A 72,089-nucleotide genomic window follows, 5' to 3' on the forward strand; every position below is an offset into this window, starting at 1 on the left:
TTAATGTCTGTTCTTCTTGCAGCTGTTCCTAAGCCACCAAAAAACTTTCGCCAATCCTTCATTCCTAGCAAGGATTTGAAAAAACTCTTGGACTTGCCAGTCCATAAATGGACGGCGCCTCTGCTTCTCAATTTTATTCCAACATACAAGTCAGCTCTGCCCGACGTCCCTAGGAGGAAGAAGAAAAGCCTTTCTCCACCATCTGCCACAACTCCACAAACCGCATTTACATCTCGGACAGACCAAGGGTCAACCTCTGATTCAGCTGAGCAACCATCAACCTCGGCTCCATACTTGATTCCAATATCCCAACGCCACCGTTGACGCCGAACATTTTCTACTGCCGAGATGGGTCGCCCAAAACCAGTTGCCAAAGATCTCCTGGCTAACATTCCGACTGATGTTGACGCCCAGCCAACACAAACCCCGGCCTCCTTCAAAGCCAAAACGAATCAAAAAGGCTCAGCCAAAGGCAAAGGTGCCTCAGATCGATTTTGAGGATACCTTGCCAATTTCAAAACTGGCTCCAAATGAAAAAACTGCCTCTGTCCCTGCGAAGAGGTTCGCTGAAACACTTCCATTCGAATCCACCAAATCCAAAAGGCCAAGGTCATCTTCTGCAACGATCTCGGGGTCTAAGAAGCCCGATGCCCCCTGGACCCCCGAGATTACTCTGGAAGATAAGCCTGTTATGGCTAGTGATAGCGCCGATGATATCAACGTTGGTGTCGCCCTTAGTACTACTCTACTTCTTCCCGGCGATCTCGACCAGAATGCCGAGTTGAGTGAGTACGAAAATTATGCTTTGATGCTCCAGCGATCTGTTCAGGTAAGTATCTTTACTTGGTAATTTTTCCTCTCCTGTACTTTAGAAGATTTTGTAATAACTTTTGTCTTGTATTTTTTTAGGCTATCCAGCATGCTTATTATTTCTCTATTCAATCTTTTGAAAATCGGGAGAAGTTGGCCGAGATGAAGAGGGAGTTCTCTACTCTTCAAAAAGCCAACAAAAGCCTTCAATCGAAAATGAAGAAGTTAGAGGACCAGGCCGAAGCTACCATCAAGGCTCAGACCGATGCCGAAGAGAAATTTGAGTCTGCTGAGGCCATTAGGAAGGTTGCTGAGTCCCCAAAAAGAGAGGCCGAGGAGAAGATGGCCCAGTCCCAAAAAGAGCTGCAGGAGGCCTTGGCTACCAAAGAGGCTGAAATCAAGGATGCCGACAAGAAGGCGTATGCCCAGGGCATGGCAGATGTCACGGAGGTCTACGAAAAGAAAGTGAAGGAGGCATGCAACAAGGGTTTCACCCTTGGTTGGATGTCCCTTCTAAAAAAGCTTAATGTCCCTGAGGACTCGCCTTTGAGAAACGTCGACGCCATTCCTCTTCCATTCCCTCCAACACCAACTCCAGCTCAATCTGGTGACGACGACTCTGAGTCCGAGGAGGAGGAGGTTTTGGTAAGGAAGTCCAAAGATACTGCTGGGGCCAAATCTTCTCCTTAAAATGAGCAAGTCCTGGACTTGACTCAAGATAAGGAGGATGAGGAGGTTCGCAAAGATGCTGCTCCTCCTGAGAAAGCTTTATCCGATGTTCCTCTTGCCAATAAGAGCCTGGATGAAACCCTGCAAGAGATCGATGCTGAACTTGCGGCCAAGAGGGTTGCTGAGATGTCTTCTCAGCAATCCTCCGAGGTCCAAACCTAGCCTGCTGAAGACTCTTAATTTTGATGTTTATTTTCTTCCATCTTTTGTATTTTTTTTTTTTTTTTGGGAACGATTGTAAGCTTTTGGCTGACGTGCCTTTTCTGAATATTAATACAACTTTCTTTCTCTAAGTGCTTGTATCTTTGTCTTCTCTTTACTACTCTTGCATGATTCTATACTTAGAAGTTTTGGCATGTCTTCTATATACACTTCAACCCTTGTGCAACCTCCTCGGGGTGACACACCTCGGTTGTACAAACTGATAATTTATCTCGGCAAGTACCTAACTACCTTTCTCGGCGTAATCTTGGTTTCACCTTGTAAATATAAAATTTCAACAAGTGTTTAACCTTAGTCTTCAATCTTCTAAATTGTCCACAAATTTCAACAAGTGTTTAAAAAATGATCTCGGTTTAACTTCAATTTGTAAATTGTCTACAAATTTCAACAAGTGTTAAACAATGACCTTGGTTTAACTTCAACTTGTAAATTGTCCACAGATTTCAACAAGTGTTAAACAATCATCTCAGTTTAACTTCAACTTGTAAATAGTCCACAAATTTTAACAAGTGTTAAACAATGATTTCGGTTTAACTTCAACTTGTAAATTGTTCACAAATTTCAACAAGTGTTAAACAATGATTTCGGTTTAACTTCAACTTGTAAATTGTCCACAAATTTCAACAAGTGTTAAACAATGATTTTGCCTCTCTCTGCCCCCTTATGTGAACCTAAGTTCTACTTGAGTTCTCATTATACATGTATTCTAGAGACAATGTCAAGTATCTTGAAAAGAAAACCAAGATGAATCTTTATTTATTTACTTCGACAAATGACAAAAGAACAAAGGAATTCTAATGACAGAAAAATTTTAAATTGCAAGTGTTCCAAGGCCTTGGCAACTCTTTGCCCTCATTATCTTCAAGCCGATATGCCCCATTGACTAGCACCGAGATGATTCTGTAGGGTCCTTCCCAATTTGGGCCAAGCTCGCCCTCTCTGGAATCCTTCTTGTTGCCGATGACTTTTCTTAAAACGAGGTCACCAATCTGAAATTCCCTTGGGTTAACCTTCTTGTTATAAGCTTTGGCAAGCTGTTGCTGGTATGCTGCGAGCTGAATTACAGCTTTCTTCCTTCGTTCTTCTAGAAGATCTAGATCTCGGGCTAGGAGTACATCATTAGTCCCATTCTCTACCGCCTGGGTTTTGATCCCAGGGATGTCGACTTCCAGCGGAATGACTGCTTCTGTGCCATAAGCCATGGCAAAGGGGGATTCCCCTGTTGATCTTCTCGGCATAGTCCGATATGCCCAGAGTACATTGGGTAATTCGTCGACCCACTTTCCTTTCGCTGCCTGCAGCATCTTCTTTATCCCATCCAGAATTACTTTGTTGGATCCTTCTGCTTGTCCATTGCTTTGTGGAAAGCTTGGGGTTGAAAAGTAGTTCTTGATCTTGAACTTTGCACAGAAGTTCTCGATTAGCTTATTGTCAAATTAAGTTCCGTTGTCCGCAATAATTGCCCTTGAAATTCCAAACTTGGTGATAATGTTCTTCCAAATGAAGTTCTTCACGTCCACATCTCGGATCTTGGCAAGAGGTTCAGCTTCTATCCATTTAGTGAAGTAATCTGTTGCTACCAGCAAGTACTTCCTTTGTCCAGTTGCTTGGGGCAGTTGCCTGACGAGATCCATGCCCCATTGGGCAAATGGCCAAGGACTGGATACAGGGTTCAGGTCTACTGCTGGCTGGTGTATCAGCGGTGCAAACCTTTGGCATTGTTCACACTTCTTTACATAGGCTTCTGCATCCTTCTGCATGTAAGGCCACCAATACCCCTGGGTAATGGCCCTATGGGCGAGTGATCTGCCCCCAGCGTGGCTTCCACAAATTCCTTCATAAATTTCATATAAAAAATCTTCAACTTGTAAAGGATGTACGCACCTTAAAAGGGGTCCAGTGAAGGACCTTCTGTAGAGATGCCCTTTTGCTGTCAGACTGAATCTTGCCGACTTCAATTTGATCTTGTGTGCCTTTTTGCGATCGTCTGGCAGCTTCCCTTCTTTTAGGAATGTAACAATTGCGTCTATCTAGCTTGGTCCCATGTCCACGCATATTGCTTCAAGCTCTGTGGATAGTGGCTCGACACTCGGGCCCGACAAATAGTCGATCATTATTGTCCTTGCTTTTCTAGGTTGTACTGCACTAGCTAGGTAGGCCAACGCATCGGCGTGGCTGTTATCATCTCGGCTAACCTGAAGTAGTCGGCAGTTCTGAAACAAGGTTGCCAGCCTGATGACCTCTTTTGCGTAAGCCGACATCCATTCATCTCGGGCAGCAAACTCGCCCGTTGTCTGGTTGACAATGAGCTGGGAGTCGCAGAAGACTATTACCTCGTCTGCCTCTGCTGCTACTGCCAGCTTCAGTCCTGCAATCAATGCTTCATATTCTGTTTCGTTGCTTGAGGCTTTGAACCTTAAACGAATGGACTGTTCCACTATCTGTCCATCTGGAGATATCAGCACTACTCCTGCCCTCGCTCCCTGTCGGTTTGAACTCCCATCAATGAACAGTCGAAAGGAGTCGCCGATGTAAATGCTGCAGGGTCTGAGTTTGTTCTCTTTTCTTTGTTCTTTCGCCTTTAGCTGAGCTTCTCCTTGCTTGTTTGGACATCGTTCATCCTGGCTCAATGGAGCCCGATGTTTGATAGATTCTGGCGTGAACTCGGCTACGAAGTCGGCCAGAACCTGGCCTTTGACTGCTGTCCTTGGCTTGTACTCTAGGTCATACTAGCCTAAGGTGACTACCCACCTGGCTGTTCTTCCTGTCAGGTCTCCTTGTTGCAGTAAGGACTTCAAGGGGTGTTCTGTTTGCACCACAGTTTTATGGGCCTGGAAGTAATGATTCAACTTCTTTGAAGCCATTACCAAAGCCAGTGCCAATTTCTTTAAGGGTAGATACCTCGTTTCTGCATCAGTCAGGGTTTTGCTTGCATAATAAACAGCCCTTTGTTCCCCTTTGTCTTCTCGGACTACTACTGCGCTTATCGCATGCTCTGAAACGGCTAAGTACAAAAACAGCTCATTTCCAGGTTCTGGATTTGAAAGGACTGGAGGTGTGGTCAGATACTTCTTTAGGTCGGCCAAGGCGGTCTCGCATTCTTCGGTCCACAGGAAGTCTGTGGCTTTCTTTACCAAGTTGAAGAGAGGTCTGCACTTGTCTGAGCTTCTGCTGATGAATCTGTTCAGGGCTGCGGCCCTTCCAGTTAGCATCTGCACTTGTTTTGCCGACGTCGGGCTCTTCAACTCTAGGATGGCCTTGATCTGATCTGGGCTGGCCTCGATGCCCCTTCTGGTTACCAGGTATCTTAGAAACTTACGAGATCCAACTTCAAATGCACACTTCGATGCATTGAGTCGGAGCCGATATGTTTTAGGGATTTCAAAGACTGTTTTTAGATCGGCGAGATGACCCTCAGGCTCCTTGGTCTTAACGACCATGTCGTCGATGTAGACTTCTACTGTTCGGCCAATCAGGTGTTTGAACATTTTGGTTACCAACCTTTGGTAAGTTGCTCCTGCGTTTTTCAACCCGAAAGGCATTACTCTGTAACAGTACAGGCCTTTTGGGGTGATGAACGCGGTCTTCTCTTCGTCTGGAGGGTACATGGCTATCTGATGGTACCCCCTGTAGGCATCTAGGAAGCTCATTCTTCCATGCCCTGAAGTGGCATCTACTAGCTAGTCAATCTTGGGTAGAGGAAAGCTGTCTTTGGGACAAGCTTTGTTGAGGCTTGTAAAGTCTACGCAGACCCTCCATTTACCGTTCTTCTTTTTACCACCACTGTATTAGATAGCCATGTTAGGTAGTGAACTTCTCTAATGGCCCTGGCCTCTAGAAGTTTGTCTACTTCTTCCTCTACTGCTTCGACGTGCATCAACGTCGGTCTTCTGGCTCGTTGAATTACAGGTTTGGCCGACTTGTCAACATTCAGTTTATGGCAAGTGACCTCGGGGTCAATGCCTGGCATTTTGTAAGGCGTCCATGCGAACACCTCAATATTTGCTCTTAAAAAGCTTCAAACTCTTTTTCTTCTTCTTCGGTTAAGCCCGAGCCGAGAAGAAAGAAGCGTTCTTCATCCCCATCCTGGACGAGGATTTTCTTCAGTGCCTCTTCGCTCTTCTCGGCTGGCTCCTTGCCGACGTCTTCTAGGACTTCCATGTCCTCATCTTCAATTTCTGCCTTTTCTGGCTCTCGTATGCTGCAAGTAGATTTCATTACTGCCATGGAGTAATTCTTCGCCTGTAGCTGATCACCTCTGACTTCCTCTATCCCATGCTCTGTTGGGAATCGTAATAGTTGATGCAATGTTGAGGGAACTGCCCCCATTGCATGCAACCATGGCCTTCCCAAGATGATGTTGTAAGGGGAGGGTGTGTTGATTACGGTGAACTCTGTCGTTACCTTCCTGGTGCCTGCCTGCACCTCCAAGCTGGTTGTTCCCAGTGGCCATGTCGGCGTTCCATTGAACCCGACCATTGGGCTATTAGATTGCTCCATATTGTCTGGGTGAAAGCCGAGCTCCTTGTAACATCGAACGTACATGATGTCGCAACTGCTGCCTTGGTCAATCAGGATGCGTTTTACTTGGCACTCCCCAACCTAGAGGGATACTACCAAGGCGTCATTATGCGGATACTGTACCATCTCAAGGTCAGCTTCTGAAAAGGACACTATTGGTCCTTGGCGCTCCTCTGCCCGATGCCTTTTCTCCCCGACTTGGTAGACATGTTGCAGGTGCTTCACCTTCTGGGTTTCCCCTCTAATTTCGTTCTCGTTGACCTTCGAGTGAATCACACGGACTACCCAAGGTCCTCCTTCCTGGGGTTGTGGTGCTGGGGGAGGCAGAACTGCTGCCGCCTGAGGCAATCTTGCCTGTTCTTCCCTTATCCTGGCCTCATCGATGAGGTCTCTCAGATGGCCTTGCCTCACCAGTTCTTCCAAGTGTGTTTTCAGGGCTCTACAACCCTGAGTCGCGTGCCCATCTTCATTGTGGTAAGCACAATGTTTGCCAACATTCCTTCCCATAAACTCTCCTGGTGCCTTCGCTGGTGTTCTGAAATAGGGTTGGTTCCGAATGCGGTCCAGGACTTTGGGAATCGGGATTCGGAACACAGTTGTTACTGCCTGTGTGGCCCTCAGTTTTGCCTCTTGTTTGCTCGATCCATTGTTACCTCGGCCTCGCTTCGGCGAGCCGTTTCCTTTCTCTTACTTTATCTCCTTAGTCCCCGACGTGTCTTCTTCGGCTCTGGCATACTTCTCAATTCTTGCCATGAGCTCTTCCATACTTTTTGGCAATGTCTTTGCCAAAGATTTTCGTAGTGGACAGTTGTCTTTCAGGCCGTTCTTGAAAGATACGACCGCCACCTCTTGATTGCATTCGGGTATTCGATTGAACACCTCATAGTATCTTTTTGCGTAGGCCCTAAGGCCTTCATCCTTGCTGATCTTCAGGGCCATCAATGCGTCCATCCTTAATGGCTGCAGCTTGTTTGTCACGAACCTGGCCACGAACATCTTGGCCAGGCCTTCCCAAGGCTACACGCTTCCCTTTGGTAATTTGTGGAACCAATCTGATGCAATCTCCCCAAAAGAGGAGGGGAACACTTTGCAGAGCAACGGTTCGTTCCCACTATACAATGCCATTGAGTTCAAATATAATCCAACGTGGAAGTTGGGGTCTGACTTACCATTGTATATTTGAAACCTCAGCATACTGAATCTCTTCGGAGCCTCAAACCTGTCCAATTCTACCGAGAATGATGTCCTCGGTTTATCTGGAGAGGTTACCTCGGCGTCGGCATTCTGTTACTTTCTCTTGAGGTAATCTCTTAAGTCTTCCTTCGTCCGCCCAGGAGCTCGGCTATCTCCTACTTTCAATCTTTTTGGTGCGCTACTTTCAGTTTCGTGGTGAGTCCTTTTTGACCCTTCTCCATGAGTTATGTCGAAACACAGTGCTTGCCCCTGAACATTCCGATGTCCTTTGGGGTCTGCCTCCTTTGTGCGATGCGTCCTCCGTGATTCTTCTCTTCTTGACTCTCTTCGTCCGACTTCCCTAGAAGGTCGGTGAGAGTATCTGTCGCTCCCATTGTGCTGAGGGGCTACGGGGATTGTTTTCTGCCCTCCTTTCTGGGCATTGGTTGCTGGGACTAGAGTGTCCTGCAGCGGGAGCGGTGGCTGCATTACGTTATTTTGCATCATGAAATTGACGACCGACTGTAGGTCTGCCAATTTGTTTGCCATCTCTTTTACCTCTTCGTCCCTCCGTAGGCACCTATCTTTCCAAACCTGGAGGTCGTCCTCGTTGTAGTACCCGCTTCGATCAGGTTTCTTTGGTACGTCGCCAGTCTGGCCGACGTCTTTTATTCTGTGAGCTTGCTCATGAGTTTCTGCGTTGGACTTGTCTTCTTCGATATCAAGGTCAATAGGTCGCCCACTCCCAGCAGGAGTGTCGTCCCAATCTTTTCCTTCTATCCGTTACTGGCCATCTATTCTACTTTCTTTTCCACAGACGGCGCCAAATTGTGTGAGTGATTTTTCGATCACACTGCCCAACTTAGTATTCAGCTGGAGAACACTGGCAGAATAGATGACACCTGGCTAACCTGAAACAGAAAGAGAAGATTCTGGCGGTGGTTCGTCCACCCGGGGGCACTTCGACGATCAAGCCAGTATATCTTTCAAAGATAATCAATAGTGCTTAACGTACTAGATAGAATATAAATTGCGTACCTTAGAACCACGAGGGTGCCTTCCTTTTATAACCAACACAATCCTAGTCCCAATAACTCTAATGGACTTAGGATTACTGCTAATTTTGGACTCCCAGTAGGATTAGGATAAACTCCCTAAGAGTCTTATCCTTTTCTAACTGAAGTCTTCTCTCATTCTAGGACTCTTGTCCCTTATCTGTTTATCTCAGATTCCGATATCTTCGGAGATAACCTCGGCTTAACCGAGATCATCTCGGCGTCATGACCTGGACACGTGGCACCTCGGCTGACATGTCGGCGTCACCTTGCCACATGTTGGCACTCAAAAATATATCCCCACAGGTATAAATAATTTAAATTTAGCTAAATGATTTTGATTATTTAGGAGCAATAAAAAAAATTACTTTTAATTTTTACTTTCTAATTATAAATTTTTAATGAAAAAAAAATTAACTTTTGGTAAGGTGAATTATGACCCCACTATCAAGGATAGGTAAGGGCGGTCGCAATTTTAAAATTTTTAAATTTTTTGTATATTTAGTAATTAGTAAGATAATTTTAAAATGGAGTATTTTTGCATCCCAAAATTTTAGTAGTTTGTACCTTTCAAATTATTTACATTATCAATTTTAAAAATAATTTTTAAATTGAGTTTTATCAAATATTGATCTATTCTATTTATTATCTATATTATTTATTATATTTCTATATTGTTTAAAATTATTTGTATTCTTTTATTTGTTTATATTTTTGTTTTCTGTCCATATGTATGTTTTTTTTTTTTGTTTTTCATTTTTTTAAATCATACTTTAATTTGCTTATGCATCTTATTTTGTATTCATTCTTATTTGTTCATTCTCTAGAAATAGAAATAGAAATAGAAATAGAAATATTGTCTGGGAATAACAATATTATCTATTTAACATGACATTCTTAAAATAAGTTAATAAAATTTAATACCGCTTATTGAAACGGATTATCATTATATTCATATAAAAATATTTTTTTAATTATAATTTTTTTTCAAAATTAAACTATGTAATAAGATGAAAGATAATTTTGTAGCAAGTTACTTGATCATATTTATTAAAAAAAATATTAATTAAGGTTTTAATATCGAGTTTATCATAAATGTTTTATATATATTATAAAAAGTGACGATGACAATATTTTCAAATAGTTAAAAAAATATGTCAAATTATATTTTTATTTTCGATTATGTTGATATAAAATATCCAATTAATAATAATATTATTTATATTTTCACTAATATAAATTAAAATTTTAAATTTTATAATAATTTTTTTTGATAAAACGGTACATGTGTTTTTTGTTTCACCAAAACTTAAACAACAATGATTCATATCACTAAAAAAAAGATCACTAATAAGGGATTTTTTTTTTAAATCCTCTTTCTGAGAGTTTTATTCCATTTAACCCATATTTTTTTTTGACTATTTTATTAGATTCTATTTGAGGTAAGAAGACCAAAATACTCCAAACTCTCTTGCCCTCTATTAATGTTGATATTTAATGTTGATTGTCATTATGTTTTGGTAGTTCTCATGCATCAGGATGTTGACTGCCATTAATGTTGATATTAATTTGAAATGAATTTTTGTCATTGTGTTGTTAATTACATGATGTGAATATTCACATCATGTAATTGAAATAAATATTCATATTAATTTAAAATGAATTTTTGTCATTGTGTTTTCAATTACATGATGTAAATATTCATGTTAAAACATACGAATGTGAATGTTTACATCACTACATTAGATGAGAGAGAATGTTCATATATTGTGAACGTTTGTGAATAAGAATGTGTTGTCAATTAAAAATATTATGAACGTTATTTTTAATGTGTTGTCAATTAAAAATAAGTAAGTTCACATGTTGTGAACGTTCACATTGCTACATTAGATGAGAGAGAATTTTTTAAAAAGGTGTTGTGGACATTCACATCAGATAAGAAGAGAATGTTCATATTATTTTTAATGTGTTGTCAATTAAAAATATATTCCCATTATATAATAATATAAAATAATAATATTAATATTATTTAATTTATGTATGAAATTTCCTATGTCTTAATCCTTTTCCTTCTCTCTCCTCCCCTAACATTAAATATCAATATTAAATATAACGACATAAGAGTCTAAGAAAATAATAATATAAATCAAGAAAAATGACTTTATAGAATAAAAGTTAATACATGTGCATAAGTGGGTTAAAAAATTACTTCATGAACTTTTTATGTTAAAACACTTCTAAATGAGATTTATCAATAAAAATTCCATAACACTAATGAATTGAAAATATTAAAAAAAAAAAAAGAAAAGAAAAAAAAACAAAACCTACAACCACATCATTAATAGTGCTATTTTAACCATTTTTCAAACTTAAATCCTTCATCCGTCCATGCTCCTTTCATGCTGAGGAAACCTTGATCCTGACCCTCAGACACTGAAAGGTGGGGGCTTCTATAAATAAAGTTCTTTACGCAACTTTAGGTCAAGTTTAGCTTGTATATTTTTTATTTTTTTATTACATTATTTCTCTTTTTTTATTTATTTATATTTTTTTATAAAAAAATAAAAAATATATTTATTTAGATAATTCCAAATAATTCCTTATTTTCAAATTTTAAATTTTAATTTTTTTTTTTAATAAAGTGTGCCTGCTTTTGTCTGTAATACATATGTGTCAGCAGAGTACATTCGATAATTTTATTGAAAGCATTGCACTTCACTTTCAATTTATAATTTTTCTTACATAGTGGGCGCTTGGAAGGAAGGTTCATTAAAAGATAAAATTAAAATAATCAAATCAAATCAAAGTAAGTTTGCAGCCTCATAGGATTGATTAAAATATAACAAAATATCACATTTAATTAGAGATAACTATTTTAATCTGATTTGTAGAGTGTTTATACTTGCCTAAATAGGGTGAATTTTATCCGATCCGACACTTATGTGGAGCGAGAGTAAATTACATTTTGATAATCCACAAAGGGAGTGGGGCGGGGTAGGTATCACCTCCCTTGATCTAAACCTGACCCGATATAATTAAAAGTATATAAATAAATAATATATATATAATATAATTAGATATAACAAAGAAATACTAAAAGTTTGTGATTCTGTTTAAATATAATTATAAATAAATAATAAGTAATAATTTTAAAAATCTCACTATTTATATATATAGAAATAAGATAAATTATTTAGTGTGTTAAAGATTTAAATAATTATCAATTTTTTTGACTACTTGAAATGTGGTCAGGTACTTGTGAGTATCGAGTATTCGTGAGGGCAGAGATGTGGTTAAAAAATTTCACCCATAACGGGCCGGGGGTGAGGTGAGGATGACAAATCCGTCCCAAACTCCCCCGTGGCCATTCCTACATTTAATCCATAAGTATTTTTTTTACAACTATCAAATTAATCGTAAAAAAAAACTCAATCAATTTCTCAAACACGACACTTTTAATAAGACTAAAATAACTAAAAAAAAATGAAATAACCAATGAAAATAACCAACTTTCCCATGGCCATAAGCAGCCACTGCAATAGTAAGACAGTCCCACAAGTAATTATAAGTCAAGGTTTTCTTTGCATCAGTATGATTTTGATTCTTAGGTTACATATACATCTCCCCTTATATGAGTGGTAATATTCGATTGAAGATTCCAAATATACCATCTCCCCTTGTATGAGTTATCAAATATCGTTTATATGGATCCCACTTATGATTTCTATGTTGAAAATGCTGGCCTCTTTTGTTTGTACTCCAATTGCCATTTCCTTCAATTTTTGTCCTAGAGACACTGAATCATACAATTATAATCTACTATCAAGCGCCTGTGATGTTTTCCATTTTTTTTTTAAATTTAAATTTTATTTTCTCAAATCTATTATATTTTTTAAAAATCATAAGGAAGTTGAATATTCAAAAATAATATATCTACTTCTAAAAGTCCTATATAAATATAAATAAATCATTTCCCTTTTTATAAATATTAAAAAAAAAAAAAAGTCGTTTTCCTATTTTTTACATTGATGATGATTGAATAATAAAAAAAATTACTCTTTCTTATTTCCTATGCTTGTTTCTATACTGACACTACAAAAAATTAAAGTTTTAGAGATTAAAATTTAGAGACAAAATTATTTTTTAGGGACCAAATAATTTTGTTGCGAAAAGTGTCTTTATTATATTTTAGCAACAAAAATAAGACATTAGTGATAAATTATTATCTTTTTGGGACCAAATTTTTTATCTATAAAAAAAAAAAACATTTTGTAACCAAATTATTGTCCCTCTAACTGTCTTGTTTTTTACTTTTCAGGACGACCTTTTAGGGACTATCTTCATGACGATGAAAATTAGTCCCTAAATGTCTTTCGCAACAAAATTTTCATTTTTAAAGACCAAAATATTTAGTCTCTAAAACTTTTATATGTTGTAGTGTGAAATACATAATATTTACAATTATTCATCATTACTCAAATCAATGTAAATAATTTTGGTTGAATCTTAAAGTTGTATGCATTCGCTTGAATTTAGACAGAAGAAAGCGTATGCGTTTTTAAAACAGAGATTTGTGTTGCATCTAAAAAATTCACAAGTTATTTTCATACACTTTTATTTTTGTTTAATTATATTTTATGAACTATAATATTTTATGTGGTACATTAATAACCAAGGTTTGATATTAAAATTCTAAACAATAACTACTTTCGTTAGTTTTAGTTTTTAAATATGTTTTTCAGTTTTTTATGTTTCATATTTTTTCAGTTTTGGTGATTATAGATACTGAAATTTTTTTATGTTTTATATTTAAATTATACTTTTACATGAAAATCTAATATTTAATAATCTAAATACAATTAAAAAGTAAAATATTGGTATTATTTTTTCACTACGTATTTTTTTTACTAAATTGATAATAAAGATACATTTCTATGTCTGTTGGACTTTTTGTTTATTGTTGGTATTATTGTTATTATTTTTTTGATATATGTAAAATAATAATACAATTATGAGTCTTTCAAAGGATAGGACATCTTACATTGTTTATGTAAATCATAGACATAAAATATGCAGCGGAATAAAATATTTAGATCATACCTGATTCGATCTAAAACCTCATGGATAAATCACGTGCTTCCAGAATCTAATCAATCAATCCACAGTGGGGTGATATTACAATGGTGAATATTACCCACACAAACCACAGTGCAAATGACTTGATCGTTGTTTCTTGGGAGAGAGTAAGTTTATGGGTTGAAACAAAACCTACGTTGTTTCTCTCTTGGTTACCCATAACCATATATCAGATATATATTATATCATTATTATTTATCCATATCAGTTAAAACTGATAATATCTATATCCTGAGTGGTTATCCTAAATAGGTTTGAATTTAATTCAAAACCTATTTGGATAAGATCTAAATTATGTTCAAATGGTCATGCCACATGGGCGCCCATTACTAACAGTTTATTGTGATTTGGCCATTCCAAGGAGATTAATTATAAATATGAAATAAATATATCAAATTAGATAATTATAGTCCAATAACACATATCCGAAAATCTAATAACTACCAAACAAACAAATTCCAACAACTGATACAAGAAATAACTCAAAGTGAAAAGAAATAAACAGTTACTTATAATCTTTATAGTGGAGAAGAAATAATTAATCTTTGTTTTTGAGACAAATTAATCACCTTACACTTCCCAATATGAGTATACAAAAATAATTAATTGAGCTAATATCTTATAAGTTGAAAGCCTTGCATTGTTGAGACACACAAATAAGTTTCACGGTTTTATTACCCACAATAACATGGTAAATTATGTATCAAAAATTTTGATTTGTCAACTGTGTAAGACTAAGTCTTCTTACCATGATATTGTAAATAAATTATGAGACTTAAAATTCTCAATATGTAAGTGTAATTTCTTAATATATAATACGTTTACTACTATTTGATGTTCATTGATATTGTCCATAATCAAAGTTGTGTTTGAATATAAGATTTGTGAAGAAATTTATAAAGTGAGAAAATATGAATGAAGCTCTATTTCCCTTTCTTTATATTTTCCTTGTGTTTTTGTTTTTCTCAACAAGTTCTTATTGAAATCTTAGATTCAAACGCAATCTAAATAAATAATAATTCATATTTTTTTCATGTAATATTGATTTTGGAGGGGGGTACTGACAAAAATCTACAAACATATATAAATTTTCCTGTATATAACACATGTATTATACTAATACATTAAAATTCAGAAGTTTGGAATACATGATACATCTAGGGGGGGCGGTTAGTGACAAAAATCTACAAACATATATAACTTTATCTGCATATAGCACATGTATTATATTAATATATTAAAGTTCAGAAGTTTGGAATACATCTTTCTATAGTATACTATCCCTCTAGCATAATCAGATACTGAATGGAAATACAAAGAGAAAAACAAGGACAACAATGAAATCATTCTGTAAGGGTGCCTCCTTCCATGCATCGGCGTTTTGATAGATATGTTAAATTGTTCTTATTCGCTTCATTAAGTACCTCCAATCAGAAAATAAAGTTATTGAGTACTAGTTGTGTTCATATACTTATTTTGATTGACAAATTAAACTGCACAAAAATGAAAGTTTTATTAGCTTTATTTTTTCTTTTTAAACAATATAGTTTTATTGAGTTTTTTTCTTACCAAATCCTAGATATTACAAAATTTATCTCCCAAATTAAAGTTATTTTGAACTTATTTTTCAAATTCCAATTGTTTTTTCAGGTCAAGTTTTCATATCATAATTTCAAAAAATTTACAATAAATTAACCAAAATCATATTTTTAAAATATAATTTAAACACGATTTCAAAAAAAAAAAAAATCACGTAAATTTGAGAAACATGTCCAAAATTACATAGGTTTTAAATTTTATTTTAAAATGGCATAAGTATGGTAAATAAATAAATAAAATCTAATTTTGTCATGTAGATGATGTTGTCCATGACCAAACCATGATAGTTTACTTGGTAATACTTTAGTCATGCACATAGAAATTATCAACACTGTGGTATAGGACATAAAGGAATATTCTTCAACTTTGGACTAATTTACACATTTTTGGCGGCTCATTTTGACCGTACGCCTTTTTGCTTCTTGTAGATGGATCACGATGAAGCATATATCGCACGTGTAAAATTCATATATATAAATTCTATATATATACTATTACTCAATGAAAATAGTCTTAGAGTTAAATGACGAAATTGTCTTTTTCTATTTTTTTTTAATTTTTTTATTTGGGTTTGGATTTGGCAGATTTTTTTTTTTTTTTTTTTTCAATTTTGGCTTTTTGTTGGGAAAAATTTTTTTTTGTTTTTTTTTTTTTGGTTTTTTTTTTTTTCAATTTTTGATTTTTGTTTAAATTTATTTATTTATTTATTTTTGGATTTGGCATATTTTGGTTTTTTTTTTTTTTAAATTTTTTTATGTTATCTTTCGATTTCGCGTATTTTGCTATTTTTTTTTTTATTTTTGGGGGTTTGGATTTGGCTTTTTTTCTTGTGTTTATTTATTTATTTATTTTTTTATATTGGGTGTCGATCTGCCGACTTTTTAAATATGTCTTTTTTTTTTAATTGGTATACAATAACTTTTTTTTAATATATTTATGTGTTTCATTTATTTGTAATTTACGTCGCACATGACAATTTGTGTATTAGTTTTCTTTTTCATTTGAATTTATTTGTTTCACCTTTTTTTGTTTTTCCGAAAGCAAAATTCGTATGGATTGTTGTTTTTTAAAGTTAGGCACGTCAGCAACTGGAATGGGTTACATTCCCGTGGCAACTCATACATATTATACATGATAATATATTTGAATACAGTCTGTTCCACGTGTGTCATTACGGGACAACCATACGAAAATTATTTCGACTACTATATATTTCCTAACATTCCGTTATTACGCATGTAACATAATTTGTCACGTATGTGAAGGCGGACCAATGCCATATGGGGGTCCTCATCTCCAACCATTAAACCATCCTCGTCATGTTCAACTTCTGGTATGGCAGTTACTATTGTCATAGCCTCTTCCTCGTCACAGATTGGCTGAACAGTTGTTGGGTTACCTGTGTTTCGCTGTATATAATTATGTAATGCCATTGACGCACCTACTAACTGAACTTGCACATTTGCAAAGTCATACCGAGGCATGTCTCGAATAAACCCCCATCGATTTTTCCAGGTACCGAAAGTGCGTTCCACCACACTGCGTAAGGACGAGTGCACTTTGTTAAATAATTCCCTTGGCGTGTTTGCCATCGCGTTCCGTGCAATACGCTGGAATTCTTGTTGGTGGTAACGGTGGCCTTTGAATGGTGCTAGTAACCAATCCGGTTTGCATAGCCAGAATCGACAAGATAATATTTGCCTGCAGATATGACGACAATGTATGCCGCCAAAACGAACATTCTGCGTCATTTTCATATAACGACTTGTCAGGAAAAAAGTATTTGTTAACAAACCTAATAACATGACCATGTGTTACCTTCGTCAGGATGTGGGAAGGGGACATTGTCATTTGTTAGTATCTCGTTGAATATGCGACTATCATGCATACTTCCTTCCCATCCGCAAGAAATGAATATGAAACACATGTCGAAATCGACAGCGGCCATTATATTTTGCGTGTGACAGTATTTCCTACCGAAATATGTTGCCGCATCTGGCCCCGTAACCCATGCACTGACATGTGTTCCGTCTATTGCGCCAATGCAGTCCTGCAAACATGGATAAATTGTTAATAACAAGTGTTTCCTTCTTGCCAAGCGTCAAGTGCAGTTAATAACAAAAACAAAATATATTTTCTTGATTTATATGTCAATCAGGTATTTCCGTCTAGAAGTACCTTGAACGGTAGGTATTTCCGTCTAGACCGCACGTATGGATGTATACGATGCTGACTGTATGTGGGCCGGCAATGAACAACTGTGAACTCTTTCATGGAAGTTAATACGTTATGCACGTGCCTCGACACAGTCTCCCCGGAATGTTGGAACCGTTCTTGGATTTCCCAATTTTGCTTCCCTTTCAACACATGAATAAACATCGCAACGCTTTCTTCAACAACTAAGCCATGTGGACGTTGCGGGACTTGTAACCCAAAATCATTTACTAATGTCTCACACAATGCGGCAAAAACTTCCTTCGGCATGCAAACATTTTCCTCAAATCGACCCATATGCCCCGCATATAGTTCGCATATCCATGCATTCCCGGTTAGTATAGAAGTGCGACACGGCGTTTTATTCATGTGTTTCTCGTACCATTCTGTCGCCCACTGACATGCTTGTACAAATGTGCAATTCTGTTCTTGTTGCACCTGGACCGCCATTTGATTAAGCATTTCCGTTATCTCATCATGGTTGCTTCCATCCCAGGGATTCATCGCGTCTTCGTTCATGCGAAAGCTACAAAAGTGGCAGCCTTTCATTCAGTTGGCACGTGAATCATTGACTTAAATTATTTTCAAGTTTGCAATTAAAAAATTCCGAGAATGTTTTTAATCAAAGCAATGCCGTCACAAATGTCATATGGAACACATGCTCATATGAATTGCACAAAAAATCAAGATGTTCAACTTATGCTTTACAGGGGGGTCATGGTGGTAACAACCACAAAAGTAGCCAGCAAACTACACTAAAGTTTGAACTTCAGACATATAGGCATTCATAAGCGTGCAAGTAAAACATAATTCCCTGTCTCAAACGTAGGCACACAAAATATTAAAACACAAACATCCCATTCATTTCCCAAAAACGAAGCACAACCATGCTTCCGGTCCGTCAACCCATACACTAACCTAAAACCTGTTGCTGCCCGTAGCTAGGAAGAAAAAAACAAAAACGACATAATGAAAACATTCACACAACACCATCCTGTTTTAGTACATTGCCAACAATACCATAAGTCTACATTTTAAAAAGGAAGACAAGGAGATGTTTCTTAAACACTCGTAACACCGCTACATCACATCCGGCGACCCCCAAACAGGTTTGCAAAAGGCGTCGACGCAGTACACTGGAGCTGTTTCTGTGTAAGCCATCCAATGATGTGGTCGTCATCAGGCTGGCACATCATGATCTCCCGGTAATCAGCGTTATCCATAAGTGTGGAGGCGAAGTGGAATAACGGCGTACCAATCATGGATGGAATACTGCTCAGCTTATGCATGCACTCGGAAATAGTGTACAGCGATTCGTTGCCTGTGAGGTGCCTCACCGTGACCTGCTGATTCTTCGAACGAACCACATCTGTCATTCTGTCCATGCTTTCCGCAATAACGGACGCACCACTTGTTGCCTTCTTCGACTTTGAAACACTTGTTGACGGCGTCTTTCTCCTTTTTGGCTTTTCAATCGGAACATGCTCGAGTGAAGAATCGGAATCCACGTCCTGTACTCCTGCGGGTATTGGATCAGCAAATGGCTGCGCTCCCAAACTACGCACTGAATCAGATGAGGCCTCATCAGCTTCAGGGAGGATCTCTCCCGGGGTCCAATGGTGCTTCCCAATAGCTGATGCCCCCATGAAAACCGTCTCCATCAAGTCACGGTGTTCCAAAGTTTTTTTCCTGAACTTCGCACACACCTTGTTGATCTGCAGAAATGTAGATGTACAAAAGAGGCAGACGTTATATTTCATATAAATAAATTGCAGTGCAGTTAAATGAAGAACTAAAAAATGTACTTGTAAATGACAGATATGAAACTTGTTTGTACATGTACTTACTGATTCCATCTTGTCCCACCACTCGTCAGGTGCCTGAAACAAACCGGTGTCATAGTCAAAGCCTATCCCGGACACTCCCTTACTTGAATCCATCAACTTTGTCCACGCCTGCCACTCTTTTTTCAAGCTCATGTACTTATTCTTCAACTGTTTTAGTCCATGTTTTTTTCCAGTTTTTCTCTCAAATTTCCTTGACAACGACTTGTACCCTGCCTGGCTGAGGACTAAGAATGGGCGATTTCCTTTACTAATCTCATTTGCGATCAACTGGAGGAAAACTCGGACTGAGTTACTGTCCCATGAGGCCTTGTGGCTTAATTGATTTTGTGTCTCTTCAAGGCTGCTTGACTTGTCACTGACAATGCCTTTGCTTTTCGAGTGGTTACGCGGCGAAGTACGTGTGGAAGCCATTACTAATGTACGGTTACAAAAGATTACCATCACAAATTTGGTTGTTACATACACACGCATAAGCCAATGACACATTATTAACAACAAACAGACATGAATGATGCTAAAGTTAAATTTGCATATACCCATTGGAAATTAGTAACGAACGTAAACAGGTTCCATGGAAGTTAGTAGTAGCCACAAAAAATATGATAGTTAGTATTACGGCTCCCATATGCGAGAACATACTACCAACATACTACGAACGTACTAACTACATACTAACAACATACTGACAACATACTAACGTCTTCGTACATAGTAACAACATACTGACAACATATTAACGTCTTTGTACATACCCCCAAACATGGTACCGGTGCTTACATACGACACACCAAAATGACAACCACAATGCAGAGCACATACACAATGGTCTTAAGGACACGCAAGGATTGTTGAATGTCTATGACATCAGCCCGCAAGTGCATGGCAATTTCATCTCCGGGAGACGCATAGCCTTGGTTCTCTCGCCTTGGTTCTTCACACCAACCAATCCAACTGACACAGGGCTGATGAGTGGAAATTATGGAACTATTAGTTTCAACGGTTGGTCATGTTCATACAGTTATGATCGGTAAAGATTGGGTCACTCACCACAGGGCGGGGACAGACAAAGTAGGGACGCCCTGGATTTTTGGTGGACCTGGAAATCTTAACAATACAGGGGCCATGTCCACAGGCACACATTCGACGTGGCCATGTACTGGAAGTTGCACTAGAGGTAAATGAAGCCATGCTATGTTTGACAAACATTCGAAAGTAACAATGAATCATAGCAGTAATTAGTTTATGATATCCATATTTCAGGTTAAACATGAACTGAATACGCTGATGCACAAGTTTCATAGGATGGGTTTACAAACTCATTAGTTTATTCATTTTATGTTAAAGAAAAACAGCATACCAGTTATAGTTTCACTGTCAACATGTTTGTAAAATGAAAATTTTAAACTAAAATAATGACAAATCCCCACATGATATAAGCTGGATATTTTACTTCCTCACATTATCACCTTCAATTAAAATTATGCCAAAGGTCAAGCACTGAAATGTTTTTTTTACATTTTTGATAAATATGTCAATGAAAACAAAAATCAATTACTTTCTGCCATATGCAATCGAGTGCTCCAATGGCAAGTTTACATTCATGAATCCACACTATAATAATAGTGTAGTTGAAGTTCCATACATTTTCTAATAACAGTTTGAAATGTCCAGTGTAATGAGAAGTGAAGTTGAATAACCACAAAAAAAAATCTCATATATATGAATGAAGCCACATATGAATACAGATTTTTTGAAGAGACATGGAGACATTCTCAATCAAAGGAAGTGGTGTGGACATCTGGGTTTATGAGAGGTTTGTAGGGCTGGAAAATTGATTCTATACTTACGTATGTGTCCAACAATTTTAGGTCGGTTACATGAAGCTTGTTTTACCATCCTACTCAATCAAAGCCTTGAAAGGCCATAATCTTAGTTAAACCACAAGGTAATATGCCTTTCTTTATTATCTCAAACCAATTTAATTTGTTCTCCCTCATCTCCCAATGTTACCTTAAATGTACATAATGTCACTCTTTCTCATCTCCTAAGCAACATGATTCTTGTGTTATAACAAAGAAATTGATTACATGGCAGCCTATGTTGAAATGCTATATGATTGTTCAGTTCAAAGCAAGATCAGGACATGATGATGTGGAGACATTCTCATATTTATGACGACAAAAGCATAGGGTTTTACTCAGATTTAAGATTATTATGAATACATAAAATTAGATTTTAGATTTCAGCAAAAAAATTGATTACAAATTCGAAATTTCATAAACAAAAATCAGAAAACATCACAAATTCAGAATTCATAATTCAGGAAAATCAGATTGCATTCACCATTCACAAATCAATAAACACTTTGATATGAACTTTTTTGTTTTCTGTAATGAGAATTATAAGAAATCAAATTAAGAATTTACGAACTCAAATTTGTTTGTAAATTCAGATTTTTTTAAGACAGACATTCTGAGATTTATGAAGATAAACATAGAGGGCAAATTCAGATTTCAGATTATTATGAATACATATATTTAGAAATTCCAGCAAAAAAAATGAATGGGACAAAATAAATACATTATCAACACATAGAGTTCAGATTTTTATGAAGACATTATTATCAATAATTCCAGATTTGAGTTCAATACATTATTATCAATACATTTTCTGTTGATAATGTATTATTATTATCAATACATGATCAACACATAGAGTTCAGATTTCAGCAAAAAAAATGCGATTACAAATTCCAGATTTGAGGAAAAAATCAAAACAAATCAGAAATTCAGATTTCAGATTTCATATTTCCGAAAAATCAGATTTCATTTTCAGCATTCAAAAATCAATGAACATTTTGATATGAATTTTGTTCTTTTTTAATGATAATTAAAAGAAATCAAATAAACAACTTATACAAAACTGATATTTGTTATGGAGACACATGGAGACATTTGCAAATTAATGAAGAGAAAAATTCAGAATTTTTGTAAATTCAGAATTGTTGAAGACACATGGACACATTTGCAAATTAATGAAGAGAAAAATTTCGATTTCATATTTCAGCAAAAATCAGAAATTCAGATTTCATATTTCACAAAAATCTGATATCAGCATTCAGATTTCAAATTAGGCAGAACAATCAGATTTATGAAGATAGAAATTTAGATTTCAGATTCTCGAAAAAATCTGATTAGAAAGTCCAGATTTAAGGAAAAATTAGCAGAAACAAAGTAGAAAATCTGATTTCAGAACCGTTCATGTTTCATAAATACAGATGTCATCTGTGAAGAACACCTCAAAAAATTGTCAAAGAAATATGTGTTTTCCACCACAAATCAGCCGTGATGACCAGTTTCCATGACTGAGCGTCCATCGGAGTGAGGTTTTGCAGTGAGTGCGAGAGATATAACACTGGGTTTCCCATTGTGCAAACCGAAATGAACAAAATGTAACCCAAAGAATTAGAGGAAAATTTTGCAGCAGCAACAACAATGTTTCAAAGATAAACCGACCAGATCGGCTTCGAGGATAAGCTATTATGCGAACAAACCCCCAAAAAAACAAAAAAAAAAAGAAGGTAAAACCAACCATTACCTGAAAATCGATCGTGTTTGAGAGACTGAGGATGAGGGTCGCCGCTGATATGAACTCCGGTGGTGTTGGCCTGTCAGAGGTATGGCTATGGTTCTTCCCCGAGCAGCGCTGTTTAGGTCGCCTCCTTCGACGAGCGGCTGTGGATGACCTAACTACTGCGAAGTGTGCGTGGGGGGAGGGGTTACAGGCTGTGCTTTTGTCAACACAGTGCCAAGGGTAGTTTCGTACTTTCAACTCGGCTTGTAGGTAAGTCATGCCCGTGAACTCATTTTGTCGTTTAATGGCTAATTTAGCCTATTTTGGACTGTAGTGGCTATTTTAGCCCAAGTTGAAGTTGCCAAACGGAGGCTTAATCATTGTGTGAGCCTAAACTTAACTTTATTCTCTCAATATCTAAGTTCTCTTATCTAAAATTTAATTTAACCGTTGGAGTATTAATTACAATATTTTTGATTGGAATATTTCTTGTTTCGAGTACTGTAGAGAGGATCAAATAAAGGTCTATTTGGGACGAAAGAATATTATAAAATCACCTTTCACTGTCATCATTGTCAGTCACACCTTGATTTTTTTTACCCAAGTTCATTACCAAATTATTTATAATAATATCATTTAAAATCATTCCATCCATTCAAAAATATGAACAAAAATAAATAATAACATTCGCTCCCGACAATGATGATGATACATGAATAAGACATGATATTATACCCTTGGGCTTACATAACAATAAATAGAAACAAAAGGGATTTACCCTTACACAATATATGACACTCAGCCAATAAGTAAAGGGCCCCGTGGCCAATAAATAAAAGACTTCAAGTCATGAACAATCCTCCAACCTGGTACCTGAAAAGTTTGTCAACATGTGTGATGAGCACTAAGCCCAATAGAGATCTCCAAGATTTTAACCAATCACAACGTCTAGATAAAAATAATCATACATGCACAATGATATTCCATATAGGTAGTACGACGGTTACTTTCCAAGAATATATTTCCATAAATATGTTTTTCTCAAAACAATATCCTCTTGACACAACATAGTATAAAATCAATCATTCTCTTCCAATTTTTTGTTTTACATCCAAAAATATTTTAAAATCCCATTTTGTTGTTTAAATAAACCTTCTGCGTTGACATAAGAGAATCTCAGTTAAACATTCGTATAGAAAATATGACCCCACATGCAAATCATAACCCAACCCTACATCTCAATACGCTGCATGCCCCTACGCATCAATTAGAGGTGTACAAGGGTCGGTTCGGATCAGGTTTACTCTAAGCCCGCCAACCAAACCAAATGTGACAGGTTAGAGAAATTGCCACCCATTGCCGACCGTAAGCATATTCAAAATCGACCATGCCCACCATTCGGATTGGCGGTCGATTCGGTTGGCAAGACACAAAGAGAAATCAATCTACTTCATACTCTTTCTCAGGTTGTAATTCAAACAAAAATCAAATTCAAACATGTATAAATGGAGTCAAACATATTCAAACAAATATATTAAATATGTAAATAAATTTAAGAAAGAATAGAGAGTGGAATAGTAGAGATAGACTCACCATCGCCTAAATTAGAGCAACATTCATCATCATCGGAGTAAATCTGAGCATCATTGCCATCGCCATCTCCTCATAGATCTAAGCATCATTGTTGTCGTTGATTAGCACTATCGCCACTATAGAGGGAGATTAAGAGCAGAAAATGGGTTTCCAGTGAGAGAGATTGTGTCACTGTGAGAGGGAGACAAGGGTGAGATGAGAGTATGAAAGATCACCATTGTCGCCTAGAGAGAAGAAAATAAAGTGGTTTTTACGAAGGAAACAAGAAGGGTGAGAGATAGACTGTAAAAGAGAAACATGGATGAGAGAGGAGACTGAAGAGGCATAAGAGAAAGGAGGGTGAGAGAGAGAAAGAGAGACTGAAGCGGTGGAAGAGAAACAAGGGTGAGAGAGGGAGAGGGAGAAAGGAATTGGAGTAGCATGACTACTCAAAAAAAAAAAAAATTTGGCGTGACAGAGACGTATTGAAGAGGCATGAGAAAAGTCTTTAGTCTTGGAAGTAGAAAAGGCAGACTGTATTAGTATTGGGAGAAGACAAGGGGTCTTGGTAAGATAATTCAAGGAGCCAATAAAAAATCCACACATTTTACAAATATATCGGTCGGTTCGATTTTGGCCAATTATACACTTCTACAATCGGTACTCGACCGAATATAGAACTGGTTTAAAAAATTTAACTCGCTGCTGACCCAATGTAATTCGAAACCATCCGCAACTATATTGGATTGGTCGGATTCGGTCGGTTTTTTCGGATGATTCAGTTATTTGTACACCCCTATCAATACATCTACTATTTTCCCTAACCATAGGCCCAGGGACTAAAAGATAACCACAACATGAAAACCGATAATACATATACATTCAAAAAGAAATAATTGAAGTAATACATACTACCAATTTCATCTCCTCTGGCCTACAACACGAATGATAGATCCTACAACACACATAATCTATAACACTTTACCAGCCTCACCTAGAAGGGGGTGCCCCTCAGGTCACACTTTTCTGGGCACAAACCGGAAAGGAGATGAAACCCTTGTCAATGCGCTATGATTTAGCGACCTCACTCGGAGAGAAACGGACCTCATTTCACACTTCACTGGGCGCAAACTGGTAAGGAGAAGAAACCTCTGTCAATGCGTCATGCTTTATCGGCCTTGCCTAGAGAGAAACGAACCTCCCAAACAACATACAATTAAAAGAATAACATGCTAACTACCAAAATAATACATGGTGTAATACATACACCTAGTCTCATTATCATAATCTCGACTAGTAACAATCAAATACATTAACCCACTTCTTCCAAAACCTACGCCATGCACCATCGTTCAACAACGGATTTTCCTGCATTTTTGAAATCTTCCCAAAACAAAATGTGGATTACCAAACATCAAAACCATAACTATCCAACAACCGTCTCATAACACAAACACATCCACAAGCATTCCAATTCCTTTTCTAACAACATAATATTCTACAACTTAATAGTGGAATTATCTATTCACAATGTCCAATTACAATCAACAATACATCTTTTTACCTTACATAGCGCATCCTACAATAGTACTCACAGCATGTATCTACCAACAATTAATATCCTCATTCACCGATGGCCAAGGACAAAACTCTAGACGCCAACTACGTAATCAAAACAATAAATACACCCGTAGATATTTCCATATTCTCGTACGTTCCAAACTCTCATGTTTTATAAAGGAGGTAATTAATCACACTTTGTTTTAAAAATAAGTCCACATTATTCCAAATCCCAACATACACAACACTTACCAACACCCAATAACATTAATCGAAAACTCCAAAATTTGTAAACAACCACAACATAACCAAATTTCAATTACCTTAAGCTTTTCCTTTAAAATCCCAAAAATTTCGAAGGAGATACCAAACCCTACCAGCCCCATATCCTAAACATGCTTTTACAACCCATAATCAATTATAAACATAACCCACAAACCCACCAATTTAAACTCAAACCAACCCACATGCTTTTTAACAAAATTAACCATAACACTATGTTTTTAAATGTCATAAAAATTATCACAAGTCTATCTATAGCGAGGTATTGAAAAGAAGCTCTAGAATCCCTACCTCTTGAAGCGAGAAGGAGAAAAGCCAAAAATCCATTGGTGACGAAAATACAATCTGCTCAGATTAAAATGACGCTCTCGTCACCCTCTATGTTTTGATCTATAGGACTAGAGGTAGAAAATGGGTGTAACTAGATAAAACCCAAGCTTTTAGGTTGAAGAAACCCAAAAATGACAGAAAATGAGAGAGAGAGATAAAGAGAGAGAGAGAGAGAGAGAGAGAAAAGAGAGAGATTTTTTTAAAAACAAAACTGATCTAAAAAGTGACTTTATGGACTGATATATGCGTAGACCGCTTGAGCGACCAAAACACCGCTTGAGCGACCAGACACAATAAGTGAGACCACTCGAGCAAACAAAGTACCGCTCAAGGGCACAATGACATACTCTCAGAAGTTTTGTAGACAAAGGCTAACCGCTCGAGGGCAAGAGGACCGCTTAAGCGCAAGAAACATTGCTCGAGCGAGAAAAACACCCTCTTAGTACTTTTGCAACCTGCAAAAGTACCGAGAGTTCCTAAAGACCGCTTGAGTGTAAGAAAGTTTGCTGGAGCGAACAAGCAGAATTCTGTGCCATAATGCCTCTGAAAATGAACTCCCAACTTGTTTTAAATACAACCACAATACTCGAACAACCCAATTCAACAAGAAATAAGATGAACAAGGATATAAACAACCAGGTGTAGACACCTCATTTTTGACCGTCTTCAAGACTTGGATGTCATCATTGGTGCACATGATGATTGTGATTATTTGTGCTCATTTTAGTGCCCGAAGCCCTCGGCGGAATGCCCTGTTTTTGAGCCTTTAAACCCCCATCCATTCTGTGCCCTGTTTTGAACCAACATCTTCTAGCTTGCAACCCTTGGTGGCTGCCGGCCACCAATTGAGGTTGTCGGCCATTACTGGTGGACGACCGGCCACATTAGTGGTCTGCCGGCCATTGATGACTTTTTTGTAGATATTTTCTTGATAGCTGTTCCAGTTGTTGGCACAATCAGCTTGATCACCATACACGTGTATGGACTGATATAACTTAACCAAAAGCTTGTTTTTCTATAAATATGGGGCCTTCTTCCCCATTGAAGAGGGTTACAAATTCTGGAACAAAATTCTCTCTCTCTCTTGAACTTTTGTGCATACAAGTGTAGATACACTTCAAGTTTGCCTATCAACCCTTGATCAAACTTGACCACCTTTGAGCTGAGGTCCTTAGAAGCCTTCTTGGAGCTTTAGAAGGTGTTTTTGACTTGACTTTGTGCCTAGAATTGTTGCTTGCTTCAAGAGGTATAGCACTCCTCTTTTACACTTGTTTTTCATGCTTGTTTTTTCATCTTATTCAACTATTTTTGGCTTGATTTTGAACTGTAAAAAACTCTGTTTTTATGGCCTAAAGGTGATGGTTTGAGGCCATTTTCAGTTAGGGAGTGTTCCACCCATCTTGCTTCTTTGCTTGTAAAGTTTTTGTGCCTTTGTTCATCACTTTCAAACCAAATTTTTTGGGCCTTTTAACCACTGAATTTCAGAGATTTTTCAATGGCAAAAACTCATTTTTAAAGTCCAAATTTGGAGGGTTATGCCTCCTCTCCTTGTGTCTTGTTTGCATGCCTAGTTACTTTCACAAGTTAGCATATTTTTCTAGCTTAACTTAGCTCAAGTCTAGTATGTTTTTGCCTCTAAAATAGCCTGCCTTAGATCTGTTTTGGGCTTTTTGGGTCGATTAAGTCTTATTTTGCATGGTTATAGTGTAATAGTCCTCACAAGTTGGTGTTTTAGGGTCTTAGACACCTCTTGTTTGAGTTGATAGCATCTTTTGGTATTGTTTTCCGCTCTATTTCAGCACTATAAACTCTGCAATCTCCCTCTTTGCTTCACTCTTTCATTTTCTTTTGAGCATCGTTTCAAGTTTGGGATCCTTTAAGCTTGAGATTGAGGTCATGCTTAATGGTTTAATCCTCTTTGAGGGTTTATTATCAACGGCATGATCTCTCTCTTGCCTTACATTATCCCTTGGTTGACACTTCTTTCATCTTAGAGGATGCTCACCAAAGGACAAATTGATTAAAGGATGATTAGGTAATTAAAATGTGTAAACAAAATTGGCAAGTAAAAGTGGCAAGATAAGCATTCTTTGTGTTGCATTGTATGTGTTCAAATCGGACGTTAATTTGAACACAAGAAAAATGGGACATTTCATACTCAAAAGTGATGAAATGTGCCACTTTCCTTGGTCTCCATTGCCCTTGATCATGTATGATAGGTGAAAGCACTTGAGTCTTGTTTTGCACTCATTAAACTTGTACAATTTGGTCCCTTAGCCATTATTCATGGAAATTGCTTGATTGATGGTTTAAGGGCCAAATGTATCACTCATTTGAGCTTGTGTTTATGATAAGGGGTGATACATGGTACAAACAACCTGTGAGAATGCCTCTTCTTTGCCCTATTTGCTCTCCATTCACTAGAACAAAAGTAACCTATGGTGACGAAAACTAGTGAAGAAAATAAATTTCGTCACTAAATAAAAATAATTCGTGGGGAATTTATAAATTTGGTCACATATAATAAAAAAATAAAAATGATAGATGACGGAATTTATTTTCGTCAATAAATACTTCATTTTAAGTGAGGAAAAATTAAGTTTCGTCATCAAAAATTTTCCCACTAATTTTTTTAGGTGGCGCCAAAATTTTGGGACTTTTAGTGAGAAAAAAATTTGTCACTAATTATAAAATTATTTGTGAGGAATATATTTTCGTCACCAAAATGTTTTAATATTTTTGATATCTTTTGGTGAGGAAATAATATTGTCACCAATTTTGGTGGGAAGTTTTTGATATATTGAGCGGCAATAAAAAAAGATAGGGTATTAATTTTTTTATCCCTTTTTTGTTTATCATCTCTCTCTCTCTCTCTCTCTCTCTCTCTCACACACACACACACACACACACTCTCAAAATAGGATATTAATTTGTCTTACCTCTTGCTCCTCCACCACGCCGATCGCCATCGTCGTCGCCTCTATTAGCCTTGCCGATCGCCGATTGCCGCTGCCATCAGTAGCCTTGCCGGTAACCGCCACATCTTCTTCGCTCGGTGATTTGGCACGTGATTTCTCTTTGCTCTTTTTCTGGTGTCTCTTTCTCTTATTCTCTGTTTTGATATGATGACAAAAATTAGTGAAGAAAACAAATTTCGTTACTAAATAAGAATAATCCATGAGGAATTATAAATTTTGTCACGTATAATAAAAAAATAAAAATAATAGGTGACGAAATTTATTTCTGTCAATAAACACTTACTTTTAGGTGAGAAAAAAAATTATGTTTCCTCACCTAATTTTTCCCACTAATTTTTTTTGATGGCACCAAAATTTTGAAACTTTTGGTGAGAAATTTGTTTTTTCACTAATTATAAAATTTTTCACTAATTGTAAAATTATTTGTGAGAAATATATTTTCGTCACTAATAATTTTTAATATTTTTGAGATGTTTTGGTGAGAAAATAATGTTGTCACCAATTTTGGTGAGAAAATTTTGATGTATTGAGCGACAATGACCAAAAAAAAGGGTATTAATTTTTTTTACCCCTTTTCTGTTTATCATCTCTCTCTCTCTCTCTATGTGAAAATAGACACTACTAAAAAACAGTTAAAGATCACACTTTGACAAATAAAAATATCTCACTTTTATTAGAAGTGTGATAAAAAAAAATTAGATTGATATTTTAATCACAATTAATTTGATTGAGTGTGATAATATTTATTTTTTATGTCACTTTTGAATTAAGTGTGATTATATATATTTTTTAATCTCACCTTCTAAATGTGATTATATATAATTTTTTAATCATAACTTCTAAATAAGTGTGTTGAATATATATTGCAAAAAATTAAATTCAGAAAATTCAATTAAATTTCTAAAAAAATTAATTTTCTTTTCTTCTTCTCTCTTTTGTGACTCTTGCCCCCCCCCTCTCTCTCTCTCTCTGCGAGAATGATAAACACCTCATGGGAACGACCTTTGCATCTCCTTCTCTTCCCTGAATTCGGATCCTCTTCCCTAATAGAGACCCACCCTCTTCGCCATAGACGGTGCTTTTCATTTCCCTTACAACCCTTCGAAACTCATTGGCTTGGGAAAGACCTGCAATTTTGGTAAGGTTCTAAACCTAGAGTTTGTTTCTTTTTTTTCTTAAACCCTTCTCTTCTTAAATTAGGGCATTTGATTAAACTATTTGGATTTCAATTCAACGATTTCTGGTGGGGGGTTTTGAATTAGGGCATTTGATTCAACAATTTCTGGGTGGGGGGTTTTGATTTTTTTTTTTACATATATAAAATTCTTAGGTAGTGAGCTTTCCCCCCCTGCTTCTCTTTTTTTTGATATTTAAAAAAGAAAAAAAAAAGAAAAATCTAACAGACACCATGCTTAGTGAGCATGTTTGTTTTGAGGGATAAGAGGGTGGGATTGGACTATTAGTCCGGACTAATAGTCCATTGTTTGTTTGAAAAATTTTGCTCCGGACTAATAGTCCCCCCGGACTATTAGTCCCACAAACATGGGACTATCCTATCCCATGGGGGGTGTGGGATAGAAACTTTGGGATTGGTATCCCATGGGATTATTTTGTGAAATGTCTATTTTACCCTCCATGCTATTACTTAGTGAACAATTAGAAAAGAGTAAAATAGTCTTTTGAACATTTATAAATTATTTTTTTAGTGTTGTTAATTTAAAACTATCTATTAAATAAAAAATTTAAATTATAAATTATAAATTAAATTTAATTAAAAATAATAAATTATAAATTATGGCCTTATAAATTAAATTTTTTTAGTGTTGTTAAAAAATTAAATTTACATATTAAATAATTTTTTTTAGTATTGTTAATTTAAAATTATATATTAAATAAAAAATATAAATTATAAATTAAATTTATTTAAAAATAATAAATTATAAATTATAAATTATGGCCTTATAAATTAAATTTTTTTAGTGTTGTTGAAAATTTAATTTATATATCAAATAAAATTATTTTTTTATTGTCGTTATTTAAAATTATATATTAAATAAAAATATAAAATATAAAATATAAATTTAATTTAATTGAAAATAAAAAATTAAAAATTGTGGCCTTATAAATTAAATTTTTTTAGTGTTGTTAAATTATAAATTATAGATTATAAGGGTGAAATAGTCTTTTGAACATTTATCCTTATCCAGTCCGTCTAACCAAACATTGGATTTACTAAAAATAGTCCAATCTAGACATCTAATCCCATGACTAAACAAACATAGGATACAAATCCAATCCAACCAAATAGTCCCGGGACAATGTATCTCGGGACTAACAGTCCGATGGATTACAATCCCCCCTTATCCAGTCCGTCCAAACAAACACACCCTAAGATTTGTCTTTTTTTTTTTATATGAGTTTCAATAGTCTAAATGGGAATCAAGTTTTGAAATGGGTTTGAAATATGCAAGTGTTCTCTAACCTTGTCCAAATCAATTTTATGTTTTTGTTTTTGTTTTTCCAATTTTTTCATTATGTAATGCAATCTATAATATCTATGAAGTTCACGTCTTCTTTTTTGTAGTTTTGCACCTTAAATGTTTATTTATTTACTTCATTGAACTTCAATGTAATGGCTTTCATTTTCCTGCATATTTCCTATAACTACAAAGGATTTTGCACCTTAAATGTTTATTTATTTACTGTGGTATATGATTTGTTTGGTAGTAATTCTCCATATGGTATGTAGATTCAATCATTTCACTTTTTATTTGATTGCAACATTTGTCTAATCTTTTTATTTTGTTAGGATTTCCCCTCTTGTTTGTGACAGGAAACATACAAGAATTCTGCATGTCAAGTGTTTGAAGATATTTCCGAGAGATAACCCATCAACCCAATGTTGTTGAAAAACTTATTGTATATTAACCTCTTATAAAATGACTATTCTGTTTGTAATAGAGCATAAAAGTTTTTAAGAATTCAAATGAGATATTGTAAAGGGAAGGAAGTGTCACTACAAGAAATTAGTCTTTTAGAGACTAATATTTAGAGACTAAGTAAATTTGGTCGCTAAAAATAATCTTTTAAGAACAAATTTAAACATATGATAATTACTTATAAGATTGTAAAAATAACTATTAATATTCTCACTTAATATTTACATAATTTTTTTAGACCAATAAATTTGGTTGCTAATATATTATTATCATCTTTAAGGACCAAATATTTTCGTTATTATCAATTAAAAACGTTTTGAGACCAAATATTTTTATCATTTTAACGATTAAAAAGTCAGGACCTCACTTCAGCCCTAACTTGTTCATTCTCTCTTCAACGGGTTTGCTCAATCTTCAGCCCTAAAGTTGGGAGCTCCAAGGCATATTGGGAGCTCAATCTTCTTCAAATTTTGGTGCCCCTCTTTCTCTCTCCGCAATCGATCCCCGTAATCAACCTGTAAGAGCTCCAATTCGAACTTTCAATTTCTGATCGTAATCGATCTCCGTAATTGACCTGTAATAGCTCCAATTTGAACTTTCAATTTCTTATTATTCCATAGATTGAACTTTTTTTGTGCGTATATATATATATATCTTAATGCGTGTTAGAATTGAAGAATTCTTTACATAGATTGAACTTGTGTGTGTATATCTAATCTAATGCGTGTTAGAGATGAAAAATTGTTTTCTCGCACAGTTTGATCAATATTGTATTTCGTATGCTGTTAATTTGTTGTTTTAGTGAGTTCCAAGGTGTTACACTATCATTTTCTTTTTTTGATTTTCAATTTCTGATTATTACATGGATTGAACTTGTGTGTGTATATATATATGGCCTTCTTCTCTGTTTTCTCTCACTAAGAATAAGAATGATGAATGAATCGTCTCTCACTAGGCCATATGTATGTAGTATTGCTATCAAACTCTTGAGATTTTAATGACAATAAATTGCCTACTACTCAACTAATGACGGTAGCAGTAGGAATGATGATTTTTAAACTTCTAACAATTGATCTTAAACATTAGGAATGAAAATTTTTAAACTTTCCCCTCTTGCGAATCACAAGAGTTAATGTCCATGCTAGTTTCACCTCCATTTTCCAATTTTTGGTTATTCATAAATTTCTCATTTACGTATTCTTGTTTTTTTTTGGGCTGCTTACAGGATAAAGATGTGTCTAGTGATATATAGAACATTAGAATCGTATATGTTTTTGTTGTTATTTTTCAAGCCTCTTAGTATTGCTTTTGAGACATTACAGGTACTTTTATTGGGAAGTCTTTTCATTTTCATAATGGATAGATCTATCTGTAGATCATGTAACATTTTTCCCGTGGAACATATAATAAACACAGGCTGAAGGTTCTTTGGTTTGCAAATTGTTTTTTGTAGGCTATTGTGATTCATGGTTTTCAATTGCTCGATATATGGTTCCATGATTCGGCAGGGAACAACACAAAATGCCAAAGGTCCAAACTCCTTGATATATCAATAGCAGGTAGTTTGCGAACTTTTTTTATGTAGCCATGTTATTTTGCTGTTGTGTTACCAAGTGGTTGGGGGTTCTCATGCTTTCTGGTCCCGTTATTCATTTTCTCCTTATTTTCTTATAGCTTCCATTTTTTTTTGTGATGCATTTATTTTGCTGTTTTCTTTCTTCATTCCTTTAACTCAGTATTCCCTGTTCTTTAAAGAAGATGTGTTTTGTGAAGCATGGCACTGTGTAGTTTTCTTTCTATTCTTTTCCCTTTTCCCCCCTATAAAAATAAAATTATTTGAATAAACAGGTAAAACATGTTAAGCCAACTATGTTACCATTTTTTTCTTGTCAACTTATATCTCATAAAAAAAAAAAAAAAATAGTGCTACATTTATTTTGCTGTTTTCTTTCTTTCTTCCTCTAAGCCAGTATTTTATGATCTTTAAAGAAGATGTGTTTTGTGAAGCATAGCACTGTATAGTTTTCTTAATTTCTTTTCCTTTTTTTTTCTTTTCTTTTCTTTTTTTTTTCCTTCCTATAAACATAAGGGGGTTTGTTGCTTGGTGCAATAGTAAAAGCTCTACAGGACCTTTTTACCTATGCCTAGCCTGCTCAGTTAGTGTCAATGTCAAGAAAATGCACCAATCTCTATCTTTTTTTCTTAAAGGTTTATATGTTTGTGATTATTTTAATTTGACATGTTTTTAGTTGGTGGGTTGTCTTGGCAATGTTTATATGTTTATTAATTCTTTCTAAGACCATGGCTTTCCACGATTCTTGCCAATCATTCGTTTTCTATTGTTATTGTTGATGTTGTTGCTAAAGACCAAAGGTACCTCTGATTGTTGTTGTGGATTGGATTTGTCATTATTGTAACTTAACGAATTTGAGTGCAGGTTCATTTTGTGAATGGAAAGGCATTCTCATACGGACCTTGGGTTTTCTTCTGGACATCATGACGTTATTGATGGCCCTCTGTCATTATGTGCATATCTGGTGGCTTCATGGCATGAAATTTCATCTTGTGGATGTAGTTCTTTTCCTAAATATATGTGTAAAGTTTCTTGCTATTTTTTTGTAGCAATATATTGACATTCATTTGACTTGGACTTTTCAACATTATTATTTCATGTTTATTTTATTTAACACTTCATATTATTGACCAGGCCTTGTTAGGTGCAATTGTAAAACGTATCAAAGGATTTATTAGGTTGAAGATAGCTTTAGGCGCCCTTCATGGAGCACTTCCAGATGCAACACTTGAGGAGATTGAAGCATATGATGATGAATGTGCTATCTGTAGGGTGAGCTTGTTAGCTTAGTTTATTCTCAATTCCCTGTTTGATTTTTTGTTAATCTCCAAGTTGTTTGACGGGTGGGCAAATGACAGGAACCAATGGCAAAGGTGAAGAGACTATCTTGTAAACATCTTTTCCATCTAACCTGTTTGAGATCTTGGTATGATCTATGTTGCTTGTTACGATCTTGGACCCCCCCATCATGAGTAGAGAGGAATTTGAAGCTCGGAAACCTGATCTATGGAGGAAGCATACAACGGAATCTATTGCTGCAAAGGTACTATCAATAAGCATCATTCCTTATTATCTGTTATTATTGCTTGAGTTTTTGTTCCTAGGAAATTTAGCAAGAAATAAAACTTAAAAAGTTTTACTAGCAATAATGCTTCCTCATATTTATATCTATCTGTGGAAGTGGATATCAGATGCTACTCTGTTTTTGCTGCATAGTGTGAGAATGCTGCTTCGAGTTTGTAGAAAGCTACTTTCTGCAAGTGCAAATGTTGCCAAAGGCTTCATAGATTCTAATCATGCCATTAATTTAACTAGGCTCTACAATCCAAAATTGAATCCCAATCAACAAGGGTCCATCTTGGGCCTGTAGGCCTGCAATGAGTTGTTCACATGTGCACAACTACAATGACAGAGATCCTAATCTTCCACTGTGGTGTAGCTTAATTAGATGGTAGTTCATAGATTGAATTCCTTTGTTTTGTCATAAAGGGGTCTATGCCATTGAGTCGTTTACATTTTGTTTTATTGCCAAAAACCTAAGACTAGCTTGACAAGTGACAATAATGTGAAGAGATAGTTATTCGTAATTGCTTTTATGTGTTGCACTTTGTACATGAAGCTGTCCTTTGTTTTGTTACATGTCTTTGGCAATCCTATGTAAAGCACAAATAGAATCATTTAGAAACACAAATATCATTTAGCTATAACAACCACAACTAGCTGAGTCAAATATCATTTAGAAACACAAATATCATTTAGCTATAACAATCATTTAGAAACACAGATATCATTTCGATAAACCTGTTGCATCCACCTCAAAGCTCCTGAAGAAACTTAGGACCTATTTAGGTATATTGAGGCTAATATTTTTCTTTTTCTTTTCGTTATCTTTCTTTCAAAAACTTCTTTTCATATGAAAAAACTAGTCTCACCGATTATGTACCATTTTTACTTTTAGTCACCTATATGAATGAGTATTTAGATGAAGCCTTGAAATCATTGTTGACAGAATAGATGTATGATAATATTAAGATTTTACTAAGCAATTGACAAATCGTGATGAGTATTACGTAGTAGAGCTCTTCATGACTAGGTAACTGTCTAATGTTTGTCACATTTTTCTTCTCTAGTATCAATGAAGATGAAGGAATTCCAGGCAGGAGCAGATCGGGCAGGAAGGGTAAATTCTGGTTTTAAATAATTGTGTTCCTTTCTACCTTAGGGAGCTTTGGTGTTTGTGATGCTGACAACAAGGAGTCCCAAAAACCTACCAATTCAGTGTTAAATTGCCAATAACCATATTTTTTGCTTTCACATTTTGAACACAACGGCATGGCATACATTCAGAGAAATATGTCCTCAAAGATGTATGTATGCCTGCATTTTCTTTCCCTCCCTAATCACACCATTGAACCCACAAACACACCATCTCTAACACCATCTCCCACCAATCCCTTAGGATACATGTTTGGATTTTGATTTGGATTTGGAACTGAGTAGGGCTTTGCAAATCCCCCTCAAATCCATCATCCAAACACAATATTAAAGAAAACCAACAATAGAACAGAGGAAAACTATTCCCATTACACAAACAAACAACAATAAGCCCTACCCATTAGCTATCATTCTCTTCCGGTTATGAAACTCCATAGATGGTGTCGTTGGAAACCTGTCTTCCACTTCATTTATAGAAATATGAATTGTACTCTAAGCTGAAATTATGCAGCATACCTTGTAGTTTTTATTAATCAGTTCTATGACACTGAATTATGGGTGGCATGAGTATCCCTAAAAGTTATCCTAATACCCTATTGTTTTTCTCTGATAAGGAGTTTCTTTTGTTTTTTCTCTTTAAAATAATTTGTGCCAGTCAACTATTCTTTTGATGCCTTTCCAACAAAGTTGTGCATTTCTAAATTGTGATATTTTACTTCAGAATGTGTGAATTTAATCTATTATTTGTTAACTTATCTATATTGTCCTTATCTTATTCCTATAGGTACAGTGTTTCAGTTCTTTGATTTGAGTTAGGAATAGATTCTTAAACAATATGATGTTGGAGATGCATGTGTAACTCTTGAAGATCCTCACACTGAAGACCTCAGCCAAGAAGTTAGAGGCTTCATATTCTCTAGAATTCTGGTTTGTTTTTGAAAGTCATATTTGCCTTAATTGCAATTCCATTTCAAAATACTTTTGGTCACATCCATAGCTGCATTAATTGCTGATCTTTCTCTCTATACATGATCTACATATATTTAGCAGATGTTGTATGTTTACTAGAGACCATTATAATCTTTTATTTTCTGGATGGAGAATCTTTTTTGGCTGAAAACTCAAGTTTGAAAAATGTTTTCAAGCAATCATGAGTGGACTTTTGTTCATTCTGTAACAGCCTATCACATAATAGGAAAATAAAGTTCTGTTTGCTCAGAAACAGATTCTTGATAGCAAAGACGCAGACACTTGGCACGAACATGACACAACATAGATATAAATACTAAAACAAGACATAGACATGGCGACAACATTAGAATAATGAAAATTGCGTATAAACATGGGAATAATTAAAAAATGTCCATTACATACTTGAGTTGTGGCAGCCATGTCTATGATGCCAGTGTCTTGCATTTCTTCCTTTATCTATTTATTTGAATAAATGTTTGGGTGCTTTTGGGTATGTTCATCCTTTTAATAAGGTTGTTCGTATGGCTACAATTGTTGCCTTTGTGTTTGAGTAAGTGTTAGCCGAGGCCCCAAAGTTGCAAAGCATATTTAAATAATGTACACAACCAAGAAGTATCTTAAGTCTCTAGGTGTGTCCAAGTGTAGGTATTGAAGCAGTGTTCTACATGGACACTGCTTATTTGTGTCCGTGCTACTAAGACTATAGTGGGTTGCTAAATGGTATGGAGAGTCTAATTTAACTATAAGTAGTTTGACTATTAACACTTTTTGACAAATACTATATTGACTACTATTATTATTTTTATTGTTATATTTAGTAAGACAAGAAAATTGACTATCACTAATACATAGGATACAGTTACAGCATGGAAATGAACTTTTTTCAAAATAGAGACAAAATTATGTGTTTACTCTCGTGTATTTTTGCTAGGCAGTGTTGGAGTTGCTCTAAGTTAGTGATGTGATTAATAGGAGCTTGCCATGTACAAAGAAACTTCTGGTTGTTAAGTTAGACTCATTGTGTACACAATTTGTATTGACATGGATAGAAAGGTCTATACAATGTAATTGGTAATATGTTAATATTTTTCTTATTTATTTTCTTTGCAGATTGGTTTTTGATGACGTTTGGAAGCATACTTGCAAATCAAGATCAAGTGTTGAATTATTTTTTTTACTGAACTAATACTTAGTTGTACTTGCAAATCAAAATTGAATGTTGATTTTTTTTTTTTTGGACTCCACGTTAGTTCATTTTGGGATTTGCTTTGATGATTTTTTTATTACACTTAATGGATTATTATTAAAGTTGTTTGATGGATATATTTTGATTTATAATACAATTGTTTAGTGAATTTTTTTGTGGAGTGGTGTATAAAAGCTAGTGGATCTCTTAGCACATTTAAAAGGCTATTGGGATATGAGCAGGATATTTATGAAATAATAATTTAAATTGAAATATAAAATATGGAACAAGTTTAGTGATGAATTTGTTTCGTCATTTGTACTTGTTATTATGACAAAGTGATTATTCGTCACTAATAAATATTTTTTGTGACAAAATTTATTGCAAATTATACATGAAAGTTTTCATTGATTTTGTTGTTTGGTGACTAAAAATTTCGTCACGTATATAAATTCTTGTTACGAAATATATTTCGTCACCCATTTGACTTTTGGAGACAAAAAATTTCGTCACCTTTACATCTTCCTGTGACGAAATTATTTCTTCATCAATGATCAACACGTATGACAAATTTATTCGTCAACTAAAATTATAAATATGGTACTGAATAATTATTTGGTGATGAAAATGAGAATTTTTGGCAACAAAATCTTGTTTTATTGGCGACAAAAAATTTCGTCACTGAAGTAATTTCATTGGTGACGAAATTATTTTTCGTCACGGTGGTTTTTAGTGACAAACATTCAATGACGAAACTGGTGACAAAAATATTTTCTCACAAATATCTATAGTGACGAAATTAGCTCTTTGAAGACAAAAAAATTTCGTCATTCAAGACCCAACTTGTTGTAGTGGTTGCAACAAGAAAAGGAGCATCACCAGTGGCCAGTCAGCCATTGCCACTGGCCGGCAGGCCACCACTGTTGGACGACACCTCTTGTTGGTGGCCAGCCGGCTACCAATGAAAATTTGGCAGAAAGCTTGTCAAGTAAAGCAGAGTTGATCTGAAGAAGGAGGACCACTGCATGGAGTGTGTAACCGAGGCAATTGGAAGCAAAACAACTGGCGTTCTTCGGGTGGAAACCGAGCATGCATTGGGCATCCCTCGCCTCTCGAGGCCTTTAGTTAACTTGCTTAGTTAATTTAAGTAGATTAGTTAATTAATTCATGTTGTAATTAATTAGTTTAGTTGCTTTGTAAATAATTAGTTAAGTATTTAGCTAATTAGTTTGCTGTATAATATTTAATTAGTTTAGATAGTTAATTATTTAATTGTTTTAATTAACTAGCCTAGAGTAAGCTTGTTATTCATTCGAAGTGTTGTAATAATTAGCTTAATTAGCTAGCTAGTTAGCTTTATTCATTCGGACCCTTCTTTGCAAGGGGCGTAATGTTGTAATAAGAGTGCGTGCGTGTGTGTATGTTTTTCAACCCCACGTCTTTCTTTCTTTTATTTAATCGCTTTCAATGGTTAGATTAGAAGCATCATATTTCAAATTAGCATGCCTTATACTTGCATCCATTCATTTGTATCGCATGCACCGAGGCTCGACGCATCATTCTAACTGCATTGCCATTTCAATACTTATTTGAATATGTGTTTAACCGCATGTTATCAAATCGATTCATATGTCATATTAGTAGTCGAGCGTATTAATTGTATATTGCATGTGTTGCATTAGACACTTAACATAGTTAGGAATCATGCATATTTCACTAACTCATATTTTGTTAGCTTGGAGTACTAGGCGAGTTTTTATGCTTTAGCATACTGGCATAAGTGTGAATGTTGCCATGTTTAGCATGCTTGTCATGAGGCTACGTGCTTAAATGCTAAATTGCTTGAATGCCTGTGGATGACGGCTTGTTGCTTGAATTGGAATGATTCAACAAATGTGCGTTTTAAGCCCACTTTGTTGAGTGGAAAACCCATTTTAAGCCCACTATGATTAGTGGCAAATCCGAACTATAGGGCTTTCTTTCAAACCTTCCGAAAGGGGGCGCAAAAAAGCTGAGCTACAGTTTCTGGTGACTCTGCTGGGGATTTAGAGAACTTGACTCGAACTCATGATATGTTATTTTATCTACACTTATGTGTTTTTTTGCATTTGCATTTGCATCGGTGCGCCTAAGTCACAGTGTTTGCCATCTGCTATTCCTAAACGATTTGCTGGAGGCTTGCTTGGAAAAGCTTGCCAAAAGGCTAACCGGTTGCGGGCTCTGCCACGATGGGAACGCAACCCTTGAATCTGGACTACCGCTGTACCATTTGATCTACCTGTCACTTCTTGGTGTTAGGTGTGAGAGGTATATTAGGTAGTCTTGCTGAGGTACCCTTTTTGACCTGCATATCGGAAGCCGTAGAGACTGTTCCAAACTAGGACAGGTTGCTCACCCGAATTCAGGATTGTGTGAAACACTTTGCTTGAGTAGTGAACCCTAGTTCCTGACGAAACTACGACAGGGTGACCCTACTCCATCATAGGAGTGTTTTGGCTCTCACTTAATTGTTATGTGCTTTTAGAGTGATACTCTACAGGAATGTATGTATCAGCTGCAAGTTTGGGCATCAGTTTTGGGGTAGAAATCAGTGTTGAGTGCAGTTCTCCAGCTTTTGATTACAACTGTGTGTTGTTAGTATCTGAGTCGATGTGCTGTGCGGTTTTTGATTTCTGCTTTCCTTTGCTTTATTTCTTTTTCTGCAAAAGAGTTTTTCACCATTGCTTCAGATGATTCTGTTACCCCCCAAGTACTTTGGACCTGTGTCAGAAAGATTTGTAGATCCGGGGATCTTGTCAGGGGATAGCCAGTGTTTGTTTCACTCCCACTAGTTACCAGACGGAGGAGGATTAGGCAGAATTCAGTAATCCATCGGTCACCTTTTACTTTGCCTACGCCTAGTCAGGCCCAGTCTTCTACTTCTACTCCAGAAAGAGAGTATTTGCCAATTTGAATAGTTGAACATCCCCTAGTTAGCATGGAAGATATGTTTTGTCAGCTCCAGTAGACCATTGAGACTATGCAGCTAGATGTTGCCCGCCAAACTGAGGTCACAGCCCGCCAAGCTGAGGTCGCAGCCCGCCAAACAGAAGTGATAGATAGGCTTCAGCAACAGCAACCCCAACCGGCAGTAGCCTCTGCATCCCATGCACCCCCAGCAGGTATGCCGGTACCCAGGTTTACAATCAATGTCCAAGAGAATATGGGCATTCTGGCAGATCCGATCCCACCTCAGACTTCCAAAGCACCTGTTTACAAAATGGAGACGCCATTTGAATTCGAGGTTGACCACACTGCATTAAAAGTTAACAAGCTAGAAAAACTCTTCAAGCGGGCGCATGGTGTGAATTCAATCCCTGATATTGAGGATGGATACATAGACGCCGCAATGACTCTGCCGGACAGACTCAAGATGCCGCATATAGACCGATTCTGATTCGACGGCTCCGGGGATCCTATGGTCCATCTACGGTTATTCTCTAATATCCTACGACCAATGGGTCTCACCAGACTTCAGAAGTTATCATTTTTTGGTCGGACCCTATCAGGTATAGCAGCCATCTGGTACGCAAAGTTAGAAGACTCCGTGAAACAAAATTGGGAGGAAATGGCCGAGACCTTCATCGCGCAGTACTCCTACAATACCCAGATCGAGGTCACTACCCGTGATCTTGAAGTGACCCGTCAAGAGCCGAAGGAGGGCTTCTCGGACTTTGTGACTCGGTGGAGGGCTAAGGCCTCTATGATGACTATCAGGCCGTCTGAAAAGGACCAAATCAGAATGGTAGTCCGTAACTTGCAAGGGAGGTTATTATAGAAGATGATAGTCTTGCCTTTGTTTACATTTGCTGAGCTTCATGAAATAGGGGTTCAAATTGAGGATGCGATAAAGCAGGGACTGATCGACAATGAGAAGGAACAGCCCAATAGGCCCTTTACACACAACTCCAATGTAAACACGAGCAGTAGCACTTTTGCATGGCCTTCGGATGTAAACATGGTCAACACTACACCCAAAACTGCTAACCCATTCGCCAACACTTCTAACACAACTCTGCAAACCTCAACCGGCCAGGCCCGATCTCAAAGGGTCTTTACTCTGCTCCACATGCCTTTATCCAAAGCCCTAGGGGTCCTGATAAAAAAAGGGACATCTTAAACCACTAGAGCCCCGCCCTCTACCCAATCTTCTCCCCTCGAGACACAACCCGGCCAAATATAGCATTTTTCACCAACAGCACGGTCATGATACTGATCAATGCTATTGGTTGCGTCATGAGATTCAAGATCTCATTGACAATAAGGTGATAGCACCTCCCGAATAACCCAACGTCACTACAAATCCTCTCCCACAACATAACCAAGTCCCTCCACCCTGGCATATAAACCTCATCCATACGCTGGCTATCCCTTATGACCCCAGTATATACATCACTCCTTTTCACCTATCTAAGTCGGCGTTGTTCATCCATGAGAGCATGGACTTGTGCATGATGAACACGTCTTCACTTCAACGTGAACCAGTGGTGGTGACAGTGGAAGATAAAGGAAGGTCAGCCTTGGTGGAGAATAATAGTCTATTGCCTGAGGGTTCTGAGGACTTATTTGAAGAGGTGTGCAACCCGTGCTGTTATATTGTTCCAGTAAACCAAGTTAAGCTGAAAGTGGTGTTGCCGACTGGGACGGAGGTCAGTGTAGTTCGAGAGGATGGGCCAAATCAGGGATTAGATGATCTAGCCGACCTAGAGGAAGACATAAACAATTTGCAGTTCTTTGATGAGGAAGATCAAGGGGACGTACACATTGATTGGTGCAATCTAAATGGATCGACAGACAATTCTGGGTGGCTAAGTGATGAACCCGATATAGATGAGGGAACTGAATTGAAGCTGAAAAAACAGAAAACGGGAACCACTATAGTGGTCGGAATGGCCAAAGACAAAGGAAAATTGCTAGAGGGCACCGGTGTCAAGAATTTAACTCAAGAATTGGGCGCCGTGAGCATCGCTGATACAGAGCAAGAGGCCTCGTTGAAGTGGTTTGAAAAAGAAAGGGAACAAAACAAATAGGAAGCTGAAATAGCTCACACCCTATGGGGGATGTTTCTGCTGAGACAACACTTAGACCGGAATCAGACAATTGCTTGTCGGTTGCTGGAGGTATATGGTGGGAAGATGATGATCTGCATCTTGTCCACACTGACGAGGATTGAGGTGAAGACCTTCTTGACAACACTTGGTATGTGGAAAAGGTAAACCATATGACAAGAAGTGGCCGATACTTTAAACCACCGCATCTCAACCTAAGGCATCCGGGATGGATAAAGGGGTAGAGAAACAGAAGGAAAAACAGTTAGAGGAAGAGGTTGTGTTGAAACAGTTAAAGAAGATTCAAGCTAACATATCTGTCTGGGGTTTGCTTATGGCTTCGCGAATGCACAGATAGGCTGTATTGACAGCAATGGATAAAGCTAAGTTGTCCATCGATACCACCCTGGAACAACTGGTAGGATTAGTCTTCCTAGGAGGCACTGTGCCAACTTTGACCTTTTCAAACAAGGAATTACCGCCAGAAGGCGTTGCACATAACAAGTCTCTATACATATCCATAGAGTGCCGAGAAAAGTGGATACCAATGGTATTGGTTGACACCGGGTCAGTAATTAACGTCTGTCTTTGTCGTACGACTTATGCTATTAGTCTGAAACTGGCCGATTTTGTGCCTACAGCCCAGATGATTCGGGCGTATGACAATACAAGTAGAGAGGTAATGGGGACAGTACAGAATAGAGTACAGGTAGGCCCAACTCAACAGAATATCGAGTTTAATGTCCTGGATGTTCCGGCCACTTTTAATGTACTACTTGGGCGACCCTGGTTACACCAAGTGAAACTTGTCTTTTCCACCCTCCATCAAATGCTGAAGTGCCCCGATGGGAAATGGGTAGCCATAGTCTTCGAAAATTCATCTATACATCTTCCGCCAGAGGTCACTACACCTGTGCTGGAGATCGTGCAAGGCGAAGAGGATGTTTTCCTTGCTGGGTTTACCTTGGCTGAAACCCGAGCAGTGCATAATATTTTGGCCATCAATGAGGACTTGTATGTTAGCGCCCAATCTGTATACCTTATGAACAAGCTACAGCACATGCCCAGAATGGGACTAGGAAGAAATGGCCGGAAGGGCGTCACTGCATTGGCTGATGTGCCACATAATCTGCATGCCTTTGGCCTTGGCTATACGCCCACCAAAGAGGACTGGGTAAGGAAAAGGAAAGAAATGGCAGGAAGAGCCAAAGCTAAGTAGACCGGGAAGCGCTACGAGCTTGTGTACAGACCAATTCGGGAAACCCTGAATGGTCATTTTGTTCGGGAGCGTGAAGACTTCCCATTTTGTGGTTTCCCCAAACCTTGCTTCAACTCTGAGAAGCAACAGGTTCCTGGCTTTGAGATTTTCTTTGACTTGTAGCTGCAAGAGAGTGATACAAAGGAACAGACTGAACTAAATGCTGAGGCTGCAAAAAGCACAACAAGTGATTCTGACAGCAACAAGTCTGAAATAGGAGCAGCACTGACATGTCTCTTTTTGGATCCTCAGATCAACTTAGAGAGCTTGGGGGATAACCTGACCGTTTCCATGATCAGAGACCAACTGGATGCAAACCCTTCTAGCAGCATCTTGGATGCATCTGATGCACAATCCCTCATTTGGCAGCTGGAGGAGGGCTACTTGTCTAGTAGTTCTGAGTTGGGTAGTGAACTAGAATCTGATTCCACAGAGTCTGTAGAGTCGAAATCAGATTTCGGTTCTTCTGAGTCTGGGTTCGGTATTCCTTGGGTTGATAACCCAAATGCCGAGGTCTTGTCTAGGTCGTCATTTTCTTTTTCTTTTGAGTCAGTTGTAATCGAGGAACTAGATGAGCTAGACCTTTTGAATGAGAATGCCACTGCAGATTCTGAGCATTTCTCTGTGCCTCTTGTTTATTGTATTGATCATGATTTTCAAAATTTTGATGAAAACGATGAAGAAGGAATTTCTGTAGTTTTGAAATTTTGATTAATCGGGAGGAGGAGAGGTTTGCAAAACCCCTTGCTGATGAAATCATTGCTATTAATGTGGGTACTGAGAAGGATCAACGTCTGGTTCAGATCGGGTCCACGTTGTCTTCGGAGGAGCGCGAGCGCTTAGTCACTTTATTAAAAGATTTTAAAGATGTTTTCACGTGGTCCTACGAAGACATTCCTGGAATCGATACTAAGATTTTACAGCATCGGATCCCTCTTGACCCCGAGGCCCGACCCATCAAACAGAAGTTGTGGAGAGTACGCCCGGATTGGGCTTTGAAGATTAAGTAGGAGGTCACCAAGCAGATAGATGTAGGATTCTTACTAGTATCTGAGTATCCGACTTGGTTGGCCAACATTGTCTTAGTGCCAAAGAAAGATGACAGAATTCAGTGTGTGGACTTCAGAGATCTGAACAGAGCCAGTCCGAACGACGATTTTCCTCTGCCACACATTGATGAATTGGTGGACTTCACTGTAGGCCATGCATTGCTCTCCTTCATGGATGGATTTTCTGGGTATAACCAGATTCTGATGGCATTCGAGGATAGAGAGGAAACTGCTTTCACTACGCCGTGGAGAACCTACTACTACAGGGTGATGCTGTTTGGGCTGAAGAATGGCAGGGCTACCTATCAATGGGCTGCAACCAAAATTCTACATGATATGATCCATAAAGAGGTCGAGGTGTACGTGGACGACATGATTGTCAAGTCCAACGAAAGAGAGGCCCACTACACCGCCTTGAACAAATTTTTTCAACAAATCAAAGAATACCAGTTAAGGTTGAATCCACAAAGTGTACTTTCAGCGTAACAGTAAGGAAAATGCTGGGTTTCTTGATTACACAGAGAGGTATTAATGTAGATCATTCCAATCAAGGCCATCCTAGAAATGCCATCACCAATGATTAAAAAGGAGGTGCAAGGCTTTCTGGGTAAAGTGCAATTTATAAGACGGTTTATTTCTAAATTAATCTTGACTTGTGAACGACTATTTGGTATCTTGAAGAAAGGAAAGAAATTCCGATGGGATGATCGATGTCAATTCGCTTTTGAGCAGATAAAGCAGTGCCTTCAGAATCCAATCGTGTTATTAGCGTCAAAGCTGAGGAAGCCCTTGATTTTGTATCTATTAGTAACGGACACAATGATAGGATGCATGCTTGCTCAAGAATCTGAGGATATGGTGGAGAAAGCCATCTATTACCTGAGCAAGAAAATGTTGGATTATAAGATCCGTCACACTTTGCTAGAAAAAGCTTGCTTAGCCTACTAGGAAGTTGAGGCACTGCTTGTTAGCTTACTCCGTAATTCTGGTTTCGAGATTAGATCCCATCAAATATCTCTTTGAGAAACCAACGCTTACGGGTAGGCTAGGTCATTGGTTGCTCATTTTCTCCGAATTTGATCTGAAGTATGTTACTCGCAAGTCTATCAAAAGGAGAGCGGTAGTTGAGTTCCTGGTAGATCACCCAGTGGAAGGGGATAAAGCGGTAGAATACCTGTTCCCAGATGAAACTATTCTGCAAGTCGAGGAAAAGATCTGGACAATGTACTTTGACAAAGCATCTAATCAGTACGGTTATGGAATAGGGGTGTTGCTGATAGCACCCGACAATTCCCATATACCCTTAGCCTTCAAACTTCGGTTCAAGGTATCTAATAATGAAACAGAATATGAGGTGTGTATCGCTGGTTTGGAAGCTGCCCTGGAACTAGGGGCAAAAAGGTTGGATGTCATTGGGGACTTGAACCTAGTTGTGTCTTAAGTGAAAGGAGACTGGAAGGTCAAAGAAGAAAAGATGAAGATTTATCACTAGACCCTGGATGTTCTGATTCCTAAGTTGGAGAAGCTAACTTTTACGCATCTACTAAGAGAGAACAACAGGTTTGCTAACGCTTTATCAACTCTATCTTCCATGATAGACATCTCGTTTGGAGTCCAGATGCGTCCGATCATTATTGAGCAGAGGCATATGTCGACTTACGAGTCTATCGCCCTAATAGATGAAGTGCAAGATCAAAACCCTTGGTTCTATGATATCTGGAACTTCTTGGAAAATGAGGTTTATCCACCAGGAAAAATGCCAAAGGTAAGAGGGCAATACGGCGGATGGCCGTTCAATTTATCATTTGCGGAGGTAAACTGCACAAGAGGGGTTATCTAGGAATGCACAAGTTTTGTGTCGACGCAGAGGAGTCAAAGCGCCTAATGGAGGCCATCCATGGGGGAGAGTGCGGAGAACACATGAACGGAGTAATGTTAGCTCGGAAGATTCTTAGGCAAGGTTACTATTGTTCTACTATGGAGGAGGATTATGTCGGTTTTGTTCGGCGATGCCACAAATGCTAGATTCATGCAAATCGCATGAACATTCCGCCGTCGAAGTTGTACATCATGACTTCACCATGGCGTTTCTCAGTCTAAGGAATCGATGTCATTGGCGCAGTCACGCCGAAAGGGTCAAATGGGCATGAATACATTCTGGTGGTAATTAATTACTTCACAAAGTGAGTGGAAGCTCAGTCTTATGCAATGTTGAAGGCAGCACATGTGGCTAAGTTCATCCAAAACAACGTCATTTGCCGTTATGGAGTCCCAAATAAGATCATATCAGATAATTGCTCCCATTTCAAGAAAGAAATGATCGACTTGTTGGAGAAATACAATATGGCTTTTCATAAGTCCTCCACATACCGGCCGCAAACCAACAGAGCTGTTGAGGCCACCAACAAGAACATCAAGCATATTTTGCAGAAGATGGTTGAGACCTACAAAGTCTGGCCAGACAAATTACCATTTGCACTCTGGGGTTATAGGACTTCAATTCGAATATCTATTGGGGCAACTCCTTACTCTCTTGTTTATGGGATGGAAGCTCTTCTACCAATCAAAATAGAAGTTCTGTCACTGTGGGTTATGGCTGAATGTCAGATAGCAGAGGCAGACTGGCGGCAGAGCAGGTTCGAAGAACTGATGCTGTTTGATGAGAGAAAGCTGAAAGCATTGTACCATGTTCAGGGTTATAAACGCAGGATTGCTAAGGCTTTTAACAAGAAGGTTAAGTCCAGGAATCTCAAGGAAGGGGATTTGGTGCTAAAAGACAACCAAGCTCCTATTCATGACCCTAAATGCAAGTTCAGACGTAATTGGACTGGTCCTTATATCATTAAAACTATCTAGTTGAGTGGAGCTGTTATTCTTATGGACTTGGATGGCCTAGAATTTTCCTAACCGATCAACATGGACAAGTTGAAGAAATACTATCCCTGAAAGGCTCGCTAGGCCAAAAACTCGGAAAGGCGACCTAGGCAAAAGTTAAAGCACAAAAAATTGGAAATAAAGAAAAATTGAGCTCGCAAGGTTGAAAACTCTAAAAGGCAGCCTTGGCAAAAGTTAGAGCGTAAAAGGAGAGAGTTAATACTCGAGTGAACCCAAACCGAACTATGTAAGGCCTGATTTCCATATTTGGGATACGTAGGCAACTTTATTATGAAGTTCGGCCGTAAACACCTGCAACTCAACTGTCCTCTCCATGTGTTTGATCAGATTATCCTTGTCCATTCTTTATTTGGATGTTCGGTTGTGATCCTCTCAAAGAGCTGGTTACAGTGCTGAGCAGTGTTATTCAAACAAAGGGCAATTGTGATATTTGGATTCAGGGTTGTACATCTCAAGGATAGATTCCGTTCATGTCAAGTGGTGATCCTTATCGAAAATGGTTTTGAAAAGTTTTGATAAAAGTTGACTTTGCTCAAATTTTACCTTTACAACTTAGACCATTTTTTGTCCAAAAGGAAAACTTTCAGTGCTCACAACTTTAATTTCATCGATTTCAATACAAAGTTCTCTAACTCTTGATACAAATCAAAGCTGCTTTTATTACATGTATAAAACTTGAAAAGTAAGATCAAAGTAATAAACTTGGGGCATAGCTGAGTCAGGTGTTCCTGCGTCCCCCACTTGTATTTGTGGAAGCCTCTAATGCCAAAGTGGGCCCGAATTGTGCCTCATCTTCGAGCCAAGTCAGGCACTCATTAGAAAGGGTGCAGCTGAAACTAGGGACAAAAGCCAGAAGTTCTCTCGTCCTCCAAGCAGTGAGGTACCTAGCCAAATGTGAACCTTAGATTGGGAATGAAACTGGGTACTCTACCCCCTCTTCTGGGCAAGTCTGATCATGTCCAAACTGACTCTGAACCGAAACAGAAAGTAGAATGCATAGTGTGTTAGGCCAATCAATTGAATGCCAGGTTGCCGAGCCATGCTGTAGCCCATTTTGATCAGATTAAGCCAGGGGCAACGCTAAGCAATGTCAGCAGCAGACCTGTTCCACATCCAATGGCACCACCATCCTTCATTCGGAAAATCAACTAGCTGTTGGCGGAAAAAGTATGCTCGGGCTGAGTATGCGGGACAAGAGTCCACTACCTTCAGCTTGTCCATAAGCCATATCTGGGGAGGGATGAAAGAAAAGAGAAATTAAAGAATAGAGAGATGTATGTTGAGAGAAAAGTGAGAAAAGGGTTTTGAGAGAAAAACAAAGCATGAATGCCGAGTGGTGTGAGAAACATATATAAGAAAGGGTGGGAAACATTACCTGAAGAAGTAGTGGACTTCCTGCAAATTTACTTGGCTCTTGTCGGTGAAAGGCGTCTAAGCCTATCAAAGTCTCGGCCAACACCAAACCAATGCAACTCTTGCCCTCTTTCAAGCCTTGGGCTATTTCGATGAGTCAAATGCTAGATTTGTCGAAACTAGGGGCAAGGAGGAAATGTGCTAGCATGCACAAACAAAGGGCGTGTTGTCGAAAACACCGCCAAAGACGGTTACCTTGGTCTCCGGCATCAGAAAATTGATGAATCAAACCGGGAATATCCAGCTCTCCATTGTGAACTAAGGATCGACCTTCGTGAAGAGTGAGCCCGCACATCCTTCCCAAAGCTTGGATGTGACCAAAATGGGGCTGAGGCAAGATTCCTCATTGCGCTGGGACTCCATTAGCACTTGAAATTCTTCGGTTGTCGGGCATATCTCTTGTCCCCCAAAGCTAAAGACAAGTGTAAATGGGTTCCAACACCTAGCTGCGGCATGAAAGAATGGAAAACAAAGTGGAAAACGGCTCAGCGGGAATAGTGCATTTACGCCAAAACCTCAAAAATTCACCTTTTCCGAGCCATCCAAAGTTGCAATCCAATCTAAGAGTTTTTCAGCAAGAAATAGCTCCGTTGGTGAAGAATTTACAACTGAAATAAAAAAACTACGAGGTCCAAACCTTTTGTAGAAGATAAGGTAGTGAGTGAAAGCTAATTATCAACAATCTAGAGGTTTTGCGCATTGGTGGTCGGCCGACCACCACTAATGGCCGGTAGGCCACTCTTGGCGGTCGGCACACTTCCTCCATGATCGGCATGTGGCTGGCAAGTCCTTCAAATGGCCGACAACTGTCTTGTTTGTCCTGCTATCCCCCTGTGTGCTGAGAATGCTGGAAGCATGTGTTTTGTTCTAACTCTTTACGCATTCTAAGGTCTTGTTTTGAGTCATTTTCAGTTTTAGCAAGCTGTTGAGTTGTATTTGAGTTGTTTTGTTTTGTTTATCGAGTTATTTTATTGTTTATCGAGTTGTTTTGTTTTGTTTATTGAGTTGTTGCTATTTCGATTATCGAGCTGTATGTTGTGTTTAAAATTTTAATTGTTGGTCGGTTCGTTACCTGATTAAGACTGTTGTGGCAATACAAGTATTCAGTTTTCAATATCACGTTCAATCTCCATTCCATGCTAAATGGTGCTCATGATGTAAAATACAACACTTTTTCAAGGAAAAATTGGTTTTCATTCCGATCATAGCTGTTTTGTCTTACAAAAATGCAAAACAAGTTTTTAAAGCAAATAAAACCTGTCTGAAGCTGTACAAAATGCTAACACTACTAACAAAAAGAAACTATGCAAAAATACAAGAAAATCAATGCCAGCTATCTCAGGCTTAAGAGGCCCTCTTCGTCTTCTTCCCAGGCAGGGACTTAGAGCTGTCTCCATTTGCACCGCTGTTTGACTCAGATACCGAATCGGAACGGGAATCGTCGCCGCTCTCTGCTTTGGAGCCTGGCTCAGCATCACCTCCACTCTTAGATCTAGAGTTGTCACCATCTCCACTCTCAGAGAACTCAGACTGTAGACTCTCCCCCCTCCTCAGAGCCACTGGTCTCGGCATTGTCATCACTCAGCACTGGCTTTGAAGGGCTCCTCCGGCCTTGACCACGGCGTCCTTCTCGGCTATGTGTTGGGGGCTGTCTCTCTCTCCCCTCTGCTACTGGAGAAGGTGGTGATGGTGTAGGCGCGACTGCTGCCGATGGTGCTCTCGGTATGGCTGGAACCTGAAAAGATACAGTATTGACACATCAAATACAAAGTATAGTTGCAGATGCAGTATGATAAAAATTGTGGAATGCAACGAGCCAGATACTGTGCAAGTATAGTAAAGTGTGTTAGTGCAGCATAGCAGTGTGATGTGAAAAGGGACAAAATGCATACTGTGAGATGAGTATCAATGCTTCAGTCAGAATGCAGTGCACAACAGTGTGGAACATGCTAAAATGTGGGTAGGAAGTAGGAGAAGAATACCTGAATGTCGTGGAGACTGAGTAGTGCCTCCGTTCTCAGAATCATGCTCTCGAACGAGGCTACTAGCTCGAACAGTCCTTCAGTGTACCTTGGGAGTGCCTGCTAATGTATTGAGAATGATCAATATCCGGAAGGAACAAGTGTCAGAAAGAGAATGGAAAAAATTGGAAAAAAAGTGATACATACCGGAGGTGCGTTGTGAGCTCAAACATATCTATGCCCAGCTTCTGCTGGCTCAATCAGAAACTGATACGATGTCCCGGCCGGCCTCCAGCATGTTAGTGTGGTTGGGATCTCTGGCTAGCCAGTAGCCTATCCAGCAGAAGGAACCCCTCTAGCCCTGGCCCTCCTCCCCCGGGTCCTACTCGTCTAAGGGACATCTGCTGCTCCACTTGCGCGAGCATGAGCACCCGTCAAAGGAGGCATCAGATGTGTCTGGATGAATGTCACATAATCTCCCTCCCCAAGGAAGTAGTTGGCGTCCAAGCCCCTGGTAAACTGAATCATCTCCTAGAAGGAGAGACTCTTAACAGTTCAACAAGTAGAGGAAGAAAGGCAGAGAGAGTCACATATTGTTTAACACAAAATTTGAGCTCACATCCTCAAATTGTGACCTTATTCAACCAAGGGCTGACAACAAAAGCATATAAACTTACAAATTAACCCTTTGATTTTGGAAAGTAAAACCAGACCTGTTTCATTAATATGGTAGATATCATATTACAAAAATTATAAAATTTATTAATTTACATAACAAAAACTTACAATTCTTCAAATAACAAAAACTTAAAATTTCCTCATTTGAATCAAAGATACACAAAGAATTGGAAGTCAATACAAATAAAGCTACAAATTATCACATGTTGTCTTGGTACCATTACTATGGCTCATAACTTTCTCTGCTAACCACATCTAAACAAAGAGATATGTAGACCTATGAACCTATATCTTTGGATCATAAGCAGTAATGCAATTTAACATAAGTAAAAAAAATAAATTTTTAGATTTGAAGAAGAAATTAAATGTCTTTTTCAATTTAGAAGAAATAAATCCTTCTTTTAAGATTCTGAGCATATCAGTTGAGAACACAATAATACAGCCCCTAAGGTTGTTCATAAAACTAGAAGAAAGCATAGCAGTAATTGAAAGAATAGCCAATGACAACAATTCAAGTGCTTTTCTTTTCCTGGACAACCAACTCATGAAAAATATTAATGAAGCAAACATCTTTAACAAAGCTCTACTAATAGCATGAGTTTAATCTTTCTCATTAACATAGCACATTCCAAAGACAGGTTTCAAGAAGACAAAAAGGAAAGGGAAAAGGAATAGGAATACAACCTTTAGAAGGGAAAAGGACGAATCTATCTCAGAGAAAAGTAAATAAAACTGACTAAACTACTGTTTTTGTTTACCAAACACAGGTTTCATCTATTTATTCATGGCAGACATGTCTGTGATCAATACGCATAAATGGGGAAAAATAGGAAAGCAATTTCAATTGATGTTTTTTTTGCTAAATGAAATCTTTAACTAAAACAAAAAATAAAAAATAAATTAAAAAAATGGGGGCCAAATTGGAAAAAAAAAAAAAAAAGACTAAGAAGAGGGTATCAAACCATTTCACAGTAATCAGAGAGAGAAGAGAAGAAGAGAGAGGGAGAGAGAACGAGGTAATAACTCGTACAATTTCACAAAGCAACCAAAAAAAACCCTAAATCGATGTGTATATAAATATATATCTATATAACATACAAAGGGTATGAAATCTTACCTTTTTTATGTAGATCAATGGAAAACAAGGGGCCAAATTGCACGATCAGCTGCGATCTTGGAGATGTCGAAAAGTTTGTCATCGGTCGCCAGAGAGGAGATGAGAAGCAGAGAGGAGAGTAGTGTGAGAGGAGAGGAGATTAGGGCAACGGGAAAGAGGGTATATATCATGGCAATTTTGTAATTTTCTCAATTTTGGAATGGCACTTAAGTCATTTCAGCCCCCCCTTACCAGCTGCCCCGTATAAGTCAAATTTCGTTAAGCAACCCCCGAGCTGCTTTCGAAAATAAGCTAAAAATAGCTTCACTTAAGCTATAAGTTGTTTTGATAAGCTATGCCAAACACTCTAAAATAGCTTAATATAAGCTAAAAGCTTAAATAAGCTGCTTATAAGTTGTGCCAAATAGGGCACATAATATACACTCAAAAAAAAAGTGTATCATATGATATTTTTTGGTGTATTATATGACCAGTTATGATTTTTTGTGCTTTTTAGTTATGATCTATTATAATAATGTTGGTTATTACATAGGGGTTGTTTGGTAACGTTTTTGTTTTTAGTTTTCAGTTTATATCTACAAAAATTTTAAAAACTATCATAAAAACTTGTTTGATAATTTTTTTTAGTTTATAAATAGTTGTCTCACTTTGTAAATTTGAGGAAAAATTATAAACTCAAAAAATGAGTTTACATTGGTTTTTAAACTGAAAACGGAAGCTGAAAAAGACGCGAAGGAACAATATTAGTAAGTTGGTGCCATGTTCGAAATTGGGTAGAAGCAATTTTCAAGTTCCAAAATACAACGGTAATATCAAAAGTTATCTCTCTCTTGTTCTTTGTGTTTCACCGAGAGCTTGAAGACTTGAAGATTTAGGTCAATCTCTCTTTCTCTTGGTTCTATCTCTCTATCTTGCTTCTCTTTCATCATCATTATCATCATCATCAAATGGAAGTGAATGCTTGAGATTTGGAGAACACAAAGATCAACAGATCAACAAGCAGAGAGTTGATTTACACTTGCTTCTTGATCAATGCATCGATCCACCTTGGGACCTCTCGACGAAGCTCTTTCGGCAACCGTAGAGTCCGACACCTTCTTCGCGAGTTCAACCAACTCCACTAGCTCTCTCTCCATCTCCATTTTCAGATCCCTAAATCATAACAAACACCAAATCAAAAAATAAAATAAAATACAAATCAAATCAAATACACACACATACATATATGTAGAACAAGCACCAAAGCACATCAACTTTATCCCAAATTCCAAATCACAAAAGCCAGAGAGAGAAATTTAGTAGACCACTTTGCCCTTCCAAAAAAAAAATAAAAATCTTAGTTGACGATGATGAGAAGGAAGAAGACATCGATAATGAAATAGAAGTGCTTTATAACTCTGGTGGTCCTCCGGTTCAGGCTGTAGATGACGATGAAGATGATGATGAGGATGACGATCTGTTCACGATCTCAGATCTGAAGATGAAGACGTTGCTGACGATGGCGGTGACAGCAGAGGACGGCCACAGGCGACTGATTAGTGTGGTGGTGTCAGACGCGGTTCGTCGATGAAGAGGTTCCCAACATTGACGAATCTGACGACTGAGATGCGATCAGAATGGTTGGTATTATATCAATATGGTTATCTATGGTTGGTATTGTATTAATATGATTATTATGGATACTTATTATAATGTGTATGATCCTATTGTCATAAATAATAAAAAAAAATATATATATATATATATAAATATTTTAAACATGTTCTTTAGTTTATGTTTTTAAAATTTTTCAAACATTTTTGTCCAAACCAAACGCGTTTGTAATTTATGTTTTTATAAAAATAAACAAAAATCAACTTATAAAATTTTTGTAAATATAAACCAAAAACATAAATATTACTAAACGCTACCTTAGCTTGTGTATTTTTTATTTTTTATTTTATCAATATATTTTTCAATAGTTTTAAAGTCAAAATAGAAAAAATGTGCATATTTTTTTTTACATATTTATTTTTTAATTCATGTAAAACTAACCATTATGTGGACTTTATTTCATAATGATTTGTTATGTTAGCTTGCTCGACATTTGCATCAACTCCTTGATGATCACCTGCAATTATAATAGCAAAATCTAATTATATATATAATTAAAAATTAGCAATAAAATTAAGTATGAAAAATAATAAAGCTATTAATAAAAAAGTAATTTTAAAAATAGTGCTGGTACGAGACCCAATTTCAGAATGAGTTTGATTAATTACATCAACAGCTCCTTCATGTGCACCTGCATTTTGAATAAAAATGCCATTCAGTTGATTTCAGTTTTCTGAAAACTAATTTTTTTTTGTTTTTTTTGTGTTTTTTTATTGAATTTTTTTAAAATTTTAAGCAATTTTTTTACTTTTTTAGATGCAGCTTACTTAGATATATCTAAATAGTAAAATATTTTTAAAAATTAATAAATACACAAAAATACGAAAATATATTAAATTTTTATATTTTTTGGCATTTAGTGTATTTTTTGAAGATTTTTTTTACAAATATTATATACTTTTTAAGTGTATTTATGTTAGGTATGTCTAAAAATTAAAAAAATTCATTGAAAATATTAAAATACAAAAAATAAAAAATAAAATTTTTTGAAAATTATTTTATGAAAATCAGAACCAAACAAACTGATTAGCATTGAAAATAAATAAAATAAAAGGATAGAAAATTTCACCAGCATTATATATAAAAATAATAATTACAGCAACAGCTCCTTCATGTGCACCTGTATGTTGAATAAAAATGCCATTAGCACTGAAAAAAAAAAAAAAAAAAGAGAGAGAGATAGAAAATTTCACCATCATTATATATAAAATAATAAAAATGTTAACAAAAAGCTTATTACAAAAATATTATCCTTTTGTGGGTCAATTTCATAATATTCTGAAATGGTTACTCGTGGCACATGGGTAGTCAAATAAATTTGATTATTTGCTTCAACCACTCCTTAACATGTACATAAAAATACCAGTAGCATTGGGTAAAAAAAAAAAAAGATGACAGAAATTGAAAATATACAAAAAAAATTTACCGTTTTGTGAGTTGTTTAGAATGATCTAAATAAGTGTATTTTTTGTCTTTTTATAAAAAAAATATGTAGAAAAGTAAAGAGATAATGTGATGAAAAAAAGATAAAAAAATAAAAAATATGTACTTATTTAAAATAGTCAAATTTAACTTTAATATTGTCCAATTCATTTTCACGGGTTTGCTGCACAAAATCTGTATCATTGTCGTTAGATCTTGGCATTACATAATCGGTACGTCTTCGTTTAGCATGTCAGAGTGATAAATGTAAGAATCGAGTTTTTTATCCTAATTCAGAATAAGTTGCTATCTTATCAATGGATTTTCATCCCTCTGTTACGCTTAATGAGCAAATATCTTTTCGGAATAGCCCTTACTATATTGGATTTCAATATATTCCGTTCTTGTGTATGATTATATGCTCGATTCATCTGGTAAATATATATATATATATATATCAAATATTAAGTATTATGAAATATTTAAAATTGTTAGAGAAAATATATGATTTTTCATAAATAAATCAATTAATGGGAATAAAAATTAATACAAAAAAATTAAATAAAAAACAACACAAGAATTTTTACGTGGTTCCCTCAATGTGAGATACGTCCACGGGATCGAAATTCGATTCTACTATCAACCAAATAAATTTCTAAACGGTTACAAACGAGACACGAATGGTCTCACAAAATCATCCTTAGATGAATTCCAAATAATCACAAATAAACAAGAGGAAAGACCTCACTAAATAGATGAACCAAAATCTTCGAAACAAAATGTAGAAGACCCAAAATAACTGATCAAACATCCAACCCAGCAGCTCTTCTAAGCAGAACCAAATCAAGCTCAAAGCATTGACCAATAGTCAATCAATAAAGTGTTGGAGAAAAATAGTTGAATAAGAAATTGCCTCATAAATGTGTATATAACTCACACATTTAAGGCTCATCAGTTTTACAAAATTGATTGGGCAGTTTTGCTAGCATTAGTTGCCAGCCTTGATGGCTATAGGCTCCTCCCCTCTCCCCCATGGTGTATAAAAGGAGGCCCTATTCCTTGAAAAGAGATATAGAATTTTTCCTTGACATCCATACACTGTTAGTCTACTTTTCCTATAATTTTCTTCTTGAGAGAGAGTGCTGCTGTTGTCCGTTCGCTAAGCTAATCAGAAGGTACTTCTGTTGTAGCTGGTAAAAACCGTCGTATCCTGGGAAGTAGACACCGGCGTACCTCCAGCACCCAACGATGAGGCGGCGAATCTATTTTAAGGAGACTATGGTATCACACAAGCTTCGGTTTGCTTCCTTTAACCATTTTATATTTTATTTGTATTTTATTCAGCATGTTATTTTTCCTGGGATTGAAGGTTTGTTTTATCATTTCATAATTTTGCGATATGCAATGTGAAATTATGTAATGTGAGTAGTTTTTCCCAACAAGTTTAAAATAGATTCGACGTTTATCATAGAATTAGATTAATAGATTCATAAGTGTGTGTAATAATTTTGCATGTAATTGGCCACTGGTAGTACTAGCGAGTTAATTGGTTTATTAGATGCATGTACACAGGGTTAAACTTTTGATTTTGCCATTTTGTATATGCTACTGTTTGGTCTTCCCATGGCATGGAATAGGACACTGTTATCAATAGGGAAGAAGAGTTTGGTGCAACGTTAATTCACTGTATTTTTTAATTAATTTATTAATTTATGGTGTACCGGTTCATGCATTGTATTTCTAGATTTACATGCTTCTAGTTCACATGCTTCTAGTTTACAATATAAATTACATGTTTATTCGGGTTTAATTTTTAGTATAATTTATATTTCTAGCATGTTTATTAGGTAGTAAATTTTCATGTAACTTGTACCTATTAATCTTTAATTTAGATGTGGAGTTGTAAAGTTTATAACTTGCCTCTATTTAAATTCATGTTAATTTCTCTAGAATTATTTGCATGTTAATCATATCATTTGCAATTCTTGCCTAGTAATGTGATTTAAGTATTTAGGAGTTATAAAATGTTTGTAACTTGCCTCAATTAATTACATGTTTAGTGTACCATAAGTTCACATGTAACCTTTACCAATTTAAAATATGGTTTAATTATATTTAATTTAGATCTGTAACTTATATAGTTAATTACATGTTTATTATGTAATTAATTTTTTACAGTTTTTTTTAGTTTAAATTCTAGATGTATAACTTAAGGGTTGGTTTTAATCTTTACTTACAGTTATTTATTAGTTTGTTTGTTTTAACCCTCCCCTTCAATCACTACTTTGCCAAAAGTAAAGAAAAGCTGAGAGAGGTTTTGTTGTATTTTGCTGCTAACTCTTTATTGCAGGAATACCTATGGAAATAGGAAAAAAGATTAATTTGGACTAAATATTTGAAGCAATTGTTTGCTTGAGTGTTCATTTGTAGTTATTCACCAATATGTAAAGCACGTTTTATTTGCTTGTAATTATTGTAGCAATTTTGTTGTAATTGCTTGTACAGTTTGGAACTTGGTGTGTTTAACCTAGTTCATCCGTTGAAAAATTTAATTCTTAAAGTTGTTTTCCATGGACTACGAGTCAACATACTCTTGAAAGTTTTGTCTAAGGTTAACTGGGTTTTAAATGGGACCGGTGTGACCCCTCCAGTCTTCCTAGAAACTTTCCTGACCATGTTCAATTCTAGGTTACGTGGTGAGACTAGTTTTGAATTAAATTTCCAATTATGGGATTTTCTAGTGTTAAGTTTGATTTCTGGAAATACAGAATAGTGAAAATTCTGCTGTAATTTTTCAAAAATGGCAACTGTCTCTAATGCTGCTACTGCTGCTGCTAATGTTGGTGGGGATCCGAACCCCGGGGCGACTGGCTTGCCAACCCCTGCTGTGACCTCTGTGGTCAATCCTCCTATTGTTACTCCGGCTATTCCGGGAGGACCGCTCAATCATCACGAGCGCCTGGAGAAGTTCATGAGAGTGAATTTCAAGAGATGGCAGCAGAAGATGCTGTTTTATTTGACTACTCGAAGGCTTGCGAGGTTTCTGAGTAAAGATATACCAGCCGTAGAGGAGAATGAGCAAGATAAACAAAAACTCATGGCTCTGGACGCTTGGAAACAAGCAGACTTCTTATGCCTGAATTACATTCTGAACGGCTTAGCGGATCCGCTTTTCAACGTGTTCTATGCCAAGAAATCGGCTAAGGAGTTGTGGGATGCCTTGGACAAAAAGTACAAGACCAAGGATGCTGGGGTAAAGAAATTTATCGTCGGCCGGTTCCTGGACTTCAAGATGGTGGACTCTAAAACTGTCCTGAGTCAAGTCCAAGAGTTCCAAGTGATTCTACACGAGATACATATAGAAGGGATGGTCCTAAGTGAGTCATTCCAGGCAGCTGCTTTGATTGAGAAGCTGCCTAACGGCTGGAAAGACTTCAAGAACTACTTAAAGCACAAACGAAAGGAGATGACAGTCGAAGAGCTCGTTGTCAGGCTCCGGATTGAAGAGGACAACAGGAAGAAAGGAGGGAGTACCTCCACTGTCAAAGCCAACATGGTTGAGCATGGCGAGTCCTCAGGGGCGAGAAAAAAACCACTGATAGATAAAAGCTCAAAGTTGGGGGCTAGAGGAGGAATCTCCAAAAGGCCAGCCTACAAGCCAAAGGAGCCTACTTTTAGGTTCGATGGAAAATGCTTCAACTGTGGAAGTGACGGGCATCGGGCAGTTAATTGTCTGAAGAAGAAACCCTACAGGAAAAACCCTCCCCAACACAAAAAGTGGGCACATATGGCTGAAATGGAGGAATTGTCACACGATGTGGACGACATGCATCTGTCAGTCGTCGTATCAGAAGTGAACATGGTGGGGTCAAACCCGAGGGAGTGGTGGGTGGACACTGGGGCCACTCGCCATATTTGTGCAGAGAAGAGAATGTTCACAACTTTCGAGCCGGTTTCAAAAGGGGAGAAGTTGTTTATGGGAAACTCTACAACCTCAGCTGTTGAGGGTAAAGGCAAGGTGATCCTGAAGATGACTTTAGGAAAAGAACTGACTTTGAACGATGTCCTTTTTATGCCGGACATTCGTAAGAACCTTGTCTCGGGGTCTCTCCTAAGCAAGCATGGCTGCCGCATGGTGTTTGAATCAGACAAGGTAGTGTTGACCAAGGGCGGGGTCTATGTGGGGAAGGGATATATGTCAGGTGGTATGTTTAAATTGAATGTAATGACACTTATCCCTAAGATTAATGAGAAAGCTTCTTCTTCTGCTTATCTGCTTGAGTCCCTTAATTTATGGCATGGTAGATTGGGTCATGTAAATTTTGACTCTTTACGTAGATTAATCAAGTTAGATCACATACCATATTTCAAGATTAATCCACAACACAAGTGTGAAACTTGTGTAGAAGCAAAATTGACAAGGTCTTCTTTTCATTCTATTGAAAGAAGTACCCAGCCTTTGGGTTTAGTGCATAGTGATGTGTGTGACTTGAAAGTTATACAATCACGTGGTGGCAACAAGTACTTCATCACTTTTGTTGATGATTGCACTAAATACTGTTATGTGTATTTGCTTAAAAGCAAAGACGAGGTTATTGATAAATTTATTCTTTTTAAGAATGAAGTTGAGAATCAATTAAGTAGGAAAATCAAGGCATTGAGAAGTGATCATGGTGGTGAGTATGAATCCCCGTTTGCCGAGACTTGTGCTTAATTTGGGATTGTTCACCAAATCATAGCGCCTTATTCGCCTCAGTCAAATGGTGTTGCTGAGCGAAAGAACAGGACGCTGAAAGAGATGATGAATGCAATGTTGATAAGTTCTGGGTTGCCATAGAACTTATGGGGGGAAGCAATTCTCTCCGCGAATTATATTCTTAATAGAATACCACGGAAGAAAGTGGACAAGACTCCATATGAGTTGTGGAAAGGTCACAAGCCTTCATATAAATACCTACGAATGTGGGGGTGTCTTGCAAAAGTGGCGGTACCTATACCCAAGCGGGTTAGGATATGTCCGAAAACCATGGACTGTATTTTCATTGGTTATGCACAAAATAGTAGTGCATATAGATTTCTTGTGCACAAGTCTGATATTTCAGATATACACAAGAATACTATCATGGAATCTAGAAGTGCATATTTCTTTGAAGATGTATTTCCGTGTCGTCCCCAAGACAGGGTTCCGAGTTCCATGAAAGAAATAGACTATCACATAGATGATCACATAGATAATCAAACAACTGATCAAATAACTGATCAAGTAGATGATCAAGCTGATGAAGTAGATGAGCCAAGAAGGAGTAAAATGGCTAGAATCACAAGTCTTTTGGTCCAGACTTCTTGACTTATATGTTAGAGGGAGAACCTCGAACGTTCCATGAAGCTGTGACTTCACCTAAAAGTCCTTTATGGAAAGAAGCAATTAAGAGTGAGATTGATTCCATCTTACAGAACCATACTTGGGAGTTGGTTGATCTACCCCCAGGCAGTAAGGCCTTGGGGAGTAAGTGGATCTTTCGAAGAAAGATAAAAGCGGATGGGTCAATTGACAAATATAAAGCTCGGCTAGTTATCAAAGGATACAGACAACGAGAAGGCCTGGATTACTTTGATACGTATTCATCTGTGACAAGGATTACATCCATTCGCATGGTGTTTGCAATAGCAGCTGTACGTGGTTTAGAAATACATCAGATGGATGTAAAGACAGCTTTCTTAAATGGAGATTTAGATGAAGAAATCTACATGGAGCAACCCGAGGGGTTTTCAGCTCCAGGAAAAAGTAAGAAAGTCTGTAAGCTTGTCAAGTCATTGTATGGTTTGAAGCAAGCTCCCAAACAATGGCATGAGAAGTTTGACAATGCTATGTTGTCAAATGGGTTTCGAATCAATGAGTGTGATAAGTGCGTATATGTTAAAGACACTGACAAAGGTTATGTCCTTTTGTGTCTATACGTTGATGACATACTCATTGTTGGTATCAATGATGAAATGATTAAAGCTACCAAAAGATTGTTAAACTCTAAGTTTGACATGAAGGATATGGGCCTTGCAGATGTCATTCTGGGGGTTAAGATCACCAGAACATCTGGTGGTATTGTACTTTCTTAAGCTCATTATGTTAATAAGATACTTGAGAAATTTGGAAAGTCAGATACAAGTATGTTTAGGACACTGGTAGACTTAAGTCTATATTTGACCAAGAATAATGGTGAGAGTGTCTCTCAACTAGAATATTCTCGGGTCATTGGGAGTTTGATGTATCTGATGAGTTGTACAAGGCCGGATATCGCCTACGCTGTTAGTAGGCTGAGTAGATACACGAGTAATCCTAATGCTACTCATTGGAAAGGCATTATGCGGGTGTTGGGGTATATCCATTACACCCTGGATTATGGGCTGCATTATACCAGATACCCAGCGGTACTAGAAGGGTATAGTGACGTAAATTGGATATCTGATATAAAAGATTCCAAATCCACTAGTGGTTATGTGTTTACCCTCGGAAGGGCAGCCGTGTCTTGGAAATCTGCCAAGCAAACGTGTATCTCGAGATCAACGATGGAATCTGAGTTTATTGCTTTAGATAAAGTAATTGAAGAAGTTGAATGGCTTCGCCAGTTTGTTGAGGATATTCCACGTTGGCCGAAACCTGTGCCAGCTATTAGTATTCATTGCGATAGCCAATCAGCGATTGGTCGGGCACAGAGTAATATGTATAATGGAAAGTCTAGGCATATCCGTCGTAGACATAATTCCATACGACAACTACTCTCAAATGGAGCTGTCTCTCTAGACTATGTCAAGTCTAAGGACAACATTGCGGATCCGCTAACCAAAGGGTTAACTCGAGAGTTAGTAGAAAAGTCGTCAAGAGGAATGGGGTTAAGGCCTTTAGTAAAGGTTACCGGAACGGAAAACCCAACCTAGTTGACTGGAGATCCCAAGATCTATGTTCAAAGGGACAACCTAACTTCGTGTAACGGGTGAGTCACTGAAGAGGTAAATCCTCTTGCCCATTCCTTTATACAGTGATGCCCTGTGGGGGTGGAAGGTTAAGCTAATGCTTTTAATGACCTTAGTGATGTGGTATAATGAAATATCGTATCTAGGTTATCTATGTGAGTGCGAAGTGGGGCCGCTTCTTTAAAAATTGCCAAGGCCGAATTCTTTAAAAACACTCACAGAACTAGGCTAGTGTTCCAGGGCCATACCGGAGACACCAGTGAGAACAAGAACAATGGTTGGACTAACTCCTGTGTGAGGTCTATTGTCTCGGTTTACATAAACGGCAAAACAGTTCAAGACATCACGTTCACTAGTCAGCCAGTAAATCTGATAGGCTTTCACTACAAAAGGTTCAAGGCCAACAGCTATCTTTTCTGATGCAGGGTTAGTCTATGTGCTCTCTCTCTTTCCGAGTCTTTGTTGATAAACGTTGAGTGTTTGCTGTATTCGGTTAATTTTTATTCATGTGGGAGATTGTTGGAGAAAAATGGTTGAATAAGAAATTGTCTCATAAATGAGTATATAACTCACACATTTAAGGCTCATCAGTTTTACAAAATTGATTGGGCAGTTTTGCTAGCATTAGTTGCCAGCCTTGATGGCTAGAGGCTCCTCCCCTCTCCCCCATAGTGTATAAAAGGAGGCCCTATTCCTTGAAAAGAGATATAGAATTTTTCCTTGACATCCATACACTGTCAGTCTACTTCTCTTATAATTTTCTTTCTGAGAGAGAGTGTTGCCGTTGTCCGTTCGCTAAGCTAATCAGAAGGTGCTTCTGTTGTAGCTGGAAAAAACCGTCGTATCCTGGGAAGTAGACGCCGGCGTACCTCCAGCACCCAACGGTGAGGCGGCAAATCTATTTTAAGGAGACTGTGGTATCACACAAGCTTTGGTTTGCTTCCTTTAACCATTTTATATTTTATCTGTATTTTATTCAGCATGTTATTTTTCCAGGGATTGAAGGTTTATTTTGTTCATCTCATAATTTTGCGATATGCAATGTGAAATTATGTAATGTGAGTAGTTTTTCCCAACATAAAGTTTGTCCAGCATAGTCACCAAGATGAATCAACAATGATAGTAGACGCACGCTGTATATAATGCTTCGGAAAAAACAAGGCCATATATGTGTATATATATATATATATATATGTGAGTCTTGGGTTTTGTAATCAAACACTAGTTGTATCCAAATTGAATTGGGTCTCTAAAAATTAGATGTAATATATTAAAATATATTATACCCAAATCAAACCAAATTAAAATTCTTTTTCAAAAAACCAATTTGGTTCCAAACTCCACTAAGGAGATATACCCCAACAATTCTCCCCCTATCGACTTAGGTGGAGATATCAACCATACCCGCCAAAGTTCGAAACTTTAAATGTTTGTCCCTTGACAAAGTCTTAGTCAACATATCCGAAATATTATCATCTATGTGAACCTTTTCGAGTTACAACAATTTCGAATCTAACACATCACGAATCTAGTGGTATCTCACATCAATGTGTTTCGATCTCGAATGAAAAGTAGATTTTTTACTCAAATGAATATCACTTTGACTATCACAATAAAACACATACTTTTCTTGCTTCAAACCTAACTCTTACAAAAATTTCTTCAACCATAACTCTTCTTTGTAAGCTTCCGTAATGGCAATAAATTCAGTTTCGGTAGTTGAGAGAGCAACACATTTTTGTAATTTAGATTGCCATGCCACAGCTCCCCCTACAAATTTCATCAAATTCCTTGAAGTAGATTTCTTATAATCAATATCACCGGCCATGTCAGAATCTATGAACCCATCAAGCATCGGCTTACCATCCCCAAAACACAAATACACCTTCAAAGTCCCTCGAAGATACCTTAGAATCCATTTTACCGCTGCCCAATGTTCTTTACTCGGATTAGAGAGAAACAGACTCACCACACCAAACGTGAGCAATATCCGGCCTTGTACAAACCATGGCATACATTAAAGAACTAACTGCTGAAGCATAAGGAATTTTCAACATCTCTTCCTTGTTATTCTCACTTGTAGGACATTGATTCGAACTAAGCTTGAAGTGACTCGCAAGTGGACAACCAACCGGCTTTGCTTTATCCAAGTTAAACCTCTTAAGAATTTTTTCAATGTAGCTTTCTTGAGACAACCAAATCAGCCATCTTTGCGATCATGAACAATTTTCATACTAAGTATTTGCTTTGCCGGTCCCAAATCTTTCATAGCAAAAGACTGGCTCAACTCCAATTTCAAACTGTTTATCATGGTAGAATCTTGACCCACAATTAACATATCATCAACATAAAGCAAAAGAATAATAAATTTGTCATCCGAAAAATTTTTCACAAACACACAATGGTCCGAAGTGGTTTTAGAAAAACCATTATTCATCATGAAAGAGTCAAATTTTTTGTACCATTGCCGCAGAGCTTGCTTGAGACCATACAAACTTTTCGTCAATTTGCAAACAAATTTCTCTTTCCCTTTCTCTACAAAACCTTCCGGTTGCTCCGTGTAAATTTCTTCTTCAAGGTCACCATGAGGAAATGCGGTCTTCACATCAAGTTGCTCAACTTCAAGGTTCATACTTACGGCCATGCCAAGTACAACCCGAATAGAAGACATATTCACAACCGGCAATAAAATCTCATCAAAGTTAATACCTTTCTTTTGCCAAAGCTTTTCACAACAAGACGTGCTTTGTACCTCATATTCTTGCCATGATTCTTCAATTTGAAAACCCACTTATTTTTCAGAATTTTCTTCCCCTTAGGCAATTTCACTAAATCATAAGTTTGGTTTTCAAGTAAGGAATTCATTTCCTTGTCCATGGCCTTTTTCCAATCACCTTTCTTTGCATGCTCAATTGCTTCTTGGTAGCTCTCGGGCTTCCCTTGATCAGATATCAGTACAAATTCATTGGGAAGATACTTTCTTGAAGGTTGTCGGTCCCTTGTAGATTTCCTCAACTCAAGTTGTGGTGGCGGTTCTTGAGTTGGATGCTCTTCCTCAATTTCTGGCTCAACTTCATTAGGATTAGCATCATCCTCTACATCTTCAATAGGTAGTTACACATCTCCCCCATTTTCATCATCAACTGAAGATAAAGGAGATAGATCCATATCAATGAGATCACTAGTTTTTTGCTCCGGTTGATCACCTTTGCCAAAGTCTTCAATTGTTTGGTCTTCAAGAAACACAACATCACAGCTTCGAATGACTTTCTTGTTGACCGGATCCCACAATCTATACCCGAATTCATCACGCCCATAGCCAAGAAAAATACATTGTCTTGACTTACTATCAAACTTGGACCTCTCATCCTTTGGAATGTGAACAAAAGCTCGACAACCAAACACTGTCAAGTGCTCATAAGACACATCTTTGCCGGTCCAAACTCTTTCTGAAACATCACCATTCAAAGGATAGAAAGGAGACAAATTGATCACGTCAACCGTTGTCCTCATTGCCTCACCTCAAAAGGATCTTTGCAATTTAGCTTGTGAAAGCAAACACCTTGTTCTTTCCACAATGGTGCAGTTCATCCTCTCGGCAACGCCATTTTGTTGAGGAGTCTTCTTAACTGTCTTTTGGTGCCGAATACTTTGGCTGCGACAATACTTATCAAATGGCCCAATGTATTCACCACCATTGTCTGGTCGGATGCACTTCAATTTCTATCCTGTTTCTCTTTCAACCATGGCCTGAAAATGCTTAAATACTTCTAAAACTTGATCTTTAGTTTTTAGTAAAAATGCCCAAAATTTTCTTAAATAATCATTAATGAAAGTAACAAAATAAAGTGCACCACTATGTGTTCTAACTTTTAAAGGACCACAAATATCCGAATGAATTAACTCCAAAACATTTTCTTTTCTAAAAGCAATATTTTATGAAAAAAAAACTCTATATTGTTTACCCGCCAAACAATGAACACAAGTTTTGAGATGTGTATCTTTCAAACCGGGTAGAAGCTCTTTCTTGAACAAAACTTGTAGCCCTTTTCACTCATGTGCCCAAGCCGCTTGTGTCACAATTCAGTAGAAGTATCGTCTTCAAGTGCATTGACAACACCTTTACAATTTTTTCCTTGCATCAAATAAAGTGTATGAGTCTTCTTGCACTTAGCCACCACCAAAGAACCCTTTGTAAGCTTCCATATTCCATCACCAAATTTGTTGTTGAAGCCTTCATCATCTAGCTTCCCAGTAAAGATCAAATTGAGGCGAATGTCGGGAACATGCCTCACTTCTTTAAGCAACAACTTGCAACCCAAATTTGTTTCCAAGCAAACATCATCCATGCCAATAATTTTGGACAAACCTTCATTATCCATTCGAATAGAACCATAATCTCCTTTGGTGTAGGTAGTGAAGAAATCAACTCGAGAAGTCACATGAAAAGAAGTACCGGAATCAATCACCAAATTGCTCTATTGGCCCACAAAATTGATACAATCATCTTCACAAACGACCATGAGATCATCGGTAGTAACTACCGTTGTGTCTTCTTGCTTCTTATCCATACTTTTGTCACGTATTTTCTCTTTGTTCTTGAGCTTTCGACATTCTCGCTTCATGTGCCCTTTCTCATGGCAATAATAGCACTCAATGTCTTTCTTTGAAAAAGAACCATCTCTTGATTTGTCACGGCTTTGATCACGACCATGAGGAGTCTTACTCCTCCCCCTTGTTTTGCTTCGGCCTCTCACAACAAATGCTTCTGAATGAGAGGAACCCGCTGATTTTCTTCTAGTTTCTTCATTCAACAGACTACTAGTGACTTAGCCCATCGTGACAACTCCATCGGGCGTCGAATTACTAACTGTCACAACCAAAGTCTCCCAACTTTCGGGCAAAGACCTAAGTAGCATCAAAGCCTGTAACTCATCATCAAAAATAATTTTCATAGAAGCAAGTTGGTTAACAATACTCTTTATTTCATTCAGATGTTCCGGAATAGGGCTGCCCTCTTTATATTTTAAATTAACCAACTTATGAAACATAAAAGCTTTATTTGTGGCTGATTTCCTATCATAAAGGCCTTCTAATTTTTTTTCATAAATCATGTGCTGACGTTTCAATAGCAACATAATGAAACACATTGTCATCAATCCATTGACGGATAACACCAACGGCTTTTCGATTAAGCCTCTTCCATTCATCATCTTTCATACCCTCGAGTTTGCCATTATCACCCTCAATGGGTCCATACAAATATTTACAAAATAATAGGTCCTCCATTTTAGTTTTCCAAGTTACACAATTACTTCAATTGAAGCTAGACATACGGCTCACATTCTCCTTCATTGATTTACACAAATAAATAGACCCAAATAAACCGTAAGTTCTGATATCAGTTGTTAGAGAAAATATATGATTCCCCACAACTAAATCAATCAATGAGAATAAAAACTAATGCGGAAAAATTAAATCAAAAGCAACACAAGAATTTCTACGTGATTCCCTCAACGTAACGTACGTCCACGAGATCGAAATTCGATTCCACTATCAACCAAATAAGTTTCTAAACGATTACAAACGAGACACGAATGGTCTGACAAAACTATCTTGAGGTGAATTCCAAATAATCACAAATAAACAAGAGGAAAGACCTCACCAAATAGATGAACCAAAATCTTCGAAACAGAATGTAGAAGACCCAAAATAACTGACTAAACAGCCAACCCAGCAGCTCTTCAAAGCAGAACCAAATCAAGCTCAAAGCATTGACCAATAGTCAATCAATAAAGTTTGTCCAGCATAGTCACCAAGATGAATCAACAATGATAGTAGACGCAAGCTGTATATAATGCTTCGGAAAAAACAAGGCCATATATATATATATGTTTGAGTCTTGGGTTTTGTAATCAAACACTAGTTGTATCCAAATTGAATTGAGTCTCTAAAAATTAGATATAAAACATTAAAACATATTATACCTAAACCAAACCAAATTAAAATTCTTTTTCCAAAAATCAATTCGGTTCCAAACTCCACTAAGGAGATATACCCCAACAAAAATGATAGGAAGAAAATGGTGATTTGTAGTTTGAACTAATGATATTTATTGTTTTTGTTATATCTAGCGGTGTGTGTGTAAATTAAATGTGTAAATAAAATAAATAACAAAATAAAATAATCCAAAAAATAATTTAATAAATTAAATTCTGAATTAAATGCTTACAAAAATTATAAGTCGAGACTTGTGTTGGACACAATCTCCTTAAAGTAGATTTCGCCCTCGTTCCGGTACTTTGAGTTTTAATGGCGTCTACTTCCCAGGATACAACAACTAACGCTTGATTTGCAACACTACAAAATCAAGTTTGGCAAACCAAAACTCTACTATGACTCTCAGAACAGATGCAGAATCACAAAGATGAACAGAAGAAGACCAGAATTCTGAGGGAAAAATTAGATGTCAAGAATTGTTAGAATGGAAGGCTTTATATAAGAGCAATGGTGACTTTTCCGAACAGGTAGAAAACCTATTCAGACAGATTGAACAGGTACAAACCTGTTTGAATAAATGCATATTTGAATTCAACAGGTATGAACCTGTTTTGAACCTGTTCGGGTGGGTAACGGTTGGGGATCTGTTTGGGTGAAGGAAAGAGAGAGAGAAAGAAAAAAAAATTGACCAATTTATTTTTAATTATGAAACCAAAATTTAAAAAAGGGCAAATTACAAATACCCCCTCGAGGTTTGGTAAAAATACAGATTCCCCCCTAAGGTTTGAGAAATTACAAATTACCCCCTGAGGGTCAAATTTTCATAACAAATTAGGAGAAATTATGGGGGAATCTGTATGAAAAGAAAAACCTCAGGGGGCAATTTGTTATGGAAATATAAACCTCAGGGGGTGGGATGTAATTTCTCAAACCTCAGGGGGGAATCTGTATTTTCATTAAACCTCAAGGGGGTGTTTGTAATTTGCCCTTTAAAAAATAAATAAATAAAATTCAAATATTTTTGGCCCCAAAAAATAAGTATTAGGCTGGAAAAGCCCAATCCAACCTCACAATATGCACCCAAGCCAAGCCTAGCCTGCCCGATCGGACAGATGGATGGCGCACGCGTATGGTTTTTTGTTTTGGATCCAATGGGTCTAGCCCACTTTATCCATAATCTCACCTTTCCACAAACTTGGGTACCCCTTGGGACCCATCCCAAATATCCCAAGTTAGTGTATATAAACCCATTCAAAACCTTAAGCCTTTCCAATATGGGACAAGCACATTTCACAAATGTGCAGGTAACCCACCTAAAGCCATTTCCACGAACCTGAAAACGCACATTGAATTCTCATCCATTCGAAAATAGTTTTGAGCAACCAAATATGTGATTTTATTCACTACAAGGCATTAAACATGAACTCGATGAGAAACATTAAAAATAATGCTTGGGTCTTACCTTAATTAATGCTCAAAATTAGCAAAAAATAAAATTTTTCAAAAGCCTCCAAAGCCATTTTCCCCCACATGAATGAAATTCACAATAACGGACATGCAACAAAATGAAGACAAAGAAAGAGTACATTAAGAAGATATGC

The 72,089-nt window shown here is 37.1% G+C and overlaps 1 protein-coding gene and 2 long non-coding RNA genes across 4 annotated transcripts; 1 reads left to right on the forward strand and 2 right to left on the reverse strand.

The window, feature by feature from the left end:
- Positions 1-18,298: 18,298 nt before the first annotated feature.
- On the reverse strand, positions 18,299-23,252 carry LOC145823254 (L10-interacting MYB domain-containing protein-like). Its single transcript, XM_082922844.1, has 2 exons — positions 19,307-23,252; positions 18,299-19,174 (listed from the first exon to the last, which is right to left on the reverse strand). The coding sequence occupies exons 1-2, from the start codon at positions 19,844-19,846 to the stop codon at positions 18,545-18,547; spliced, it is 1,170 nt and encodes a 389-aa protein (XP_082778970.1). The 5' UTR covers positions 19,847-23,252; the 3' UTR covers positions 18,299-18,544.
- Positions 23,253-30,574: 7,322 nt separating this feature from the next.
- Positions 30,575-36,095, forward strand: LOC114268447 (uncharacterized). Of its 2 annotated transcripts, none has more exons than XR_014366003.1 (4): positions 30,575-30,739; positions 33,994-34,099; positions 35,248-35,385; positions 35,472-36,095. It is a non-coding gene; the product is annotated as an uncharacterized LOC114268447 (long non-coding RNA). The 2 variants fall into 2 exon arrangements; XR_014366004.1 differs by having other exon boundaries at positions 34,049-34,099.
- A 17,246-nt stretch (positions 36,096-53,341) lies between these two features.
- On the reverse strand, positions 53,342-56,137 carry LOC145824477 (uncharacterized). The gene is made up of 2 exons (XR_014366002.1): positions 55,666-56,137; positions 53,342-55,596 (listed from the first exon to the last, which is right to left on the reverse strand). It is a non-coding gene; the product is annotated as an uncharacterized LOC145824477 (long non-coding RNA).
- Between the last annotated feature and the right edge of the window lie 15,952 nt (positions 56,138-72,089).

Source organism: Camellia sinensis, chromosome 4, assembly GCF_055761805.1.
Source record: "Camellia sinensis isolate YWXY chromosome 4, ASM5576180v1, whole genome shotgun sequence".
Classification (NCBI taxonomy): Eukaryota; Viridiplantae; Streptophyta; class Magnoliopsida; order Ericales; family Theaceae; genus Camellia; species Camellia sinensis.

What these genes read in the sequence shown, in the direction of transcription:
- LOC145823254 (XM_082922844.1), bottom strand. Translation starts at nt 19,846, where the DNA reads ATGGGTATATGCAAATTTAACTTTAGCATCATTCATGTCTGTTTGTTG. An exon ending in GGTGGGACAAGATGGAATCA is followed by an intron (nt 19,175 to 19,306) that starts GTAAGTACATGT and finishes ACATTTCTGCAG; the next exon opens with ATCAACAAGGTGTGTGCGAA.